This window comes from Tamandua tetradactyla, chromosome 14 (assembly GCF_023851605.1).
Source record: "Tamandua tetradactyla isolate mTamTet1 chromosome 14, mTamTet1.pri, whole genome shotgun sequence".
Classification (NCBI taxonomy): Eukaryota; Metazoa; Chordata; class Mammalia; order Pilosa; family Myrmecophagidae; genus Tamandua; species Tamandua tetradactyla.
Genome location: NC_135340.1, coordinates 17,167,824 through 17,239,912, shown reverse-complemented (window position 1 = coordinate 17,239,912; position 72,089 = coordinate 17,167,824).

Below are 72,089 nucleotides of genomic sequence, written 5' to 3'. Positions count from 1 at the left end.
AACAAAGACACAGACGTGGAGCCTAGATAAATACGTTGGGTCCCGATTGTGGACTCTAAATTCTCTCTGGAGAGTAGGAGGGAGCGGCTGCAGAAGTAAAATGACATGAACAGACCATCGCTTTAGAAACATTAATCTAGCAGTAGTTTTTGTAATAGAACACCAGAGGGAAGGCTTAGACACGGAGAGATCAGTCGGAAGAAATGTGCAGTCCTCTAGCAGGAGAGTGATAAGGACTTGAACAAAGTAGTGGCATTAGGATCGGAGAAGTCAAGACAGATGTGAGAGGTGTCATGGTGAACAAATGAGGAAATTGGTATGTTCTTTATTCTTTTCCCATAGAAAAGAGCTTACCTGTCTGGCTCACCTCAACACATAGCAACCAATATGCAAATAACCAGAGACAAATGCAGGTACACGGTACATTCATCCTTACAGTACATCTTCTGTGGGGTTCACTAAAAGGCTCAAACTTTATCACTCTGAAGTGCTTTGGAAGGTGAATCTGACAATACAAAAAATGAGTTAATAATAGTGGCAAATGTACGAATTCCTTGAGAAATAACTATTACTTCTGGTCGACTATCTATGGAGTTGAGTTGACCCTCTAAACCCTATTGCAGGGTAGCCAATGACAGCTATTATTGTTATCCCTATTTTACAGATAAGAACACAAAAGTACAAAATGAGGGCGGGCCGCGGTGGCTCAGCGGGCAAGAGTGCTTGCCTGCCATGCCGGAGGACCCCGGTTCGATTCCCGGCCCCAGCCCATGTAAAAAACAAACAAACAAAATATAATAAAACAAGAAAATGTTTAAAAGATGTTTCCCTTTCTTCCTCCCTTCCTTCCTTCCATCCTTCCTTCCTTCTCTCTGTCTTTCCTTCCCTTCCTCCCTTTCTCTTTAAAAAAAAAAAAAAAAAAAAAAAAGTACAAAATGAGAATTCTATAAACTCTCTTTACCAAATCTTGCCCATCCTTCCAGCCTTAGCACAAAGTTACCTCCTCCCTGAGGACTTCCCAGAGCCTAGAAGCAATATGAACTCCCTGAGCACTTATTTATACCCTTTCAAGATATTTAGAACCATTAAATCAATTGTGTACATGTTTCATCTCATTTATTGGGTAAATTTCTTTAAAATAGAGGCTATTATATTCATCTTTCTGTCCCCCCACAGAGCCTGGGCTGAGTGCCTGACACAGAGTAGGAACTCAAGAAATGTTCGTCAAATTGATTAAAGCATGAGCGCTAACAGGCCCTGGTCTACTAAGGATATATTTATTTGGATGTGTAATTGGTACTTTCCCCAAGGATCCCCTGAAGAGTGTGTTGATACCTTAGCAGCTCTTTGAAGTTCTGGTGTGTTTAATTAAATGTGCAATCGTTTTAGAGTTCTTGTACCAAGAAGGTAGATTGCATATTATAATGTATTCATTGTTCATTCAAATAAAGACCTATCCATCTATTTAAGTATTCAGTTAACAAAAGCACAAAAGATGGAAAGTAGCTGGGGTTCAAAGCATTAACCACTTCCACTCATTCTAAAATTAAATGTTTTAAGATTTTCTCTGTTCTAGTTCATATTTCTACTTGTTTTTTCTTTTGATCTTAAGAGATCCCTTCCACATGGGTTTATTTTTCTTCTTATTGTAGTTACTTCATGTAAGAAGTTTCAAAAGAATGCTGGCGGCTGGTTTTCTGATCTGAGAGTTATTGGGAAGACCTGTTTTAAGCTAAGGAGAGATCCCTCACCTGGGCCCCATGAGGGAGGGCAAGCGTGCGCGGTAGGCATGTGGACTGATGCTGCAGTCGGGGGCGCGGGTCCGTGCTCTGGGAGGGTGGGTGTCCCCAGGGTGGGCGTCCCCTGCCATCCATCTCCCAGCCTCCTGCATGACAGCCTTGGCTCGGCTTTGGGACACAGCAAGGCTCAGTTCCTGGGAGGCACGGTAGCACTAAGGCATAGTTTCTGAAACAGAGGTGATCAATTTGGGTACTTGTAAAAATTTATATTCTTGGTTCCCAACCTAGAATCTACTTCCTATATGTTTCAGGGGAAGCACCTGGAATATCTGGGGTATTTTGTTTTGTTTTTTTAACTAACTCAGACAAGTCTTATAAATAGGATAACTGGATTATTTTCATATAGTAGCTGAAAATAATAATTTTACTTACTGGCTATGCAAATCTGAAGCAAGTTATTGTCCCTTTCTAATTCCTTTTCCTCAATTGAAAAATGGGGGTTATTACAGTTCCTACCTGTTATTTAGATTACAGAGAGAATTAAAGTAAAATGATAGTGCATGTGAAATACTTAGCCTGGTTCTGGGGACATAGTAAGTACTCAGTAACTGTTAGCTATGTAGGGAACTCTTCTCCCCTTTTATTACATAAGCACTCTTGCCTTCTAGAGGATGTTGTACGTCTCAAGATCACTATGTCCAGAAAATGTTTCCTGTGTAATTGGAAGAGATTCTCTGAGGTCCCATCCTGACTAATCCTGCAGTGTCTCTCCTAGGAGATCATACTGCTTTAGAGGTGGAAAAGATTTAATGATCTTATAATCAAACATTGGACTGTCCTTTGCTCATTTTTAGTCTAGTCCCTTTTATTTTTCTTCCGATTAATTCCTTACTGATTAGCAGTTGCAGACAGCCCTTGCGGGGCCATGTACCTCCTACCTTCCGCTGAGACTGGGGAATCTGAGCCACCTCCCCCTAGTCCTAGGGTCGCTCCTCTGTCCGCAGTACGCCCTTGTCTGCTTGTTCCTTTGATGATTATGGGGTCCGCCCCTCCACCTGACATCCTTTCATGGCAGCTTGACCTCCCCAGACAAAAAGCGATTTTCATGATGCTTGTTCTGAATTTTAAAATCCAATGTGTTTTTCCCATTACTAACAATCTAAGAACCAACCCTGTTAAATGTGGTCATATGTTTGTCCAGTTGTCTGTCTAGTTATGTGCATCTGAATCAGTCCCATCTCTATGAGAGAATATGCTCCTGGAAGTCAGGGATTTCCACTTTTTCCCGTTGCCTTATGGAAAAATTCAGTCTGACTGCGTAATAAATGCACAAAACTGTGATTCTGATGTTGGTGGTAAACACCCTGTGGTTGGCTCAGACTCCTACACTGTCTTCGTTTCAATAAAATCCTTTTGGTCCTGAGGCATATTTTCTGATCCTTTTCCACTTTAAAAAGTATTTAAGGCACAGTTAATTTTCGTCCTCTGTGTTTCTCCAATTTTAAGAACCGCTTCTTTGTGTGTGCTGATTTGTCAAGCAAAACTTTAACAAACGTCTCTTGGAAATTTAGAATTGAGAATTCTGAGGCTTTCATTTGCTATCCTTGGCATTTACTTCCTTAAAGAAGTCAAAAAATTATCGAAGCATGACTTTTTCTTTCCCGAGACTACATTTGGCTATCCTTAATCAAGCTGTGCTTTTCTCAGTGTTCCCCATTTAATCTCCTAAAATGCTTCCTAAGACATTGCCCCCCACAATGGAATCAAAACTAAATGGTCTGTAATTTCCTCAAGTGTTCCCAGCTCCTGTTGTAAATAATGACATTGTGCTGGCCACTTTCCAGTCTGAATGAAGTGACCTTGTACAAATGTCTGCTCACTCTTCTATAATGTCTTTTCCTACTTTCTGTAGGGCTCTCGGATACCTCTTGGCAAATATCTATTCTAAGAAACACCATTCTTCACCTCAGGTTAGTCCCTTCATATAGATCCTACTGTATCCAGAGGCTAAAGGCCTTATGTTAAAAGTTAATTACTACTTTAAAATAAGGAATTGTAAGGTGCACGGTGGCAGAAGGTCAAGCTGGATGACCCATAAATATCTGAACTGACAGAAAGAAAAATCTATTGTGGTTTTGCAAACTCTCTAAGAAAATGGTGAACTTCCATTCAGTCGTTAGATAGCTTTTATTGTAATTACGTTCAATGCCTTTTTTTAAAGAAAATAAATCATTTCCTACTTTATAATACTAATAATTTTTAGTCAGTTACTTCAAGCTGGCAACTAGAAAAGGACTATATCCCCCTGTTGGTAAAGATAGAGGTTCTTTCTGAGCAATTATTTTGTATTCAAATGAGGAATATGTGCTGTTCTGATCTCCTCACGGGAAAAGAATCAGGACATCTGGCAAGGCCTGGGGAAAAGCAGCTAAACTCACTGAAGGGCTGGGCGCTTCTCACATGGAGACAGACTAAAAACACAAAAACCTATTAGTCTGAAATAACAAAAGCCAAAAGGGGAGAAGTAACTGGGACCTCTGCATCCCACCTATGCGGCACCACCGGCTAAGCAAGCTAATTAGCAACACCATTTTTATTTATGTCCACTGTGCATACACGTTTTATAAATTAGACTCAAGTATTGTGACTGATAGAAGTTAAATAGGTAGAAATATTGGTAGTGTTCAGCCAGATGGCAGCGATCTTATTATAATTTTATTTTTTTTAAAGCCAAAGGATAATAAATTTGTGAGAGCAGGTTTGAACTTCAGAAATCCTGTCAAGATTTAAAGATATTTCGGGGAGTTATGAAGCGAGCCAATAGACTCAAAAAGGTTTTCTTCTTGAAAGAGAAGCAAAATAGCATTTATTTGCTATAAAATGTGATTGGCTCTGATTTTGAAGAAAGCGGTTGCTTTGGCGCGCAGCTTCATAACTCTGACCATCACATGCTTTGGGGGGTCAGCGTGTCTTCATTTGCCTTCCCTGGGCATTGCTCAGTTCTTTTAAACACCCACAACCCTGGAGACCGGCCGCAAGGTCTTAGTTAATTAACTCATTAGAGGACTCATCCCACACCTAAAGCAACACTGCTAGGTCTTTTATAATGATTGTTGATGCATTGTAAATTAATTTTCTTACTGACTATGACAATCAGCTGCTGCTATCCCAGTAGTAAGAGATAATGCCACGCACAGTAGGAAATCTCCGTCAGCAGAAAATGCACATGGTTATCCTTGGATCGCCAATTAGGAAACCCATTGTGTAGCAAAAACATCATTTCTCTGCTGTAATATGATCAAATAACCATTAATTACCTTCACTAGTGAGAATTACCTTCTTTGTTGTAGAAGTATTGCATTCCATATTATAGTTCAAAAATGTCAGGTGAAACCAGCAACAAAAACATCAATTTCTAAATATGATATATGTAATCCAAATCATATTAACCTAACTTGCTACGTGTCAGGTTAAATTAGCATAAGCTTTGTTACAGAGCCTGAATAATATAGCTTACCTCTCAGCCTTTGGATGTATGGATTAAATAGGTCATCCTCACCTGCCTACAAACACAAATATAATCAAATTGCACTGTTCTCTAGGGAATGGAACAGCAAAAAAACCCTTAAGCATCCAATCCAGATTCATGAGAACTGAAAGCCTGTTTCCTTGCCTAATGCAGAGATGACAGAATGAAGATAAGCAAGTCTCCAGAGGCTATCCTTACCGCTCGTGTGTGTTTATGTGTGTGTGCATCTGTGTCTATGTGTGTAAATATGCATGCTTCCTATGGACAGGGTCCAGTAAGTTTCATGAGAATCTCAAGGGAATGGTGACATCCCTGTACCCTCATAAAGGTGCACTGCCCTAGAAGGCTTATGAGAAAGCAGCCAGTGTGGAGCAGGCTATGCACAATTTCACTGTCCAGCAAGTGCAAATGTGCACTTTCAGTTTTGCTCTCAGCTTGGCTCTAAAAGCCTCATGAGCAGAGGTATCATGGAATAGTCAGGAGAGGAAACCCTGAATTAAGTTGCCAGGGTTGAATCCTCGCTGTGTCATCTTAGGCAAGGTGCTCTACCTGTGACTCACATTTCCTCATCTTTAAAATATTACCTCTAAAATTTGTCATAACTATATATATTTGCAGGCAATTTCTGGTGACCTAAACAGCAGAAACCTAGCACGATCAACACATAAGAAACATTAAAAATAGTTAAACTATTGTCTTTACACTTGTAAATGTTTGAAATTTTCTGAAATCAAACCTTAAAAAAAAATTAAAACACCATAAATAATATCAGGAGAATGATGGAATATGGGTAAAAGTGTAAAGTAGTATAAACTCTTTGGAGAGCAATAGTTCAATATCTATGAAAAGTTAAAATGTACTTTCCTTCTAACCCATCAATTGCACTGCTAGAAAATAGCCTATAGATATATTCATGCATGTGTTCAAAGCAAAATTTATAAGGATGTTCAATGTGGGTAATTTTAGCATCCAGAGGACTATTTTAATTTCCTCATGAAAGATTAATGAGCATATAGTCTCCCCACCGTGAGAGCTGTGTCACCAGGATAGTAAGTACAACTTGTAACAGCAATCATTCATTTTATTAGACTTTTCTCTCTATTAAAAAAAAATACTATTTCTCCTCTTAATGTGGTTTTGGCCTTGACCTTTAGGGATAACCACTACCCCCTCCCTCTGCCATAATTCTGCTGAGAAACACTTTTCCTCTACAAATTAAGCCTGACTGCTTAAAAAAAACTCAACCACTTGAGCGAGTTTTGAGAATGAGTGCCAGCTCACATGGAGCAGCATCTACCAAATTCTTTCGGCTATGGACACCCTTCGGATGGAGGTGTAGAGCAAGGTTTGCCAGTTCCCACAACCACAAATTGAATAATTTCTCTTTCAATTTGGTTTGGTTTGGTTTGCCTTTTCTTGGGAAAGGGTGGGGGGGGGGGACCTCTCTGAGCCAGAAATGAAACAGGAACTTGTCTGATTCTCCAAAATATCCTAGGGTAAGACCAGGTATGTCCCCATGGCCTCAACAACCACGCCCAGCTGAACCAGTGGACCAGAGAAGCTTGCATGAGCTTCGATCAAGGAGCCATGAACTGGAGATATGGTGGGTCAGCGGCACACACGTCCACACGGGGTCCCAGCCCGCCAGGCTTTCCAACGGTGCCGTCCGAGCCTCTCTGAGCATGTGCAAAGCCACAGATTTATGCTGCCCTCTGCTGGTGAGCAGCTCTGCTGCAAATTTTTTACATGGGGCAATGGGCTTGGGCGGGTTGCCTGTGACCTCCTCTCCCAGCCCCCACTTCCTAGCAGTCTCAAAGAGAAATAACCTTCCAGACTTAGAGGTCCAGTTGTGAGTGGGGCCGAAGTGAGATTCGAGTGAGGGAGAATGTAGGCCAGGAGAAGCAGAAAGACAACAAACAAAGGATAGGCACTCTGAGAATCCAATCCAGCCCGCAGGAGTCATCTGTGTATTTGCTTTGCGGGGAGAAATTTTCACTCGGACTCCCCTGTAACTTTTGCGTTACTAAGTACAGAACGCATCCGGTGATGTATTGAGAAAATGCATTTCATTAATGCTCCCCTAATTCGTAGGGGCTGATGTTTTAGCAGTCACCATGATCCTTAATCAGTGGAGTTTTATGGCATGTAGATAGTCTATAAAAGTGCTTAATAAAAATCATTTAATTCTAAATTACAAGAGTGCACTTAACCCTAAAGATATTAAAACTGATTGTTTGATGTATTGCCGTGAGTAGGTAGAAATTCAAAAATAAAAGCTTCCTGCACTTAAATCAAAGAGCACCAAGCTCATACCCACTCGGTACAAGCACATGCATCAGTGTCATGAAGCCGGGCTATGAGAAACTAACCCATTTTGGGCTTTTAAACTGTAAATATGAAGTACTTGAATTTGATCAGTGATGAGATACATAAGTGAGTTTTTCCGAGCAAAGTACTGTGTGTGACCTGATAGCCTGTTAAAAGCCTGTGGAGATCACCTGTCACTTATTTGCAGACTGGTGAGGGTGGCAGTGGGGCCAGCTGCTGCTGTTTAACAGGGCTAATATGCAATGCTAGCCTAGCCTTTAGTCGAGGGGAAGGTCTGGGGTAAGCAAATAGGAAAGAGGAGCTATTCTCATTGACTGCCTTGTCACCCTTGGTTGTTCATTGTAGCTCCATTCACACTTGCTTAACTCAGCCCATTACAGCCTTCGGCATGGTACCAAAGCTCAAGTCTGACTCAATTATGGATCAAAAAAAAAATTGGGGGGGATATATCTGTTAAACTTTAGGGAGTCTCAATAATTCCCATGGTTTAATTAGAGTGGGAAAGATTATAAAATGTGTACCATCAACCTCTCTCTTCCCTTCTCCACCTCTCTCCCTCTGCTCCAAATAACAAAGATTCTTACCCCTTCGTTCAAGATTGTCTTCTTAGTTATGAGATTGACTCTGGTTTTTAAAGGCTACCTTTCAGTGTTTAACCGGGCAGAGGAAAAGAGAAAGAGTATTCTCTTCTCTTCTCCTCGCTCCATGTTAGTAGTGCTTTATGTTTGACTTTTAAGGTTTCTGTGAAGTGGAGGTTTTTAGAGTCATTCTTGGGAAAATGGAGATTTTCAGAAATATCAGGGATCATATATGGATCCTGTAAGTCTCATAGAGAACCAGCATAGTGTTGGCTAATAAGATAGCCAGATCATTATAAATTACCTGTGTAGTACCTGTTGGGTGCAATATCATGTGGTAAGTGGCAGAAAACATAAACAAGGAAAGAGAAGAGAAGGTCCTGCATTCTTAAATCAGACAGTCCAGCAGGCCTCAGCCTAGAAGAAAACAGCCACCCTGTTCAAATAATCATCTAACTGCTTTGCATACTGTCTAAAGTTGTTTTTCTGGAATCAAACTCTGGAGTGGTAATTGCATGCAAGAGGTTTATTGGGGGGGGGGCGGGGTGTAAGGAAATTAGAGAAGAAACACTTGGCAGAGGGAGAAGTTGAAATGTTGTGCAGTTGCAATAAAAGCTTTGGCTGATCCGGTGGGGAACTCTGGAGCTAGGATGGTCTTTTGTATCCCTACATTCTCTAGTCATTGGATGCAGGTTTACCCCATAGAGGGAGCACAGCCTTGGTGAGGCAGGCTCCCTCTGGCCCAGGGAAGTTCTCAAAGAGGGATTTAGCTTTGAACCTTCAGCAGGTAACACTCCCAGCAGCTAAGAGGATGAACGCCCTGGTCATGAAGAGGTGATCTGGGTGGTTAACTCTAGCATGTACTACAGCCCAACTTGTGTGCTTCCTGGATCTACTTGCTTCTTGCAGTAAGTTCACTCCACCTGGGAACAACTTCTCCAGGATGCAGAGGTTAGGCCCTTTACTGTGGTTAGAAAGAGAAGTCGCTTCTGAAAGAAGCAGGTAGAAATAAGAAGCAGTCATGCTAGGATTGCTTATTTTGGGGATAACTCAGGCTTCTGTATCGCTGCGCTGGGTGCAGACTGGCCCTGGGGACGAAGTGTGATACTGGGTGGGCAAGATAGCTTCCTGTGGCTGAGCCAGGGTTTCTCCACAGCAGTCCTATTGGCATTTTGAGCCACATAATTCTTTGCAGGGGGTAGGGAAGGTGGCAGGAGTTGGGTGGAGGCTGTTCTGTGCATTGTAAGATGTTTGTCAGCATCTCTGGCCTCTACCTATTAAATTCCAGCAATACACCATCTCCGCTCCATTTCCTAGTCCTGACAATCAGAATGTCTCCAGACATTACCAAATGTTTCCTGGGGCCAAAATTGCCCCTAGTTGAGAGCCACTGAATTGAGGCATCATACAAAAAGGCACGCAGCTGTGAGCCATTAGCAGTTAACACCCCTGGAAGCTGGGGAACAGTGCCTCTGTCCAGAAGTGGGATTCTGAGCAGTGTACCGCGGTGTCTACTACATGAACTGTGCTAAATAAATAAGTGAATAAATGTAAGAGGAAAATATATCATGCAAATAATTGTAGGCTTTAATTCTTAACTCTTTAATCTATTTGACATTTATTTTGGGGTGTGATGTGAGGTAGGACTAATCCCATTTTTTCAAAAATGACAACTAATTGTCTGACAGTATTAATTGAATAGCTATCATTCTCTTACTAATTAGAAGTGCCTCTTTTATCATACTCTAATTTCCTGTATTCATATGTGGCTGTCTCTGAATGTCCCATTCAGTTCCAAAGATCCATGTGTCCATTTTGCTGTTTTGGAGTTCTGAGGTTAGCTTTCTTTGTCAATGCATTTTTCTTCCTCAGAATTTTTTTCCTATTATCACCAATTTATATTTCCAGTTATAACTTAAAATCAATTTATAATTCCCTAATCTCCAAAAAAGTTCTGATTTGGATTTTTATTAGAATTGCATTAAATTTATAGGTTAGTTCAGAAAGCTTTGATAACTTTACAGCACAGGGCTTTTCCATTTAGGAACCTGGTATAGCTTTCCACATATTCAGTTTTTCCTTCTATATACTTCAGTCAAGTTTTACAGTTTTATTCATTACGTTGTGAGGCACATCTTTATATCTTGTTTGTTTCTGTTGCTCCTGTGCATGCTTTTCTCAATTCTCTCTTTTAATTGTCATTTTAATAGAGAATGTTTAATTTTATGTTTTTATCATTGGTCTGTCCCTTTCACTGAATTTTCTTATTAATCTAATTGCATTTAGTTGGTTCTTTTCAACTAAGGTTAATGCTGTCTCTTCCTTTCTAAAATTTATGTCATTATTTTTCTTCTGCATTGCCCAGAATCTCCAGAAAAATGCCAGCCTCATTTTCTCCCTGACTTTAACAGGAAGCCCTCTAAAGCTTACATCAAGCTTGATATTTGTGTTTTGTTTCTGATAAATGTTCTACATAAACATTTATAAACATTTTCTTCTAGTTCATTGGGGGAGTTGGTAGAAAGAATATTGAATTTCACCAGTAGCCATTGAGAATATCAATAAATTAATCATTGACCCAGAAGGTGACTGACTCAGGGCCACTCATCTGAGGGATTGTATACTGAGAACTGTGGAAAAGTAATTCTCTTTCTCTCCTTACTCAATGCCTATCAGATAGAAATCCCCAAATGTAATGCACATGTACTCCAACCTGCCCTCTCAGAGGAACGCACACTTGGGAAGGACAGAGAAGATGTACTGTCCAACCACAGGCCTGTTTGAGGGCAAAGGAACCCCAAGAGATACAGGCAATGACAGCAGCAACCAATGATGCAGGAAACAGGCCAAGTCCGCAGGTCCTACTCCAAGTACCGAGCCACGGCCCGTTATCTGGATGCCTGGGCCTGCAAACGGGCATCGGGGCTGGTGGGAGAGAGACCACGTGCATCCATCATGGCATTAGTGGCGTGTCACTTACAGCAGCTACATATAATTTGACTCCCCAAATAACTATGAGGCCTCAAAACTCCACTGTTCTCCCTAGTCTTAAAGCCACATTGCTTGAAGAAAATGAAGTATCATAGACATTGATATTCAAGACAGCCCTTTCAGGGTAGTAATACATAAAAACTGGAGTTTCAAATAAATGAAGTAAATGAAACATACATGGCTGTCACCAAACCCAGTCTTTGGTTGAAACCCATCCAAAACTCAGACCTCATTATTTTTGCTAATGTTTAATACTTACTGTTTACACTGGGTGCCAGAACTTAATAAGCTATCTGTTTCTATGACTTGGTTATACAGCCAGAGTTTCTACCAAAAAAAAGCAAACATTAAGAGCTGTTATGTTTACAGAGTGTGCAAAGATCTTTATTACTCCTACTAAAAATGTGAGCCAGGTGTTTTCTTCACTTATCCCTCTTTATCTCTCTCTTACATGCTCTTTAATTATATTTTCAATTAAGAGGTAAGTTCCTTTTCACCTAAGTTCAGTTAATACCTTATAAGAGACAACATTCACATGGCCCAAAAGGTGTGTGTGTATGTGAGTGTGAGTGTGTGGGGAGAAGATTGGAAAGAAGAGATAGCACTGATCTGAAAGAAATTCTGTACTGAGGGGATGGTGCAGAATTATATAGGAAGCCACAGTTTGAGACGGTTTTATCTCAATATAGATCTGAATATGGCATCTTGTATTTGCCCTTATAAATGCCATGTGTAAATCTGTGAGCTGCCAAAGAATGGTGTCTCTCTGGTGACGAGTCTGCAGTTAGGAAGCTCCCTGCAGAAGGCAAGGACACCTCCACTTTGTTCCTATCCAGTTTATGTAGCTGTGATCAGGAATGCAGCGTTGAGAATTGAATCATATCCCCCACAAAAGGCTTGTTCAGGTCCCAACCCCTAGTTGAGTGTGGATCCATTGTAAATAAGATTTCTTGAAGATGTTTCTTCAGTTAAGGTGTGGCCCAACTAAATCAGGTTGGATTTTAATCCAGGTCACTGGAGTCCTTTATAAGCAGAGTGAAAGTCAGATGAAGAGAGAAACCATGGAGAGCAGTCAAAGCTGGAATTCAACAGAACCCAGAAGAAAAAGGAGAAGACACCACCATACGCATTGCCATGTGATGGAAAAGCCAAAGACCAAAGATCCCCAGAAGCCAGCCCAGGATGCTACAGTCTTTGGGGAGAAAGCAACACTTGCTAAAACCTTCATTTTGGACGTCTCCAAATCTCAAACCATAAGCCAATAAATTCCATTATTTAAGCCAACCCATTGCAGTCAGAAAACTAAAATAAGGAGGGAACTTAGAAATGGTACCAGAGTAAAGTTTATTTTATATCTCCTAAAAATGTTTCTGTATTTGGAAGGATTCTCTAAGGAACTGAACCCTCTATCAACTTTGCTTGGGAAGATTTCACTAAGAACTTTTGTGTTTTAGATCATTTTGGGTAAAACAACCAACCAAACAAACCAGTTCCCAGGTGTGATGCTGAGGTAAGAAAACTAAGGGCCAAGTCAGTCACCAAGACCTGACAGTGTTACTACCTAAGGACTCTGGTAATCATTTTCCCTCTCCCCATGTGACATTCCATTGTCCCAGTTCAGACCTCATTATTTTTTACCTTGATAATTGAAGCAGCCTGTACTCTCTACAACCTCAGGACGCCATTCACATCCACCTTCTCTGGGTTCTCAGGGTATCTTCTTACAATGCCAACAGGAACGTTACCTGTTAACTAAACACTCCTCACCTGCAGCAGCATTTTCTAAAGTGGGGTCTGTATCGGAATCATCTGGGCTGCTAATAAAAAAGTGCTAATCCCAGGGCTTAACTCAGAGTGTCAGGATCACAGCCTCTGGGTGTGCAGCTTTAGTTTTACAAGCTCCCCAAGGGATTCTCCTGCACACTACAGTTAGACAACCTCTGATCCCCAGTCTAAGCGCAAACTCCTCATGGCATGAGAGGCCCTTCAGAACCTAGAACCTTGGACTATCTTCTTAGACTCTTCTCCACTCACTCCCCCCTTTGTACTTAAAACTGCAGCCAGCTGAACCATTTGGGTTTTGTTGAAACATGCCAGGCATGTCCTATATCTGTGCCTCTTCACACATTATTCTCTTCTTGTCCCATGGCTGCTGATCTTCCTGCTAAAACTTAACTCCTCCTTAATGCCTTCCCTGAGATGCTCTCCTTCCTTGATGCTTCTGCAGAGCTGTGCATATTATTCTGTTACGCACGTTTTCCCAGGCTGCTGATCTGCAAATGTCTGCCCCTCCCCCCACCTAGACTGGGAGCTCTCGGAGTCTTACTTATTCCGTCATACTAGGTGTTCAATGTTCAAACATCGTCTCAGTGAAGGATCAGTTTATGATATTCACTGTGTCACTCTCTAATGTAAATATAAGGTGAGCCATGTATGCAATCTTCAATTTTCTTGTAGACACATTAAAAAGAGTAAAAGGAAACAAGTGAAATTAGTTTTAATAATATTTTTTTATTTAACTCAATGTATCCAAAATGTTACGTCAACACGTAATCAATATGAAAAGTTAATGAGATATTTTGCTCGTTTTTCACACTGTCTCGAAATCCAGAATGTATTTTATACTTGCAGCACATCTCAAAACAGAATGGCCTTATTTCAAGTGCGCAGTAGCCAAGTGGCTAGCAGTTGCAGTATTGGACAGCACAATTCTAGACTGTAGAGATGCTATTGAGGTATTTGTGAGAATCTTTATGAATGGAGAAAGAAATAGTCTAGTCCAAGGTTCATACTCAGCAGTTACTAGCTTCTACAGCTCAGTGGCACTTGAATGGTTTTTAACAGAAGCCTGGACTCCTTCGTGCAGTGCACAGAGATGTGAGATCCCAGAGCTGGTTGGAACAGCCCTGCAGGGACTGTGCCCAGCCATCGAGGCAGCAGGACTGCCAGCAGATAACAAACCTATTTCTCAGCCAGGCGTTTGAGGCTGAATGCACAAATAAGCCACCTCTCTAGGGAACATCAAAGGCCGTAAGTGAGAATGCTGCAGTCTTTGGAGGGCAAAGCCACACCCTCCCACACCATCATCACAGAGGCTGCAGTCGTCAAAAGAAAAACACACAGAAATGTAAATACAATTCATTTGTAGATGCCTTGGTAGAGGTGAGCTCTGGGCATCCACACCCTCTAGGGACATCATTCCATCTGAGGGAGGAGGTAAAAAAGAAATTCTTAAGCAGGAAATTTAGAACAATTCCAAGACATGAGCTATTTGTCCTGCTCAGGCCTGCCTGCCGGCCCCATCTCACTCAGACTGCAGTGAGTGTTTGCTATGCCCAACCTCTACTCTCTTGGGGTCAGAACTAAAAAAAGAAAATTATTCCCCATCTCCCTCCCTATTCTCTTATGACCTCAATTAAGAAACCTGGTGCCAACTGGCACCAAGCACACGGTGGAGCTGAGAATCAACTTGGCACTCCCAGCCTGGCATTCTTGCTGGGTAGTGACCCAAAGCAGTCTTCCCTGCCCTTCCTCTCCCTAAACAGCAGCAAGCCCTATTTTCAATTAAAACAGTCAGGTACACAAATTAGCATCAGAACCCAAATGGTTTCCTGGGAAACTAATGACAAAAATCCCAGTTTTAAAACATTTTCTTTGCAACCTAGAGAGCAAAGCCATGCCTTTCAAAGGACAAAAGCCCTGAGCCAAAGAACTCCATCTCCTATAAAGAAGTGTCATTGACCAGAGTCTCTGGAATAGATGAAAAGTACCATTTGAGGCTTTCAGTACATGCCTCATGTATTTTCCTATACCTTGCTCCCATATAATCCTTGCCCATTCACTCATGCCTGTTTTTAGAGAAGCAAACATTTCTTCATTAATTTCTTTTCACAGCAGTCAGTCCCCCTTTCTGCAAGAAGTTGAACTTTTTAGAATGGAAGCAGCTAGAGGATAGTTAGAGATTTTTGCCATTATCATGCAGCAAAGACTCTGCATACCATACCTCCACCCATCGAAACTACCACTTGGATAATCTGAGAAAATAATGATCATTTTCATTCTAGTAATAGTAACAATAACATTGTCCCTTGGGAATTATCTGAGAAAATAATTTGCATTCTAATAATAATAATTTACCTTTGTATAGTGATTCACAGTTTGCAAAATGCCTTCACATATACATCTTCAATTCAACTTCATAATAGTTGGAGTAGAAAAACAGACCTTGTCTTTATGGGATGTCCTTCCTAGGAGCATTCATTCAATTGACAGACACATACTAGAGCCTTTTATGGGCCTAACCTTCTGGAACACACTGAGAACAGAACTATCAACATATAGTCCCTTCCCAGGAGGAGCTGAGATGTGGAGAAAATAGAAACAGGTGATTCAAATCCATGTGAATCTTCTGACAGAAATACTAAACCGACATTTTAGTATCAGTCAATCCCTTAAAATCTAAACAAATTGATCTCTTTGATGGTAGAAGATCAGGTTTCCTAATAAGCTAGCGTGGAGACCCAGGGCCCGGGCCCCCCTCCATACTGAGAGTATGTTGCTGCATATAGCTGCCTACGTGACCCGGACAGAAGTCAAAAATCAACAGACCTCTTCAAGGAGGAAAGATAGTACGGATGGTATCATAAACCATTTACTTTGTTAAGCATTAAAACTCCTCTCGCTTGATATGCTGATACAAGTCTCCAAACCCCTGCAGCATGAGCCCCTGCTGAGACTGTTCTCACACCCCATGGAATGCCCTTGTCCTAGACCCTCATAAGCTGCTCCTTGCTTCCCCTGCCCCAGCCATTCTGGAGCACTGACTTCCATCTTTCCAGATGGCTGCCACTGGGAAAAACCTTCTCCCATCTTTAAGTCCTAACAAAACTCACGCCTGACTCCATGCTTCGCATGTTCTTTGGTCTTGGGGTTGCACCAACCTAAGCCCTTCAAGAGCTGGGTTGGAACAGTTAGTAGGGAAGCTATTGGCAGGGAGGTCTTCCCAATAACCCTTAAATCATGCATTAGTAGTGTCTTACCTGGAAAGCATAACAATAATATTTATGTAATATGTATGCATGTGCATATGTATTCATAACATAGAACTATAGTATGTATAGTTGTCGAAACTATAGGCATGACTCTAAATTGACAGGCCTGATTTTTTCACAATATTCTAGGATCCACACACTCTCCAAATGAGCATTAGACTCCCAATGCAGAATGACAACTACTGAATATCTCCATTGCTTAGAGTGTTTCACAGGGCCATGGTGGCTCAGCAGGCAAGAATGCTGTCCTGCCATGCCAGAGGACCCGGGTTTGATTCCTGGTGCCTGCCCATGTAAAAAAAAAAAAAAAAAAAGATGTTTTATAATTCCCTTTTACGGGCATTTTATTTGGTCTGGAGGTAATATCCCCCCCCCCCCTTTTCTCTTGTTTTCTAATTACAAAGTAATACATTTTCATAATCATGGTAAGAAATTCAATATTACACAAATAGAAAATTAGCAACTGGAAGTCTCTCACAATTTCTCCCAGTCCCCTACTCCCAAAACATACTGTTAATGGTTTAGAGTACATCCTTCCAGGGTTTTTTTTAACACATGTGTTTATGCATAATTTTAATAGGAATGGGACTACATTATACATAGTATTATACAATTTGCTTGAGAAATATGTCCCTTTAATATCTGTCTATGTTGGTATAGACATAGGATTCCTTAAAATGACTGTGTATTTGTTTACTATATAGATGCACTATAATTTATTTAAGAAGTTTTCTACTTTTAACACTGGAATGTTTTTATATTTTTTCCATCTCATAACCAATACTGTGATTAATTTCCTTACACGTATTCAAATGCATGTTGGTTTGAGAGTGTGTATAAAATTCCTAGAAGTTGAATTGCTGTTTTTTTTCAGATCCTCAGTGGGGTCAAAGCTTTAACATTTCAGGATAAAAATAAGTTGTCTGAAAATATTTTGGTAGCAATCTAAAATTTGACAATAACTGAGGAGGAAGAGAAGGAGGACAAAATTTTATTCAACAGCTATTCTGTACCAATCATCAGTCATGCTAGAAACTTCATCATCTCACTACACCTAGAAATTCTCAAAAACTTGACATTACTAGTCCCATTTTAAAGATGAGAATATTGACGCACAGACAAGTTAAGTTTTCCCAAGGTTACCAGCAAGTAAATTCCAGAGTCAAGATTGGAAACTGGGTGACTCTGATTCTTTCCATTATACGATCCTTCCTCACAACAGTGTAAAATAATGTTGCTGGTTTCTTGGTTTGAACTTAATCATTAAAGAAAATCTTGAAGGATTATGATAGGTTTCAGAAAATTCTGAAATAAATATACATCTTCCCAAACCTATATATCAAAGACACTGCTCATCTGAAATATATAAATTTTGTTTCAATTATAAAATGTCTCATTAATACGCCTGTTTTTACTGAATAACAATAATGCATATAAAAACAATGCACCCAAAAGACACGCATTCTTTGTTCTGAAGTTATTCTTCTCCGGGTTATAGAAATTATATTATTTAAAATACATAGTAAAGAAGCAAGCTCACTATGAAGTCAATTTGGCTACATGCTCTATTGCACTTGGACAGCAGTAACTTGTCATGTAAAGAGTCTATTCCCTACTTATTAATTCACCACCTCTTTCCTTTCAAATCCCTTTTGAAAATCCACCACTTCTGCAATATTTTGCAGGGTTTCTCTCTGGGGGTAGGCTCCTCTGGAAAGAAAATACAGACACCATGAGATGAGATGAAGGGGAAAAATGGTGTAACAGAGAAGCCAAAAGAACAGTATTCAAATACCTCTACCTCTTCTCTGAAAGTTTCTGTTTCGATTGCTTCATCTTGATTCTTAGTCCACAAGGCAATGCTTATGTTGCCGATGGCATGTTTTACTCACGTAAGATGTACTTGTCAACACTGGGTTTTCCTTTTCTCTGGGGCTTTTCCTGGCACCTTTCCTACATGCTTCCGTAGGCCTCTCTGCATATACCTGTTAGATCATTTAGCACTCTATTTACTCATCCTTCTTTCTGATTAGACTGAGAGTTTCTTGATAACATACACCATATCTTTATTACCATTGTGTCCTTGATTCATAGCACAGAACTCAGCACACAGTAGGTGCTCAATAAATAATCTGTTGCTTGAATGAATGGCCTTAGGAGCATTATTTTCCTTCAACCTTCTACCCAGTGCCCTTTCAGTCAATCAAGCAAACTCTCGAGGTGGCCTCATTTAAGGGATGGACCTCAGTCACAACATACAGGGTATCAAGAAATATGATGTCAACTTTCCTCAGATGCAGTCCCTGTTTTAACCTTTCACCGATATTAACCCAGAGCTCAGTACCTCTTTACATTCCCCAGAAAGGATTGGTGCACGCCGCAAGCACTAGGAAGCAATGTTGACGTCACTGAAGATTTGGTAGGGATATCAGGGGAGGAGAAACTACTTAAAAATCCTGATCAGACACATTTGTCCCCCAAGGTCCTTACTTCCCCACTGTGCTCCAACCTCAAAAGGTTGTCCCCCAAGGTCCTTTGTTCCTCACTATTATGCAGAATATTTCAGCCCTTCCCCAACTTCTTCCTCCAAAGTTCCCTGCCCACACATCAGCGCCTACGGTAGACAAATGGCCCTCCCCTTAGCAGGACACACACCTTTAGAAGAGAAGGGCAGGTACGTTAAAAATAACAATTTGTTTCCTATGACATCAGCATTTGTAGTTATTAATACTTACCTTAGATTTTCCAAACAGCTTTAAACATTCTAATCTAAACAAACATCAGCTCTACCAAAGCATTTTAAAATAAACCCTCTACCTCTCCAGTCCAAGAAGGAACTAATTATTTCTTGCTATTGACCTCCATCTGGTTGGACAAGTAGTCTTTTGGGTTTGGACCTCAGGCCATGCTCACCTCCATTATCTCTTGGTGCTTCCGGGCTTCTAATCTCTGGGGCCCTGAGGTCACCACTGCAGTTGAGGCAGAAATTTTCTGATGGCTGGGGTCTGCCTCTCACTGGCCTCTGGGAAATCTCCCGTCTTAACCTTAATAATTATAATGCAACTGAAAATTTATTTATCTGATACTATGTGCCAGGCACTCTGCTGAGCATTTTTCCTCTGTTATCTCATTCGATGTCTAAGACAACCTTGTAAGTGGTTATTATTATTATCCCAATTTCACGGATAGAAAATTTAGCTTAAGTGAACTTAAGTAAATCGCCCAATTGCACTTAACTCAGATGGAGTTTGAACACAGTGAGGTCTGATTACAAAGCCTATGTGTGCACTTTGACCCCATTTCCCCGAGTGTAGACCCGGCATTATTCCCTCTACTGGTACCACCTGAGAGTTCCCTTCCACCTTCACCATTCTTTGATCCAGGGCTCCTCAGAAGCCGTGACCTTGCCCTTCTTTATCCTACAGACCACCTAGGCACTGGTCAATGATCCTGCCCTTAATTCAGGTTGCCGTGTCTACCCCTACTCCAATAGCAAGCTCTGAAGGCTTCTTTTTCCGTTGTTGTTGTTTGTAATGCAAAAATTTGGGCTGAGTTACTCTCATAGCTTTTTTTCTTCCTCTTCAGTATTTCTACCAGTTATTGAATCCCTTCTGAGAAAGATTCCATATCCAGGTCAGCCCTTAGAAGCTTCCCAGTTTTCCCTTATTGTAGCATCTTTAATTCCTAAAAGTCCTGTGGTACATATTCCTATGATTCTGAAAGAATAATAATTTTTTATTGAAAGTTAAATGACTAAGTAAGATGTCTAAGGCATATTTTAAGTGAAAAATGAAAAGTGTATATGATCTGTTACCAATTGTATAAAAAAGGATGAAAAATACCTAGTTTTTGGTAGTTTTGGGGGCGTAAGCAAAGGAATTTTACTGGGTAGATAAGGAATAGAAGCAAGAGGAGGTTTCACTATTTACCTTTATAATTTTTGACATTTGGACCATACAAATATATTACCATTTTAAAAATGCAAGTAACTTTTCTTGATCGGCAGGAGAGGGCGTTTTGCCACAAAGGTGGGTAAGCCATAATAAAAGTCAATGACGGGTTCGTTTTCCTGCCTGCCCATGCAAAAAAAGAAAAAGTCAATGAACAGGGGTGCATGGGGAGTTCAGTGGTAGACTGCTCATCTTCCATGCAGGAGACCCGGGTTCAATTCCTGGCCCATGCACCCCACCCCCCACCAAAAAAAGAAAAAATCAACGAACAAAGTCAATTTGAGAAGGAACACAAGACAAAGAGCCTGTTCCAGAAGAATGTTGAGGTGAGTGAGTATTGCACAGCAACCTGGTAATCTGAAACCACCAGCATTATGGGTCATCTGGACAATTTTCTGAAAGCAATCAGTCGGCAACGGAAAGTACTGATACAGTATTTCTTGCACTGCACAAGCCTTGGGGTCAGGGGCTTTCCCTCCCCTGCTGCTTAGAACTCAATAAATGTTTAGTAGTGTTAGAGAAAGATTGCCGCAAAGAATCCCTTCAACACTAAGAAGAGCAAGAAATCATGTCAGGGTGATTCGTTGAGTCCTAGAAAAACCAGCAGAGCCTTTGGGACATAGTCCAGTTCACATCAGCTCAATCTCTACTTAATAGCACAAACTAGAAGTAGTCAAGTAAATAACTGTGCCCTTGCTCACCTCCCTACCCTAGTCTTGGAGAAGAGCTGTAACCTACTCTAGTCTATTCCCAGAGAGCTCACAAAGCAAATGACTCGAGGCCACCAGGGTCAGCTCTTAGAGAACATGAGAAATTCTCTGGCTTTAGTTTATTACCTCCAACATACCATGGCGCCCATCCTCAGGCAGAATAAATCCCCAAGGCCATCCCCCAATGTGACCTGATCTTCTCAGTCTTCTTTGGCTTGGTGAGGACCAAACACTGCCCCTGTCTCTGCGACCATCACTTCAGACCTTCCCTATCTCCATTCAGATTCATCTCCCTGGCATCCAGGGAACAGGATAAATGACAGCCTAGTTTCTGTCACTTGTGGAACGGATGGGATTTCCTCGCTATAGTATTTTAGGCCTATTTGAGAAATCGTAAAGTGACTAAAAACAAGGGAAGGACTGTAAGTAGTAAAGCTGACTTTCAGCTTTTTCTGACCTTAAGAATTGTAGAAAAAATCTAATGGATTCAGCAAGTCCCAAGCCATTCCAGACTAGGACCATTTGGGGGGCTGGCCTCAGATAGCTGGCTCTGTTCGTTCTAGGAGCCTAAATCCGAGGCAGTCATTAAAACGTCTGATCACGAATCTGAATGTTTTATGTCTGTTTGTTTGTTTTAAATACAGGCATTTTAAACATAAGAAATCTTTTCATATGGTATACAGGTATTTTATTGGGAAATGCCGTCAGTAACTAAACACGTTAAGGAAACGAGGGAGGCAGGATGGGGCAAAAGAAGTTGAACTCCAACTCAATCACAGCAGAAAACTCACTCATTCCCTGGAGAGCTCTGAAGATTGGATGGCCCTTCAGACATGTCCGGAAATAAGCTAAGAAGTTTGGGCCTTAGTACTGATTCACGGAACAGTAATTTCATATGGCTGTTCTGGGGAGAGGGTGCAACTTTGGGCGAGGCAGGTCCCTCGAGCTGGCAATTCCTGGAGAGGGGCGAGGCTATGGACCTTCAGCAGGAAACAGTGCTGAGGCTGGAAGAATAAATTCCTTGGTCCTGAAAGGGAATCTTGGCAGCACACAGCAGCATCCACTGCACTGTCCAACACCAAGCGAGTACTAATGCATCGCAGCTCTGAAAGTAGCATGCAGTGAGCCCAGAGAATATGGTAATGGGGAATTTGATGGAGCTGTGCTCTGGCTGCATGTGTTAGGAAAGTTCCTGAAGCCATAATTGTCTGTGTATGATTACCTCCTGACTTTGAAATTGCCAGTTCAGTAAGCAAAAGGAGGCTGATTAAAGTCATATCTATTCTAAAAGCCTCAGAAGCAGGCCCTCTCAAGGCCGATTCTAAAGGATCATTCTTGCTACAGATTCTTCCACATTTTTTCCATTTCTGTGTATCCCACGAGCAGGTGGCTACTACCTGTGGCTGATAATTACAGGCTTTATGTATGCTGCAAAATGAAAGGAGCCTGCCTTTGGTGCTAGGTCTGACATGGACATATGCAGCATATGTTTGACCCTGGAAAAGGGGGAAAATACTCCTTTTGTTTTGGACCATAGGGTTTTCAAGGCTGCTATCCATGGCAAACATTTACCATGCTCAAGGGCGAGGGGCCAAGCATACAACCTTTTAAGAGCTTGTCAGAAGAAAGTCCATTCACTGAAGGCCTTGGTTGTCCCATGCAATCTGTGGGCAATAGAGCCAGCTTGTGTGCTCCCCTTTGTAAAAAAGGCAAAAGTTCTACAGCTCCCACCACTGAAAATATTTAATATTTGATCTTCATTTTGCAGTAATAATAATGACAATAGAAAAAATGCTGCCATAGTCTTTGTCAAAAAAAATGGATGCTTTGATTTTCAGTGAAACATTTTTTTTTCTTCTGGGATGGAGCAAGACAGCTGTTTTGACAATATCTACAAAAGTGGCATAGCAATCCAGGGCAGGAATATTGTTCAAGTTCCACTGAAACTATAAGAACAACTGAGATGATAAATTGTCCCTAGATTAGAAAGTATCCCTTATACCCTTCCCCTCCCCCAACTCCCAATTCACACTCACTTTTAGCTGCCAAACAAATGTGTATTGATTTGATTATTATGGGTGTTGAACAATAACACATTGTTGTATTACTATTATTATTAATATGCTTTATTGAATATTAATAGGCACTTAGATAATTTATAGTAAGATGCTCATAATCTAAATTTGGTCAGAGAACAATAATAGAAAAAAGTGGAGTGAATATTGTCCAGATTACTTAATAACATTGTGACAGCAATAATTTTGTTCTTTCTGAGTTTTTAAAAAAGTTACTTGAATAGATGAGAACATGCTGTAAAAATCACATATTTGCTCAATCATATGAATATTGGGGAATAAAAGACAAAATTGTGAAATTTTAGAATTAAGATGCTACCTTTGAGATCATTGAGTAGAAGTCTACTTTTTTTTGGGGGGGGGGGTGTATGCTGTATGGCAGGGGTCACATTTCATTCTTTTTCCAAGTGAGTATCCTGTTATTGCAGCACCATTTGTTGAATTTTTGTTTGTTTGGTTTGCTTGATTTGGGAGGTGCATGAGCAGGGAATCGAACCCGGGTCTCCCACATGGCAGGTGAGAATTCTACCACTGAACTGCCCTGGCACCCACAAGTCCACCTTTTACAAACAAGGAAAGAGGCCCAGAAAAGCTGAATATATCACCCAGGATCCTACATTCCAGACAGGGATCCAGGCCTCCTGATTCCCTGGCAGACCTCTTTCCTTGTTAGAAGAAACATTTGCTCTGGTTACTAATGTCATGTGTACATGTTAGTGGCAAATTTTTTATTAGCTAAAAGAAATGAAAGGCCTAGGAGTCTTTTGTCTAGCTAAGATTAAGCGTTATTTCTTGTCCCACAGAGAAAAGTGGAGTAAAGACTATATAAAACCCAACTTGAGCTGAGCCTCAGGCACAGGCGATCACTTCACCGGACTCTGATGCATAGCGTGACAACATGTGGCCATGCAGGCAGGCTGGGGGCTTCAGCATTTCTGGTTTTCACAACTTTGGGCCCAGAATCATCATAGAATTTAGAGGGCTGTTATGGCCGCAGCACACAGCAAGAATTCTAGCTTCCTAGTAGGTGCCAATCTCTCCTTAGATTCCAAAATTCCAGTGTGTTCTGATTCCCATATAATGGCAGACATTCACAGGCTGATGGCTCGCATGCATTCTTCTACCAAGAAAAATTGAGTTACTGCTCTGCTAAGGCCAACACTACAGATGCGGCCCACGTACTCCCATGTCCTAGAAGAGTGGAAAAGGCAACCAGAGAGTTGAGATAATGACAGAGTGCAAGTGGCTGATATGAAAAAGTACCAATCTTGAGAACATATTTCTTTTACTTCCAAGTCAGCTAACTCATGGGACATAAATGTATTTCCCAGTTTTTCAGATGTCTTGAAAGATGTCTCCTTGGGGAAGGAAAGGTGCTTGAGGATCAGTCATTGCCTCTAGAATGATGCACAGCCCATCCTAAGTAAACTCACCCGACAAGTGAGTTTAAACTATTCACTTTTCAAATATTAGGTTAAGGTTATCTGAAGTGCAATGCAGGATGTTGTGCAATACAGGGTGTTGATAGTACTGATTTGTAAGCAATGTGTTTGTTTCTTCAAATGAGGGTATTGCTTAATTGTGTTGCTGGGGACAGGTGACAAAATATACCAGCTGACAGCTGGCACATACAGTGGGATTCGTGTTAAGTCTGCAAATACTGCCTTAATGTGCATCTATCTTCTGACAGACTGCAGTTCCCCACGCATTTCCCTTCCTTTCCTTCTCCTTCTTGCTTGTACAAGGGTCTCCGTCCCACATGAGAAAGGACGTTATGACTGGTGAGTGTGCCACAGTCTGCACCATACCTGAACTGGGCAAGAAAGTGAGATCTTGGCATTAGGACTGCAAATGTGGTTGGTTCTAAGCAAGACAACGGGTCACTGGGCTGGGCAGATACATCTCCCCCTTTCCCCACCTGCCAAGTGCTGCCTCATCCTCCGGCTTTGTCCAGCCATTCCCTGGATGGGCTAACAAAACAAGCTCCCTCTCGACCTAGAACAGAGTGAAGTTTCTTTATGTCTCGCTAGTCCCAGGCCTAATGCCGGGATTCTAGGACTGGATCCTGATTCTCCCGATACCCAGTCTCTGCCTGGGGTTTTGACCCCCTAGTGGCATACGCTAGCTGTCAGTGCCCCCAGTTGTTTGCAGCTAAACTCATAGATGAGGCAATATGATAGAGGAGGTAAGAACATGGCATCTGAAGCCAGACTTTCAGCTCTGAAACTTCCTAGCTCTGTGACCTTTGACAAGTTACTTAAACTCTCTGCCTCAGTTTCCACATCTGTAAACCCATCACCTCAGAGAGTTATTAAGATGGCAAAATGAAATAATACATGTAAAGCAGTAAGAAGGATGTCTGGCACATAATAAGCACTCACTAAAGTTATCTTACGTTATCACTAGCTGGTCCCTGACCCAGCATGGCCCACCCAGGTTGAGGCAGTTTAGGCAAGAGGAGCAGATGCAGCGGCAGGGTAAAAAGAGGAACACAGGGACCAACAACGGAGGAGACAAGCCTTGGAGGGTAAGCATCTAAGGTGGAGAAGAGAAGAAGCCAGGCCTTAGCAATGAAGGTGTAGATGAGAAGGCAGCAAGGGACCTGGGCCGGTCCAGGGAGGAGGAGGGGAGCTCTGGGCAGCCGGCCTTAGGAGCAGCAGGCAAAGACTCTGGGGAAGCAGATGAGGGCTCCTTGTCTGCCTCTTCCCTGTGAACAGAGTGACCTCAGAGGGCAGGCAAGCTTGAGCCTCAGCAGGCGCATGTGAAGACAGACCAATACAGCGGAGTGTGAGTATGAGTGTGTGTGTGTCCAGGAGTCACCAGGAAGTTCTTTGCCTCATTGCCCTGTGACCTATTCTACTGTCCTGTATTCTATACTCACTAAGGACACCTCAGGGCCCATCCTCATCCTTCAACCTTCCCTCCACCCTCTCAGCCTCAAGGTCAGGCCTTTCATCCAGAACAGCTGCCACACTGGGCTGCTGGGCTTGCAAAATTCTTTGTTTGATTGTCACTGTTTGGCTATTACCCCACTATGAAGGAACAACCCGACAAGTGAGTTTAAACTATTCACTTTTCAAATATTAGGTTAAGGTTATCTGAAGTTTAATCAAGATACAGTGGATAAGAAATAACTGCCCCTCCTAAAAATTTAGGTTATGATTCAAGTGCTGTTTGAAGAAGCATTTCAGAGTGTTGACTGTCCGCATTGTCCCGGCGCCTGGCAACCGTGACCTTGCTCCATTTCCACAGCCTTCTGCGATGACAGAGGCGCATGCGTGGAGCATTTGGTCACTGAAAAGGGCGGGAACCTCCCGCTGGCCCTGGTATTCTTTCAAAGTATCGCCCTATCTCTACTTTCGCTCTCCTCCCCCACATTGTCAAGAGGTTGGTCCACAGCCTCCCCACCCATAATCACATGGATTATATAATCCTTAACTCTTTGCACCCTCACCACCCAGCTAAAATTGCTCGTTGTTGGTTGTCATTACCTCTCACAATACCAAATCCAATAGTCACAGAGCAGTCTTTAACTTCCCTGATTTCTCTGTAGCACTGGACACCTTCAAAAATTCTCTCTTCCGGAGGCGTCCACGTCCATGGACCACTCTGGCTTTCCTGTACCTCTAAGAGCTCCTCCTAGGCATCCACCTTTGACTCTTCTTCCTTCTTCCCCTTAACTGCAGGTATTTACAAACTGTCTGTCCTCAGGCTCTTCTCCTCCCTCCTTGTAATTCTCACTAGTTTATCAGATAAGGAAGAGCACTCAGAAATCCCTCTCGCAATTCTCTGTCAAGTCCTTATCACATTGGATTATATTGTATATTTACTGCTCTATATCTACCTCCAAACTGTAAGATCTAGAGGGCATATAATGTATATCTTTTCACCATTATATTTCCGAGATCTCATACAAAGCTTATTCTATAGAAGGGGCTAAATAACTACTCATTGAAAGGGTAAATGAACAGGGTTTTAAAATTTGGAAATCAAGTTGAAAGTATGGGAAGGAAATCATATGTAAACCAGGATAAAATTTGTACGAACTGAATACTATACAGTCATGTAGCATTACTAGAAGTGGGCTGCAAATTTCACTTTGAGCTTCCTAGTAATGCAAAAAAAAGAAAAAGAATCAGTTATAAAATTTATTGTATCCAGTCTTCCAATCCATGAACACGGTATGCCCTTCCATCTATTTAGGTCTTCTGTGATTTCTTTAAGCAGTTTTTTGTAGTTTTCTTTATATAGGTTTTTTGTCTCTTTAGTTAAATTTATTCCTAGGTATTTTATTCTTTTAGTTGCAATTGTAAATGGGATTCGTTTCTTGATTTCCCCCTCCGCTTGTTCATTGCTAGTGTATAGAAATGCTACAGATTTTTGAATGTTGATCTTGTAACCTGCTACTTTGCTGTACTCATTTATTAGCTCTAGTAGTTTTGTTGTGGATTTTTGCGGGTTTTCGACGTATAGTATCATATTGTCTGCAAACAGTGATAGTTTTACTTCTTTCTTTCCAATTTTGATGCCTTGTATTTCTTTTTCTTGTCTAATTGCTCTGGCTAGAACCTCCAACACAATGTTGAATAATAGTGGTGATAGTGGACATCCTTGTCTTGTTCCTGATCTTTGGGGGAAAGTTTTCAATTTTTCCCCATTGAGGATGATATTAGCTGTGGGTTTTTCATATATTCCCTCTATCATTTTAAGGAAGTTCCCTTGTATTCCTATCTTTTGAAGTGTTTTCAACAGGAAAGGATGTTGAATCTTGTCAAATGCCTTCTCTGCATCAATTGAGATGCATGTGTAGAGGGGTGTGATTTCTAAATGTTGGGTTAATTTCTTTTTTTCCGTTATTAATAAAAAAAATTTATTGTATCCATTATATTTAAAAAGAAAAGTTGCTCAAATGAAGCACAACTATCCCCTGTGTTGACTGGAGAGTACTATTTCCATGGATCCTCACAAAGGGTTCTGGCTTAGGGCAGGTGACAGTGTCTTCCAGGGTATCCTTATACTAAATCTAATCGTGAATGCTATACAGCTGTTTTCTACAATGTCTTTTAACGTAGGCCAACCACATACCATAAATTTAAAGTCATTCTATGACAGGGAAACCAGAATAATGTAGCCAGGTGTCCAGAACTTTGATGACCTAACTTGATCTGAGGATAAAATTTAGAATATCTAGAACAGTATATGTTCTGAGGAACATGAATATTTCTTGTGATGTCTCTTAAACCAGAGTTTTATGGTCACATACGCTTGGGAAATAACTGCATGCATACTAGATCCTTCTCCTTGAAGATTTATATGGACATTAACATATTAAATGTTCTAATACGTCCTTCAGCAAAAAAGAAACTTTGTCTAGCCTAGAGTTTTACCAAAATTATTTGCTCTTTTTACCCTTTAATACCTGTTTACACTTCAGGGAAATTTATGAAAGACATTTTAGGAAACAATTATCTAGAAAAATTATGGGCTGCAGATCTTCAAGCAATCTTATGTGACTATTGCTTGTCACAACTAAGTTTTTGGTGAGAATCTGTTTGCAGACTGTTCTCTGGAAAAACTTGGGAGCGCAAGTATTCGGTGATATCATTTACAAATGGCCTTCTACTTTGACAGTCGTCTAAGTGGCAGGTCATCTGAGGAAGATAAAAGCTCCCAATCAATTTTCCTACCCAAACCTTCCCCAGGGAGAACCCAGTGCCAGGCCAAGTATTGTTTTAGGAAACAGTCATGACTTCAATCATAACTCATCAGTCATGACTCATTCTGTATCTCATGATACAATATAAATTGACTCCATAGAAAACAACTTGAAAATTAAATTAATCTGAACTGCAGTAATGAGATTCTTCCCAAGACTTCTAGGTTCTTCTGGAAGTGGTGAGGGACACTATTATTATGGAAAATAACATCCGTAATCCCTGTGTCCGCTGTGTGTGGGTTAATGTATCAGCAATTTAGGCTGCTCAGTTTACTCAATTGAAATTTAAGATTCAAATCACCAGATCATAAAAATTCACACAATGCTTTGCCCCTTCTATGATGGTAGGCATGCTTCAGATTAACAAACAGGTAAATATAATTTCCATGATATGGACAAGAAATGAAGCTTGATGTCCTGATATATTCCCTACTTCTAACTAACTGAAGACTTCAGTCTGTAGTGTGTCAGAAAACCCTCAGCTAAATGAGAGACTGCAGACATACACAATCCAAATCACCCAGACAAAATGAGAGAGAGCTCTTAGAAGGAGGAGGAGGATCTAATTTCTGTGTTTTTTTCTGTCATTAATCGCCTTGTAATCACTAAAGTATTTCCTGCTCTAACTCACTAGGTTGTCGTAGAATGCAAGAGAAAGCCTCCTATACAAGTATCAATGTGAGCTAAAAACATTTTACATTTCATTATATTTTTGGCAGCAAATTTATCTTCTTAATTATGTTTTGCTTAGAATGAAATTAATTTTAATTGGTATTTCCTATGAACATACTGAGCAGGAAGCAGGAACGCTTGCCTGAAGTTAAAAATTGACCTTGGATCATCCAAAATTCACACCCTCTTTGGATAATCTCATCCATGCCCTTGACTTTACCTAACGCTGGTGTTTTAAGGATTGCCAAGTCAACATCTGTCTTCCAGCCTGCCACCTGAACTAGGCAGTGCATCCCAACCGACTCTCCACCTATATGTGACACGTGCAGTGTGATTCATCACCTTGACTGCCATCTTTTGCCTCTGCTTCCCCTCTCCCAAATCCTAAACTCAATGATCAGAGCCACCTCTGGTTCAACTTCCTAAGTCGAAATCTGGAATTCACCCTAAACTTTTATTCTCATGCATCCCTTTTCTGGGAAACAAAATTCAAATTCTCTGGCATGACACTGAAGGGCAGTCACCATCTAACCCCGTGTTTCCCAGTGAACACCTTTTGACTTGAGACACAATTCTTCTTTGTGCAGAATTCTTTTCATTCCTAGACCCCCTCTTTTCCCCACTCCCCATTAAATGTCATTAACAACCTCTCACCACCACGGAAACTAAAACCCAACCAAGTTTTAAAAAAAGATCCCTCACATTTCCAAACGCTCCTTATAGAGAATCATTCCTACCCCTAGCTGAGAACCACTAATCTGGCCTCACCTGCCTTTCTAGTCTCATCTCCCGTGACTGCCCTCTGCAGATTTGAAGTTCCAAACACACTGAGTGATTTGCTCATCCTGAGCATGTTGTGTTCTTTCAAGTTAAATCTCTATACCTGAGACTCTGGTCTCAGCCCTCTCCCTACTGGGCAAGACAAAAAATCTAAATCTCAAGATCCAACTCAAAGATTTTGTTGGTTTGTCCAGAGTGATCCCCCGATGAATTCCAGAATGATTTGATCAGTGACTGGAAAAGTATTTGCAAGCCCCCTTCGGGGAATGGTGAGAGTGGGGAGAAATTCAACTTCCCCAGGTTGAATTCTTGATATTCTCACAAGCAGTGTGGACAACCAAAGCTATAGGCTGAGCCCCCAGTCTTGGGGTTTGTTCACATGAAACTTAACCCCACAAAAGATAGGTCAAGTCTACTTAAAATTTAGGCCTAAGAGTCACCCCCAAGAGAGCCTCTTTTGTTGCTCAGATGTGGCCTCTCTCTCCAGCCAATATGATGAGCAGTCTCAACACCCTCCCCATCTCTGCATGGGACATGACTCCCAGGGGTGTGGACCTTCCTGGCAATGTGGGACAAAGATCCTGGAATGAGCGGAGACTCAGCATCAAAGGACTGAGAAAAACCCTAGAATGAGCTGAGAATTAACATCAAGAGACTGAGAGAACCTTCTTGACCAAAAGGGGGAAGAGTAAAATGAGACAAAGTGTCAATGGCTGAGAGATTCCAAACAGAGTCGAGAGGTTATCCTGGAGGTTATTCTTATGCATTAAGTAGATATCACCTTGTTGCTCAAGATGTAGTGGAGAGGCTGGAGGGAATTGCCTGAAAATGTAGTGCTGTGTTCCAGTAGCCATGTTTCTTGATGATGATTGAACAATGATATAGCTTTCGCAATGAGACTCTGTGAATGTGAAAACCTTATGTCTGATGCTCCTTTTAGCTACTATATCAACAGAAGAGTAGAACATATGGAATAAAAATAAATAATAGGGGGAACAAATGTTAAAATAAATTCAGTTTGAAATAGTGGTAAATGAAAGCGAGGGGTAAGGGGTATGGTACGTATAGTTTTTTTTCTCTATTATCATTTTATTTCTTTTTCTGTTGTCTTTTTATTTCTTTTTCTAAATCGATGCAATGTACTAAGAAATGATGAATATGCAACTATGTGATGATATTAAGAATTACTGATTATATATGTAGAATGGAATGATTTCTAAATGTTTTGTTTGTTAATTTTTTTTAATTAATAAAAAAAGTTAAAAAAAAAAAAAAGATCCATTGCTTCCATGAAGTCTCCCAGACCATCCCCAGCCATAATGAACTCTTGTCCCTGTAAACTCATGTAGTAGTTAATATAAATGTCTCCTCTTTGGACAGTCATTGACATGCCTGCAATTCCCATTTCTTTTTGAGAGAAACTGCCCTCCTCATAACTCTAGTCTGTGTAGATCAGCCCTTTATGGAAATCATGTGATCCTCTCACAAGGGATGGACCAGGGCTGCCCAGCATAGGCCAGTGATCTATGATGTGTTTTAGCTTAAAAAGATGCATTGGAACCATCAGATTACCTTTCTCTCCCTATCTTCAGAATTTATAATAAGATATACAAATAGAATGAACAATAGCCAAGAGTTGCTATTGTCGAAAGGTCATAGGAAAGAGATGTCATGAGGAAAAAGTTCATGAGTCAGAGTCTATCTACAAGGGCCATGAGAGAGATGGGAGACCAGCAGAGTACAAAGGTAGCACATGTCCTAGACTCTTCTCCAGAATTCTCCCATCAGTCCATGGCAGCACTAGCAATATCACTTGTGGACCCCTGTACTGGTTTGAAAGTGTTGTGTACCAAAACACATGTCCTTTAATCCTGATTCAGGGTGGAAACCTTTGATTAGAGTGTTTCCTTGGAGATTGATCCACTCAGTTGTGGGTGTGAGCTTTTGATTAGATTTCTTCCATGGAGACGTAACATACCAATTGTGGGTATGGCCTTTAGATTAGAAGAAGACATCATTCCATCCAATCAAGTTAGGTCTTAATTAGTTTACCAGAGTCCTTTAAAAGGAGAAACATTTTGGAGAAACCTCAGATGCAGACACAGGCACAGTTGCTTCAGAGCCAGCAGAGACGCAGACATTTGGAGCTTAGAGTCCCAACAGAGAGAACAGATGCCTAGACACAGGAGTTTGGAGATGCAGAGCCCAGCAGACATTGCCATGTGTCTCCCCATGAGTTGCCAAGCAAGCAGAACACAGAATTGTGTCTCAAAGATGCTAAGTGAAGGCCCGCAGAGGCTTAGAGAGGAAATTACTGGTATCAAAAGCTGGAAGCAATGGAACTGGGTACAAGGACCAACAGAGGCCAGCCAAGTGCCTTCCCATGTGACAGACATTGGCCTTTCTTGAGTCAAGGTATCTTTCTCTAGACACTTAGTTTGGATATTTTTATGGCCTTAGAACTGTAAACTTGTAACTTAATAAATTCCCTTTTAAAAAGTTGTTTCATTCCTGGTATATTGCATTCAGGTAGCATTTAGCAAACTAATACAAGCCCCTAAGGGAAAGCAGGGCACTAGGAGAGTTGAGCAAGAAAGTAATCCCATGGGCAGAGGCGATGCTTATCTCTGATCTGCCTCTAGAACACAGCCTCAACCCAAGTATGGTGAGTCTTTATTGTACTGTCCTGACCCACAAAGGAAAGAGCAGAAAGCACAGGTAAAACCTTTTTCCAAGTACTACCTCTGCCACTTACAATCCCTGAGCCTCAGGCAAGTATTTCTGGAGCTCTTTCTCATCTGAAAAGTGGAGTTTTTAGTATCTGCCCTGCCAGCCTGATGATTAATTAGCTATATGACTTTGGGCAAATCATTTGGCCTCTACAAGTCCAGTTTCCTCATTTTTAAAATTGGGTCAAATAGATAATATATGAAGAAAGCACCTAGTAAACTGATAATTGCCATATATCTATAAGCTATTGTTATTTTCTTTTTCCCAAGCCTCTCAAGATTCACAAAAGATATTGTATTGATATCTATAGCTACACATATAGATATATCATATTCATTAGCATTATTCAAATACCTTATTCAATTCCACTGACCTTGGTGTTACTTAAATCTTAAACCTGCTTTTATTCTATTTTGTAACTGAAGAACTAGTATTTAAGTTCAACATTTCAGTCAGATAAGGGGTTGCTTTCATTCTGAAAACCATTTATCACTTGCTTTTTTTCATGACACTTTGAAGTCCTTCCACAGTGCTCTTTTTCTGCATACTACCCAGGTTTCTGTTTAACTCTTAATAATAGTTGCAGAACCCTTACATAGCTATGGAATGATTTTTCAGAGACTGGTTTTCATATGATTTCCACTAGTAACCATTGACATGTTTTCTTCAAATCCTTTTGGGCAATTAGAACTCAGGACATCACTCCTTTCTTTTGTCTGCCATCCAATCTACTATTGAGACCTGTTGTGTCTATTCCATAAATATTTTTAGAATTGATCCCCTGCCAATACCTGGTCCAGACAATGAGCAGCTCTCACCTGAATGCCTGCAGTGGCTCCCTGACCAGTCTCCCTACTCAGTCTCCCAAGTAACCAGCAAATGACTTGCTAGGTGCAGGCCGTACATCGTGAGTCACACGACAAGGTACAAGGTCCCACTGCCATGGAGGCTTTTCATACTAGTGGGGAGGAGACGAAAAGAAAAACAGTCCTCAAGAAAAACCCAATTTGCAAACTATGATAAGTGCTATATAGGAAATAAGCAAAGAACTGAAATCAAGAATATGGGGGGCAGGAGGGTTGTAATTGTATGAAACAGTCAGGGAGGGCCTCCCTGAGGAGGTGACTAAAACCAAAAGAACAAGAATGAATCAACCACAAGGGTGAAAACAGCATTCCAGGCAGATGCAAAGGCCCCAAGAGGAAAGGAGAGTCTTTGAGAGTCTAAGAGAAGGCCAGAATCACTCTCCAAAGCCAGCACCCCTCCACCCCTGAGCACAAATGGCAAATGTGGAGAAACTAGAAAAAGTCACTTCTTCTAGATGAATGAAGGCCCTTTCTACAATATCAATGTGACTAAGGTGGTTAAAGAATTTCATGATTTTCCATGGTCCTTAAAGTTCCAACTCTTGATTTGATTTACAAAAATCTTCACACCAGTCCCTACCCTCTCCCCCAGCCTCACCTGTTTCAGCTCTCCTTCCTCCTGTCCACTAAACTTTGTTTGGTTCTTTGAATGCACTACATTTTTCTGCGCCCCTCTGGCCTGCTGCCTGGAACATCCTTCCCTTGCCCTTCACCTGGTCAATCCTTCCTCACTTTTGAAGCCTCAACTTAAACATCCCTTCCTCCAACAAAACCTCTTGAGCCATGAATCTGGGGACCTCGATGTCATTCACACTGACCTCAGCCTCTGTGTATCTAATTCTAGTCGCCACGTTCATTTTGGTCCTCTAGTTTGGAAGGCTATAGTGCCTTATTATGGCTACTCCTGTTGTGGCTAACATTATACTTATCAACTGTTCTTTGGCTGAGGATCGCAAACTGCTCTACTATGATAGATCCATCATCTCTCAAAACCCGTTCAAATGCATGGGAGGGGAACACTATACCTTGCCACTGCAATATCCTCAACGGCAGCATTATCCAGGCTCCTGCCCACAATGATTACAGATGTACCCAAAGAGCGAACACAGAGTACTAGTACGGCTAACGTTAGCACAATCTATTTGGAGGTTGCAAATGGTGGAAGGAAGATAAGTGAATACAGTTTCCTAAGATGAGTGCCAAGCTAAGTGCAGAAAAAAAATGCTGATATTTGGCTTTGACCAAAACCTTCTATAAATAGAATTCAAATACTAGGAAGATGAATTGAGGATGCTTTCAATCCTGCTACAGTGAAATAAAACTTTGTCAATTTCCTTTCACTAAAATTCATATGCAACCAGCTCCCTCCTAAAGTAATTGGTTTTCAGGAATATGGCAGCATATTTGTATGCCTGCATCTTGTGTGTGCGTGTGTGTGTGTGTGTTGACCCAAGGTGGCTTTAGATTGATTGAAACCAGAAGTTAAATAGTGAAGAATGTTTATGGCTCTAAGTAGAAATATCAGAAGTAATGAAAATGCAAATTAAGGATTTTTTAGTCAACAAGTATCTCATGCCTGACTCTTTGCTAAAGGGTATATACAGAAAAGAGAGAAGTATATGATGCGTGGCTGCACTTGTATACTCACATGATCTAAGAAGCCTGCTTCTCTTTATTCTGCCAGTAGGAAACCACTTCAATGTTAAATTCCAGAGATGACTTATTAGAGATTTTCCTACTGAAATGCCAAGCTTGTTACCTAGCTCTAAAGCTATCAGCAGTATGAACCCTGTTTATTTTATTTATCTATACCTTACTTGTTACATGAAAGAATTTGAAGTGATATATGTGCATGTCTGTAGAAAGATGGAAAGTAAAATAAATAAGGAAGGAAAGGCAAAGGAATAATTACAAAAGGTAGAAAAATAGGACGAAAGTGGGAATGAGGCATTACATTGTTCCTCATGACTTCAGTTGCACTGTTACTTGGTAGAATAGAGCCTTTTATGCATATTAGAGCAATTTGTTATTATTTCCACATTGTGCATGCTCTCACTTTTAAAAATTGGTCTTTCTGCAAATATTGTATGGTCTCATTTAGAAAATATTCATAAGAAAGTCAGGACCTAAATTATAAGCTCTTATAGCAGTCATATTTAGTCTGGAGCTATAATAGTTATTTCTAAATTTTGAGAGGCTGTGCTAAATATGTATAACCTGGTATTTCCCTGGAACTCTGGATCCCTGTGTATCACCTAAGGCTTAGAGTTGGAGTTCTGCAGTCCCAAAAGTCAGCATTGCCACATACGACAACTGTTAAAAAAGTTGAAAACAAGATCAGGCTTCAATTGGAGATAAGAACAAAGCCAAATGGGTCAGGACTAAAGTAAATCAGAATACAGGGGTAAGGAAGCCATTGTCTGTGTTTTAGAACTTTGCCTACTCTATGAGTCCAAAGGAAGAAAGGTTTATTTTGTCCAATACTTAAATTTTCTGTAGTACTTAATCCAACTCAACCTGTCTGGATAGATCATTTAAACAACCCAAATACAGGGAACCCAGAATGGGAATGAGGGCTTATAATTCTGTATAACTTAAGGTAATACCCAGATAACATCGCAGGGAATGTTGAGTAGATAATTTAAAAATACTGGCAAAGTCCCTTGAGGGATGGGAGAAAAAACATGGAACTATTAGACTTTACCACCAGGGAAACCTGATACAGTCTCAAACATTATGGATTCCCAAGTCAATAAGCCAAGCCCTTAATCTTAAGGCTTACTCCTGTGAAGCTTATTTATGAAGAAGTGAAGCTAGGTCTACCTGTAGTTGTGCCTAAGAGTTACTTCCAGAGGACCTCTTTTGTTGCTCAGATGTGGTCTCTCTTTCTCTTTAAGCCCAACTCTGCAAGTAAAATCATTACCCTCCCCCTACATGGGACATGACATCCAGGGGTGAAAGTCTCCCTGGCAATGTGGGATATGACTCCCAGGGATAAGCCTGGCCCTAGCACCATGGGATCGACAATGACTTCCTGACCAGATGGGAGAAAAGAATTGTAACAAATAAGGTATCAGTGGCTGAGAGAGTTCAAATAGAGTCAAGAGGCTACTCTGGAGGTTACTCTTACACAGGTTTTAGCTAGACATTGCTATTTACAATAGGGTTTGTGAAACCCTAATCAAAACCATTTCTGCCAACCCTAAAGAACACCTAGGACTTTATCTGAGATTCAACAAAAGTTCCATGCACTATGATTACTTTCCAGAAACCTACAACCTCCAGATGGTTTCCTAGGCCAGATAAGTCCTGAAACCCAGAGGGGGCAGCCTCTCCAGAATATTAACTAGTTCCATCCCTCTATCCTATATTATCAACAGCCCCTTCCAAAATGAAAAGTAAGAATGGGCATGGCCAAAATATGGCTAAATATTGGGAGAAAGATCAAAGGATAAGGTGGAAGTTATAACAGAGAAGATAGGATTTAACAAATGAATATAACTGCTGAATCATTATATTGACATTTCTTTTCATCTCCAGTGCTTTTTTTAGCCTCTAGTTTTTCCAGAAGGAAAAACTTAAAATTGTGGAGCTGTAACCCATACCAGCTCTGAAATCTGTTTTATAACTAATTGCTGCAGTGTACTTTGAAATTTATTGCTTTTTTGTATATATATATTAATTTTCACAATAAAAAATCAGAAATTTAAAAAATGCTCTTTCTGTAATTTTTCCATATCTTTTACTTCATTTTATTTGTAAGCTCTTACGAGTAGATTCTAGCTAATTCTATTTTCAGCATTTGGTTTATTTGACACTTATATTTTAAATAAATATGGTCTTTGGTTTAACGTGTATAGTAACCTGAATGTCATTACCTGGCAAGGGTAAAGGAACTGTGACACTGTTTCTCAAATCATTTGATTCTCCCAACAAAACCCAAAGCTCTCAATTCCTGGCAAGTGGGCATTTGCCCTCCGCAGAACAAACCCCTCCATGCTACATTCCAGAACAGCCAAAAGCTCAAAATTGTGGTCCAGTTTAGAGGCATCACAATGGCAATTTCCTATAAAGCCACTAGGTGGAAGGGATTTTTTTTTTTCTTCACAAAGAGCTTTGTTCTCTCAACTGAAGCCGTCCAGTTCCAGCTCCAGTGTACAAGACTTTATATATATATTTTTTTATCTATTTATTTATTTATTTTTTACATGGGCAGGCACCGGGAATCGAACCCGGGTCCTCTGGCATGGCAGGCAAGAACTCTGCCAGCTGAGTCATCGTGGCCTGCCCAGTGTGTACAAGACTTTAAATGAAGTTTTTTTCTCTAGGTTTTCATCATTGCATTTTCCAGATGAGTTTTTTTTTCCTGTTACAGAGAAACTCATTCTAAGAGCACATCAGCATATCCTCACCAGTTACCCTGAAAGAAGCAGCATTGTATTTGAAATGAGAAGCGATAACTATTTATTTAGACCCAACTGATTCTCACATGCTTGGGCTGTGTTCAGGACTGTCTGTGGGGGTCACCGGCAGGAACGCTTCTTCCTAGAAAGGTGGAGTCCTCTGAGAATGGTCAGGGAACCAGCAATCAGGGTCCTAGAAGTCATGGGAAATGCCTGAGGACTTTAAAAGTGTGTTGGAGAACATTGGCCGCTATGAACAATACTGCAATATGAGGGCAAAACTGGGGGCAGTAATAAAAGCAATTATTCTTAAGCACAGGAAAGAAGAAAGGAAAGCCGTTGCTCCTCTCTCATACCCCCTTCCCTCCAGTGTGTAGACCCATGAGGTTCTCAGAGTCACTGAGATTCTCAGGCTAACCCAGGTCTTAGCTAACCATCTTGGATTGCACAATTTGGTTCAATGAGCTAAGGGGGCATCAAGGGGCTCTGTGGACCTCATTTGGAGGTGTCTTATCCTGAGCCTTGTCTAATCGGCTCAGGACACAGGCATTTTCTCCAAACCCTGCCCCACAGCCTGACTGTTTCATTAGGAGTGCCAGCCAACAAGTTTTGAAAAAAGGGAATGGGGGAAATTAGTGGGAAATTAGTGAAGGAAGGATGCTAAGTTTGAGAACGTACAGCTCAAAAGATTTTTGCAACCTGTTGAAAGCAACCATTGATGCTTCCTCAATAATTCACAGCCTCCCAGTTTACCTGTATAGGCTAAGTCAGAAATAACTGCTCAGTGGCTAATAAAGATAGAACACGTTCCTCTTATTTTTGACATTTGATCATTTGAGCACATTTAATGAGATATTTGAAGGTTGGTTTGAGCTTATTTTGTAGAATAATTTGGTTTTAAGATTAAGACAAAACTTACTAAAAATCCTAAATAATACCCAGTGCTCTCTCTTAGGCTCTGTAAAAATTTCACTCACTAAGTTTATGTTTCAGAGACTTAAAACTTCCAGATTGTTCCTATGTCATATAAGCCCTGAAACCCAGAGTTTCCAGTCTCTACCAGAACACAAACTAGTTGCATTCTCCTACGCCATAATTGACCCTCCTTCTGAGCATGAATAAGTTAGAATGGTCATTGCCCAAATATCCCTGAAGATGGGAGAGGGATAATATGATAGGGAAGAGCTGTGACAGAGAAGATAGGATTTACAAACAGTTGTAACTACTGATCACTATATTGATATTTCTTGTTAGTCTCTAGAGTATTACAACAGCTGGAAGGAAAGACCTAAGATTATGGGACTATAGCCCATGCCATAATTTGAAATTTGCTCTATAACTTCTTGTTAAACTGTCTTTTGAAATTTATCACTTTTCTATATGTGTATTTCACAATACAAAAATGTTTTAAAAAACTAAGACAAAGATGAAAGCGTATGAGAGACAAAAGGCATATTCCTATACTCCCCTTTGGCCCCCACAACTTTCTTAAAACAACTCATTGCCTCCCCTCCACACCTGGAGAATAAAGTGAATCATACCATATGCCAATCAAGATTTGTTGAGTTCAGAAAACTGGTAAATAGCAGCATGAGCCGCTTCCTTGGAAAATGGTGACGCTGTCATATGACCAAAGCCCTTAAGTGCTGCAGTATTCACATGAAGGGGTGAAGTGGGGAGCTGTGTATTTCTCTCTATAGGGAAGGAGGTAAGAGGCAATAAAAATTGTGGCTGGTATGAACAAGATACCCAAGCCAGCTCAGAAAGCTTTTGGGCTGGGGTTTATCAGGAAGTTTGATATTGGAGGAAACTGCTGCAAAACCCTTGCTGAATCAGAGAAACCTGAATTCTGTCAAATTCAGGGGCATTGGCAAGTCAAATGAGCTTGGACACAATATGGCCCGCCTCATAGTATGCCTCTAAGGATAACAAGAATAATTGTAATAAAACCTTTCTTTCTCCTTCCAAGTATGAGAGGTTGATTTGGTTGAGCAAAAAGGGGAGGACGCAAGGAAGTAGAGGAGAGAGGGTGAATGGATACAGACCCTGAAGGCAATGGAAGGGAGCAGCTAGAGCTGTGCTGCTGGAGGCTTCCCCTCCCACCCTGTCCCCCGCTAGGGCTGGTATGCCCTGTCTCACTCTCTCTGACTTGCCATAGAGTAGAGCTCAGGGGTCCCACATTCTCACAGCCCCCAGGATCATCCAGCAGCTGCTAGGGTCTCTCCCCAGCCAGGGCTACATGTCCCACCCCTCACAAGAGCTTCAGCTGTTCTGGCTTATTTTCACCATCTTTAGAGGAACTTGGAGACTACAGATGTAACAAAAGACAAAATGCTTGTCCTGAAGGGCTAACAATCCAGCTGGTGGGGGGGAATATGGCTCAGAGAAGAATCTAGGGTACTGAAAAGGTAATGAAAACAGTGCAGACAGGCTAGTACAAACGTCCAACAGGAATTTAAGTGAATTATGGAAGGTTTTCTTCCAGGTGTGAGTTTTGAGCCATGCTTTGAAGGATAATTCAGATGGGAGCAGGGACTTCCTGGGCCCAACACTACATTGCCAGGGTCAGACAGAGGGAAGGTGTGTGTGGGGCCTCATCCTGTCATGACACAGACCAATGCTTCTGGGACAGTCAAAAAGGGATTTGGAAATATAGCTCCAACCCTTCTGGTCACAACCATTCAAGCTCAAGGCAGAAATGGGAAGGTATCAGGGTCTGGGCAGGCTGGGTATTATCTAGTATAGTTAATGTTCATTGTTAATCAGACAGCATTAGCAAGAGTTCCGTAGCTCTTTCTGGCCTGATGAAGGGAGTTCTCTGGAGTAATTAGAAGGCCAGCCAGGTTAGATGAGTTTGGATTTTAAATTATTAACACCCGGGAGCCCCTGGAAGTTCTTGAAAGAGAACTGACATTATGCAAAAGGGTTCAAATAAGCTGATGTAATAACTGTCCAATGGGTTGACCAGGAGAGAAACTTGTGTGCAGGAGTCGGGTGGAGTACCAGCTCAGTGGTAGATTCTTTGGCCTAGGAGCGCTATTGTTGGGCTCTAAGGCAAGTGTTTGCTTATTTGGGACTAAACCACAGGATTAAGCTTCCTGATCTATTACAGTGGGCATCAACTTTTCAAGTTAAAAAAAAAAAAGAAAAGAGATTGTGCAATCTATTGATCCCTTGCCTCAAGAAATAGTTCAGAATAAGAAACACTGAAATTGTTGCTGCTCAGTATTATCCATGATGTCAAATGAAATGTTTTTACAGCACCTGAAGTTTGCTAAAGGTGACAGCTGCTACTCTGTCACCTTATGAAAGCAGGATGTTTATCCAGAAGGAATAAATGACCTCACAAAAAGATCAATTGCATTAATTAAGACAGAGTTCTATCTTTACTGGAGTTAGGAGTGTTTGGGTCAAAAGTAACGTAATTTTAGGAATAACCTCTGAGCAATAAATTTACAGACCTGGGAAGCAACAGCTATATTCCATATATAGGCAATCAACCTGTGTCAGACGTCTTGTCACTACCGTGTAGCAAGGGGCTGATTGACACTCAGCGGGGCACGAAACCACAGGTGGAGCCGAAGATGTTGTGATGAGGCCTCCAGTGCCTGTTTTTGCTTAGCCTTGTGATTCTTGACTCTGGTTGGGTATGCTGATCTCCTGGGGAGCTTCTCAAAGATATGGGATGCAAAATCTGAATCTCCATGGAGGAGCCTAAATTTATTTCTACCTTTATCATCTTTTTAGGTTCCCCAGGTAACTCTGGCACACAGCTGGACTTGTGAGCCGGTGACTTAGATGATGAAGCTAAAACAGTCTCTCTCTCGCTCTCTCGCTCTCTCTCTCTCTCTCTCTCTCCCTCCCCCCTCTCTCCTGAGCCTGTGCTCTCACACAAACATACATATGCACATGTCTGGGAAAACCAGTCAAGCTTGCCCATTTTTTCTTTAAGACAGAAATAACAGGTATTCTTGAAATATTGGACTCTAAGATTCTCTAAGTTCTTCAACCAGATCATCTTCGAGGGTTTTCTTAAACCTGAGACCTATGGCAATGTAGCACCTTTCCCAAATATCATGGCATTCCTTGTCTTTTCAAGATAATAAAGCTTATCTTATAATACAAATAATTACACAATTATTTACCACTCCTTATTTCACCCACAAATAAGGCATCATTTAAAAAAGCAACATGAACCAATCTCCACCATTTGTAAGTTATTGCAAACCAGGAACATGGCATTCTTCACAAGCAGTTTTCTAAGCCTAGAGGAGCCCTCACCCACTGCCTTGCAGGGTGACTGGGGACCCTTCTTGCACTCCTCGTTTTAAAGTCAGCCCTTCGTTTGCATTCCTTCCTCCATGGAGCAGTGTTCTGTGTTCCACACTCCTTGCTGATCCCTTTTCCAAGAAATAAGAAGTGGGGAGGGGAATAACGCTGGAGTCCAGGGGGCAGAATCAGCCTCCCCAAGAACAAGTCTCAGGGGCACTGCCGCGAGGTACTCTCCATTGACTCAGAACACAATGACGGAGACTAATTCAATTGGCAAGTGATGCCTCCTCCGAGAATAAACTTCTTGGTCTAGTGAGGGAAGGGGACTCCCAAAGGCTGGTGCCCAAACTGAAATCAGAGTGAAAATATTAGAAATGCTTGGACTTTGCCCCCAGGGGGTAATGGCTGCTCCTGTAAGTACAATTTTTTTGAAAACAATTAGCAATGTGTTAGGCTCTTTAGGACCCAGAGCTGTGTTCACAAGATAAAGGACACAGCTGAGACTTGCAGATAGGGAAGGGATAAAAATATTCTTCAGGAAATGGGGGTCTGAAGTACAAAGGTTAAGAAGAACTTGAAGGGATCATTTCATGTTCTGGCTTTTAAGTGAATTGAATCAAACACAATTCCTGAAAGAAAAGCATTTTGAGAGTGTGCTGCGCACAGAGCAGGGAATTCTCATAGCAATTTTTGGCAGGGAGGAAACACCCATCATGGTGTCTTGCATGTAACAGCCCCAGAGAAATATTTGTTGAATTGAACATTATTTCTGGATAGATTCGGGTAATGTAGTTACACTTCATAATTCAAAAAAGATGCTCCGGATGGGTCCCTGGACCAGATAAATCCTGAAACCTAGAGGGCCCAGCCTCTCCAGAACATCAGATACTTCCATCTCCCTACCCCATATTATTGACAGACCCTTCCAACATGAAAAAGTTAGAATGGCCATAGCCCGAACACCCCTAAAGAGATGGATAGAAAGAGCCAAGGTGATGGTGGAATTATACAGAGAAGATAGGATTTAACAAATGACTGTAAATGCTGAATCATTAAATTGATATCTCTTTTAGTTACTAGTATCTTAGAGCAGCTAAAAGTAAAAACCTAAAATTGCGGAATTGTAACCCATGTTAAACTCTGAAATCTGTTCTACAACTAACTATGGTGCTGTGCATTGAAATTTATTGCTTTGTTATATACATATTATTTCTTACAAAAAAGAAAAAAAAGTCGATTGTGATGATTAAAAAATATTTATGCCTTCTAGCCTCCTGTATTCTGGAGCAGCTGGAAGGAAAAATCTGAGAGGATTGCATGGTAGCCCATGACAAACTCTGGAATCTGTCCTGTAGCTACTTCTTGAGGAGTGCTTGGAAAACTATTGCTTTTTTCTTTTTTTGCTTTGTATATGTTATATTACACAATAAAAAAGTTTTTTTTAAAAAGATACTGTACTCAAAATATTAGAGCTGAAAAGGATCTTGATATTTTCAGATATCTTATCCAGTGTCCCAGTACATACTCTGCTTAGACAGGACGAGCATCTAAGGGAGAGCCTGCGCGCCTGTCGCTGGGCCTCCCCTCTGCAGTGACCCCTGAACAGTCGCAAAGAAACCCAAGGGCTTGGGGAAGCCTAGTTTGGAAACCTCTAGTCCAGTACCTCTGCATTTATAGGTGAGGAAACTAAAGTTCAAAGAGCACCAGAGTCGGAGCCAAGTTCTCTCTCCACCGTATCAAGGTGAAGTTCTACTAGAGGGACTCATGTCCACTTCTCGCCTGTCCCTGCGGATGCTTTGCCCTGGGATCTGCGTGGTGTACAGTGAGCAGGGCATGGGTCTGGGAATGAAACCAGTCTGACTCTGAACACCGGCTCTGTACGTATTTGTCCTGCAATCTTGGGCAAGTTATATAACCACACCGAGCCTCTACTTTATCTATGAAGTGGGATAGAATTCACATTTTAAGAACTAGCAAAATATGGTCAGTGCCTGGCGTGTGATTTGGGCACAGTCAATGTGTGTGCCCTCTTCCAGGCATGCAACTGAGTATCTGAGCATGGACAGAAATAAAACAGGGGATACTGTCACAATAATAGGAATGCTCATCAGAGCACTTTCACCTATTATGTGCCAGATTGCGTTCTTGGCGCTTGATGTGTGTTAACTCATTTAATCTTCAAAACAATCCCATGCAGTAGGTATTATTTTTTCAAGCCCCATTTTACAGGGAGGGAATCTGAGACAGAGAGAGAGGTGAAACAACTTGCCCAAGGCAAGCTCTTGTTGCAGCTAACAAGAACAAAAGTGGGGCTGGAAGTCCTGATGGTGTGGCTGAGAATCGCACTCTAAACCAGGACACCACATCTGCAGGGGTGGAGGATAGGATGCAAGGGGGGCCGAAGGACAGGGCAGACACCGGATGGTTTGGGTGAGAGGTACTCGTTGACCTGGCATGAAATGACGTTTCAGCATGGACAGAGACACTTAGAAAGTAGGTAGCTCAGTGTACTACCACAGAGAAAATTAAGATCTCTCTCTCTTTGCACACAAGCACACACCGAACTGTTATATACTGAGCATTTACTGTATGTTGGCACTATCAGACTTTTCACTGGATCTTCACAACAGAATCATATGTAAGAGAGGCTGTTACCCGGAACCTCCGGAGGTAAAAGAATTTGTCCGACCACATGCTTAATAAATAGTGGGTGTGCTGTGCGAGCGGGCAGTGCGTCTTCACTGCTGCGTGGATTGCGAAGGGGGTTTCCTATACTGGTTATGAAACCATTACTCGTGTCTCTTTTCTGTGCCCAAGTTATTTTTACCCACCACGACTAGAGTCATGATGACACAATGAAACTCTCTACTGATGTCATTGGTCATGTAATTCTTCAATTACGGCCTCGGCGGCCCCTGGTCTAAGTTCACAAATGACATCTTAATATTTCCCTTTGCCAGGAGGGGCCCCTCCTGGTGGTGCCGGGTGACAGCCCCCTTTAAACATTATGGCCTCTGCCCTGTCGTCACTCGTTAGTATAGCACCACATTGGTTCAAATCATCTCCCCTGTCCATAAACAGCTGCACTTGTGAAGGAGAAATGACTATTAAAAAGAGTGGAGGAGACCCCCTGTGGAGAGCCCTAATAGGCTCAGCCCGGGACCCGGGACATTACTGTCACATCCATATGTGTCCTCTTACCGGGTCAGCCTTGTGGAGGCAGGCACAATAATGGTTTCAGACAAAAGGCGAGGATGATATTGAACTCACTTTCCCAGGAGAAACCTTTCTCAGAGGCCACCACACACTTGATTAGGAGCAGCAAGCCCAAGGGGAGGAATGGATTTGAGGTTGTTTTTTGTTCCTTCATTTTCAAAGCTGGTGAAATTAATTAACATATTTTCCCCCAGGGCTCTCTTTCTGTTGTGTTTTGTTTTATTCTGTTTTTTTAAAACTGGATCTTTAGTTTGCAGACTCAAAGTGATAGGATCATCATTATGTACTAAACCTGTTCTTTTCATTGCAAAGGATATGGCAGGAAGTTTTGTTGTTTTTGCTATCTATTGTCTGGATAAGGCAGGCAATAAAAGCTCTGCAACATCAGCCATAACACCCACCTTCACGCTCATTGTATCTTTACAGATGCAAGGTTTTGTATTTGATTGGTCAGAGGCCATGTCGAAAAAAGTTTTAAAAGATAAAGCAAGTTATTTGCACACCTGGGTTAAAAAGAGCATTTGTTTTAAGCTTAAGATTTAATGGTGATGAGAAATAGAAACCTGGTGACATCTCCATTTCTATGGACACCTGAAGCAATTCTGCAAGAGCATTTTCTCTGTAGATCCAGTTTTCTGTTGCAACAAATGCAATTTTAGTTGTCATGTGTCAAAGTTTCTACTCCTGCTTTAAAGCATCTCTTCAACTTGAAAAGTCTAAGTGAAATCACCCAAATGTATGGCCTCACTAGTAATATGGCTTTTAAAATATTGAAGCCCTTCTCCTTTATACCCCTTGTCATTAACTGGTAAATTACTAATTTATTTCCTATTAGAATTTATATAGTTTGCAGCAATTAAGAAGAAAGGCATAATTGCTGACAAACCCAGGGCACTATTTAAATCACTTCCTTGTTGACAACATATTTCTCTTTCCTCAAACTGAATGTCACTGAAATCTGATTTGTGCAGAACTCTTGTGGACGAGCCCGCTGCACCTGTCACCTGGGTGCTAGCATTCTGCTAAGGATCAATTTACATAACCTCATTTAATGGTTCATAAATCATACCCATTAAGCCCAGCTAACAGGAACCAAGGGTTCTAATTTATGCTGCCTTTCATAGCAGAAAATTGGGAGGCTGGAGCCTGTGGATAAAGAACCCAGGTCTTGCCTTTGATTGTTGATTGTGATGGTAAATGTATGGATGATGAGAACAGATTTTCACTTTATTGATTTCCTGCCAAAGCACAGCATGCTTTATTGTGAAAGGGCGCCTTTTGGCAGCAATGCTAAAAGTGGCAGTTGTTTAGGAGCCCTTTGCCAAGATGAGGTCTAAGACAATACAGAGTGGTAAATACTAAAATAATATCAAGCTGAAATGCTATTCTTTAAAAGGAGAAGAAGAAGAAAAAAAAGAACCTCTAACCTTTCAGAAATCAGTGACCTTTTCTCCACAGCAGCACCCCCCTAAAGTATGTGAAGCCAAGAATCAGCACAAAATGGCTCTGAGAAATGAAAAAACAATACTTTTCATTCGCTGCCCTAAGTTACTTGCTGATGGTGGTTCATGCAAAATAATGCAGATGTCTAGAATCCTTCAGATAATGACGTTTCAGCCGGCATGCTCTTCTGGACCAAGTCTGCAGTTTCTCCCTCTCTCTCCCTCCCTCGCTCTCTCTCTCTCATATCTCTCTCTCTTTCCTGCCATATACTGCTTTCTGGTAGAAAATCCGGAAACACCGTTTTTCTCTCCGTTTCATTTTTACCCTTTAGGTCAAGATATCGTAACCAATTCTATATAGTTCTTTGCAAAATGCAACGTATAAAGGTCATCTTCTCACAAGTGCTTGGGCTGGATTTCAAAATAGCAAAAGTGGTCCTAAGATCATTTTCCAGATGAAAAACATCTAAAATATTGCTGAGGCATACTGATTCTCTTCTGTCATCTCAGTCTGCCCAATAATGAGCATTGCATATGCTCATTTAGCTTGTGCTCAAAATCTTTGTTAAACATGGTGATTTCTTCCAATAAAATGTAGGGCCTCTTCCCCCATCTCTTCCCTCAAGGCAGGGTTTTCTGAAACACTTCAACTATTATTCCAAGTTGTGGACGTTGCTGCAGAAGATTATTTGACATGGATTACAATCACTCTAGACTCCTCTCCACCCCCATCTGTAAATTCTAACCTGCCTTGTAGAATATCAGTTGAAACCAAGGAAGAGAATTGAAGGAAGCATGGCAATCACTTCTAGCATTTCCATTCAACATGAAATTTCTCCCGTTTTGTTACAGGCCCTTCTTCCTAAGAGAAAATCAATGACATCTACTTGTTCTCTGTTATCTAAGAGGGTCATCTACAGCTAGGCTCACAATGCTACTAGCAGAGCATAAGTAGACATCTAGAGGTTTAGCCTGTCTAGAACACCATACCTCTCTTCTGGTAATAGAACACTTCTTTCCCAGACGAACCCATTGCATATGATGAGGGGGGACTGGCCCTGCCCCCCAACTACATGCAAAGGGATATGCCGGCAGCCCAGTCCTGGATAGCAGGTGCTGTCCTTCACCTGATACAACCCTGGCAGTTATCTGGAATTGCTGTCAGCAAACACTGTTTCTGTTCTCCAGAGTTAACGACCTGGTAATGGATAGTGTTTGTCCAACAACTAGGGAGAGAGTGACAGAGCTCTGTCACTTAAGCTGCTGGATCCAGCTATGCCTGAACTTAGCTGCATCTCTGGACTTGCTAGTTTCACGGATCTGTAAATTCTGCTCCCCTCTCCTTTTTGTCATTAAGCTAGCTTGGGCTGGGTTTTGTCACTTGCAATCCTATGAGTTCCACTTGATTCATAAAGGAGCTGTAATGTGATGACGAAATTAGATGGTTTTTGTACTAGGAGTGAGAAGAACCAGGATCCAGTCCTGACACTGTCACTTAATTTCACCGGGTTTCAGTTTTCCCAGTCAGAAAAAGAAAGGACTATATTGGAGGATGTGAAATGCCCTCTCCAAATCTACAATTCACTCATACATTTATCTATGTATTCAACAAATATTTATTGAGAGCTGATGGACCATCACTGTTTTGGGCACTGGAGAAATAGCAGTGGACATTAAAAAAAAAACCCTGCCCTTATAGAACTTGCATTCTAGTTAGTAAAGACAGATACACAAATAATTAAGGAATATAGCCGAAAGCATATATTCAACAGCAGTGAGTACGAAGGAAATAAAGCTGTGAGGAAAGGAGTTTAAGAAGAATCAGGGAAAGGTTGAAATTTTCAGTAGTACTTCAGTTATCTATCACTATATGATAAATCTCCTCAAAGTTTAGTGGCTTAAAACAACAATGTGCTGGTTTGAAACTGTTGTGTACCCCCAGAAAAGCAATGTTGTCAATATTGTCAATATTGTTGGGTAGGATCTTTTTCATTAAGTTGTTTCCTTGGAGATGAGACCTACCCAATTGTGAATGGGACATTTTGATTAAGTGGTTTCCATGGAGATGTGTCTCTACCCATTCAAGATGGGCTTGTTTACTGGAGTCCTCTAAGAGGGAAACATTTTAGAGAAAACTTTAGAGCCCACATAGCCAGAGACCTTTGGAAATGAAGAAGGTAAATGCCCCTGGGGAAGCCTTGTGAAATGAGAAGAGAAAGCTAGCAGATGTCACCATGTGCCTTCCCAGCTGCAACAGGTATCCAGAAGCCAAAGACCCCTGCAGACACCAGACACATGCCTTCCTAGCTGACAGAGCTCTTCTGGATGGTACCAGCCTTTGTTGAGTGAAGGTAACCTCTTGTTGGTGCCTTGACTTGGACATTTTCATGGCCTTTGAACTGTAAGCTTGCAACTTAATAAATTCCCTATATGAAAGCCATTCCATTTCTGGTATATTGCATTCTGGTGGCTTTAGCAAACTAAAACAAATAAATATTTATTATTTTTCACAGTTCCGTGGGTCAGTAATTATGGTTGGACTAAGCTGGGCAGTTCTTCTGCTGCTCTTCCTTGGGGCTACTCATGTGACTGCAGTCATCTGGCAGCTTGCAGAGAGTCTAAGATGTTCTCATCCATAGATCTGGAGCCTTGAAGCTGGCTGTCAGTCAGGCATCTCTCCATGGGAGCTCTCATTCAACAATCTAACCCAGGCTACTTTACATGACTCTGGAAGCATTCTAAGAGAGAAAGCCATAAGCTGCAAGGTCTCTTGGACCTAGGCTCTGAAATTCAAACAAGGCATCAATTCCACTACATTTTGATGGTCTGAGTTAGTTAGAAGGCCAACACAAACTCAAAGCGTGGAGAAGTAGATTCCAACTCTTAAGGGGAGTTACTGCAAAACATTATCGTCATGTTTTTTCGTCTACTATAGATATAGTGGCCAAAGAAGACTTCATTGAAAAGATATTTGAGTAAAAATCTGAGGGATCAAGGGAATAAGCCATGCATATATCTAGGGAAGGCCATTCCAAGCACAGTGAATAGATGTAAAGACCCTGAGATGGAAACAAGAGGAAATTCAGGACGCATTAAGGATGAGATCAGTGTGGCTAAAATGGAAGGAGGAAGGTGGAGAGGAGGAATGGCGGAGCTCATAGAGGTGGTAGGGGGCTGGTGCCTGTGAGGATTTAAAGCCTTTGGCTTTTACTGTGAGTCAAGGGAAGGTTCACTGAGGGGTTTTGAGCAGAGGAGTAGCATAGTTTGACTTGAATTCTAGGAAAGGTTCACTCTAACTGCTGTGTTTTGAATAGACTAAAGGGACAAGAGCAAAAGTAAGATTAGTTCAGAAGCTATTGCAGCAATAAAGGAAAGGGGAAGAGAAGATGGCTGCTGGTACTAGGTGATAATGGTAGAGGTGATGGGAAGTGGTTTGATTATGGATATATATTAAACATAGAGCCAATTAGATTTGTGGATCTGAGGTATGAGAGAAGAAGAAAAGTCAAGAATGAATTTAAGGTTCTTGACCTGAATGATTATAAGAGAACTGTCATTCATTGAGGTGGTAAAGACTCTGGGAGAGACAGGTTTGGGAGGGAAAATGTGGAGCTTCATTTTGGATCTGCTGCATTTGAGGTATCTGATAGCCATACAAGTAGAGATGTTGGGTGCAAAATACCAACTTCGTAAGATTAATGTGAGTATTCACCACAACAGCTTTGGAAAGTATAGTATTCTATGCAAATACAAAGTGTTCCATTTTCATTACTCTATATGTTGGGGGTTAAATCATATTTTTCCATAAAAGGCATGTTCAGATTCCAATCTCTAGTCTTATGGGGTTGAACCCATTTGTAAATAGGACCTTTAAAGATGTTATTAATTAGGATGTTTCCAAACTGTAAGAATTGCGTCAAAATTGTACCCAAATGAGAGAGGACCTTAATCTGATATGGTTGAAGTCCTTATAAACAAAGGAAATTGGACACGGAGAAGAGGCCATGGGGAGCAGCCAGAAGCTGGAAGTCAATGGAACCCAGAAAAGAAAGGAGAAGACAAGGCCATGTGTATTGCCATGTGACAGGAAAGCCAAGGAACCCCAAAGATTGCCAGTTAGCCAGAAAATAACAACCCCAGGAGAAAGCAAGCCTTTTAGCATCTGAAACCATGGGCCAAATAAATTCCTGTTTTTAAGCCAATCCGTTGTACCGTATTTGTTTTAGCATCTGGGAAACTGAAACAGTATTCCTATAAGAACAGTATCTTATTATTATTGGCATATTCCTGGGGAACATATCTAGCTGTTATTCATTTCAAGGTACATTTGCCTATAATTTTCATAAGCTTTCAAAAACTTGATAACTATTCTCAAATAATTATCAGATTTCAGTTTTATCATTGCCAGTCTTTAACATCATTATCTATTTTTTCTTTTTATAATCTTTCTTTGCATTTTTTAAATTTTGTTTTTTTTATGGTTTTTTTGTATCATATATTTTCTCTTATAATCTTTCTTGTCCATGTATTTTAGACCTACTCTTTTTTTTTTTTTTTTTTTTTTTTTTTTTTAAAGGAAAGACAGAGAGAAGGAAGGAAGGAAGGAAGAAAGGGAAACATTTTCAAACATTTTCTTGTTTTATTGTATTCTGTTTCTCCGTTTTTTGTTACATGGGCTGGGGCCGGGAATCGAACCGAGGTCCTCCGGCACAGCAGGCAAGCACCTTGCCCGCTGAGCCACCGCGGCCCGCCCTAGACCTACTCTTAAATAGGGAAGGAAAAACAAGTTAAGTCAGCAAACCATACTGTTACAGAAGACAAATCCTGAGATTGGGTTAGTAATGCGGACTTTAGTTTTTGAATGTGTATTCTATGTCAGACACTGGATAAGCACTGGGGATACAGAATTTAATAAAACAGTACCAAATCTTAAGAGTTCACATTTTAGTAGCAAAGATGCATGACTATAAATTGTTATAATATATACAGTATTTACACTAATGGTAGAAATGTGCACAGAGAGCATTAGAGAGAGACTAAGCCTAGGGGAGGGCTTAGTCAAGGAAATTTCTCAGAAATGTGTTGCCTAAAGGGGGAATAAAAATGGGTCAAGGCAATTTGATTCAAGGCAGGGAGACAGCTTAACCAAAGGCCAATGTCAAGACACAGTCTGGAGTGTTTAGGAAACTGCAGTTCAATGCTGCTGAACCACAAAGGCTGAGTCAGAGAGCAGCAAGAGGAGAATGTGAGAGGTTACGTGGGATGCTCACCATGGGAGGCCTCCTGTGGCTTGGGAAGACTCTGGCTTGTTGCATCCTGGAGGTGATGGGGAGACACTGAAGACTGAAAGAAAAAGAATGATTTGGCCAGATTTGCATTTGGGAAAGATTATGGTGATGGGCTGAGGTGGGGTGGGGTGTCAAATAGGAAAGTGAATGGGGCTGCTGAAGTGGTCCTGATGACAGAGGATGGAGGACTGATAGAGGGAAAAGAGTAGGCTCCAATAAATATTTAGAATGCAAAATTATTAGGACCGAATGACTGATTGGGGTGGGGAGTGGGGTGGAGAAGAGAATTTTGGTGGATATCAGTAGCACTAACTGATAAAGAGAATGCAGGAGAAGAAATTCATTCAGAGAAAAGATGAGCTCAGGTTGAGACTGAGGTGAGCTGAGACATCCATGTGTTATCTTCATTTAATCCATACAACACTCCTGCATTTGAGGCAAAAAAAAAAAAGGTGAACAGATTTGGCCATGGTTACCTGGAACTTGGTTACCAGGTTAGGCCTTCTTGACTCAAGTTATCACTACCCCTTACCTCAAAGCTGCCTCCTCCTCTAGGAGAGAAAAAATTTCCCTCAGCCTACAAATACAGGCTGCATCTTGAGGGTGCCTTACTATCTGCAAAGCTATAATAATTAATAACATGATGATTTATCAAATACTTATTCAGCCTCTAAAAATCTCTAGTTGCTCTGGTGACACAAAGATGAGTTAGATACAGACTCTGCTCACCAGAATTTATAATCTATTAAGGGACATCATTGCACACAAATTATCATGATACAGTTGAAAAGAGAAATAGAGAAAAGGTGCCATGGTACTCTATCGATTTACAAGAAGGAGAAATTATTTTTGCACGAAACACTTGTAAAGCACCTAGCAATGTACTAAGCCTTATGGATATCCAAACGCACTTACAGTGTCAGGCTTCAATGGTTATTTACCACGAACTTGTGGGAACAGTGGTAGGTCTTAAAAAACGGACGGAATTTGAAACAATGATGCAGGGTGCAGATGGCATCCTGGATGATTGAAGCCCAAAGATAAAAGCATAAAGATGGGAACACTTGGAAATGTTTGGGGGCAGGTAATAGATACAAGAACATCAAGCAGTCTGCCTTAACTGGAGCAGAAAGTACAACAAAAGGGAAGGGTGAGAAATGTGCCCAGAAGGGAGTTTGAAGCTAGTTTCTGGAAGGTCTGGAATGCCAACTAGTAGGTTGGCATAGTCAGTGGTTCCTTCCAAATTGGGACCCAGGAATTCTCACTACCCACAAAGAAAGTAAAGGAGCACGGGAGGTGGGGACTAGTTTCACTTCATGAACTATTTTCAGTATCTCAAAAAGTTTAACCAAAGCCTTGTGCTCCTTTGCTTTCAGTTAGACTCATGTATCAGCTTTTCCTTAGGGGAACTCCGGTTAGATCATACCGATAAGAAGCTCAGCTTCATTGTCACTGGCATCATAGCACTTTCTGGGATGGGCTTAGTGCATCTGGTTCTTTTTTGAGACCTATAGGTCAGACAGTCACAGGAACACTGAGGAACATTTCACAAGGACCTGAGATTGTCCTCAGACTTACGTATGTGACAGCTACAATTATGGAATACTTAGTAACACACAGTACTTAAGTAGACTTTAATATCATTGTTCAATCACATTGTAGATTAATGATTTCATCATATTATTGATTAACCTTGACTACTATTGGTTATTGATGAAACCTTGACTCAATAATGAAGAGGAAATAATGTCAACACTTACTAAATGCTATTTGTTTGGTAAATAGGTGCTTTCAAAACATGGTATCCATGAATAGACATTTCTCTATAGAAGATATACAAATGGTCAATAAGACCGTGAAAAGATGCTCAATATCTTTAGCCATTTGGAAATGCAAATCAAAACCACAATGGGATGCCATGTCAGACCCACAAAGTTGGCTATTTTAAAACTGGAAAATAACGAGAGTTGGAGAAGATACAGAGAAATTGGAACTGTAATCCATTGTTGGTGGGAATGTAAAATGGTGTCAGTACTGTGGAAAGCAATATGGGGTGATTTCTCAAAAACTTATGTGTAGAATTACCATATGACCTGGGAATCCCCTTTCTAGGTACATATCCAGAGAAAGTGAAAACAGGCTCTCAGATACTTGTATACCAAGTTTATAGCAGCATTATTTACATATGCAAAAGGTGGAAACACAAGTGTCCATCAGTAAATGAGTGGAGAAACAGGATGTGGTATATGCACATAATGAAATATTATTCAGCCATAAGAAAGAATGAAGTTGTGAGACATACTGCGGCATAGAAGAACCTTGAAAACATTGTGCTGAGTGAAATAAACAAGGTTCATGAGGACAAAAATTATACGATGTCACTATAAAAGAGGAAAAGTAATAGCAAATTTGCAGAGATAGAAAGCAGCTTAGATGGTACCTGGGGGGTAGGGGAGAGGAGTGTTTGTTAAAATAATAATGAAATGAAATGAAGAATTCCTTGGAGATCTGGGGGAGCTCAAGCATGAGAGTCAGCTTGTTTTTGTTCCCCCATTTATGTTCATAATATAAAGATCATGGTAAAAAAAATATCAACCATGAGTTGGTAATTGTTGAAGTTTTTGAGGAGTGCATGGGATTTATTGCATTATTCTCTCTACTATCATATATGTTTGACATTTTCCACAATAAAAAAGGTAAAATTCCAGGTACATAATAAGAACTGAATTAATATTAACCACAAAAGCAGAGAAAAGTTTGCTCAATTAAAGAATGAATCCTCCGGACCCACCCCTGTCCTGATTCCCCTCTGGTCAGCGTTCCCTGAGGTCTCAGGGCGCGTGCACGGTGACTTAGCTGGATGCAGAGTGAAGATTTAGTAAGAATATAGCAGGTTCTTCAAGAGGGCTAATCCCGTGAGATGAAAATTTAGTAGAGTATAAGTCCTTCACTCTCAAATCATGGAAGTAGCATAAACTGAGGAAGATGGGGCTGGCCGCGACACAGGAGAAAAGACTCCAGTATCTGAACGAGCTGTGTGAGTCCTGACTAGCAGCAGTCACACTCTGTCAATGCAGTCGTGATGTTCAGGAAAAGGGAGTAGAGAAAAGTGAAGAAGGAAAGAGAGGAGGAATAGAATGAGGGATGGAAGGAAGAGGAAGCAGGCGACAAAACAAACAGTTATCTATTTTTTCTGCCTAGTTAGATATAGTGAATGTAGCTGAGGAGGTGGGGGAGTGAAATGAGGTCCTCAGTGGAGAAAAGACTGGGAAGCACTAATGCATGCCCTGTCATGAAGACACTGAATAAAGAAAACTTTAAGCTGAAATTAACAAGTTTCAGTTTAAAAGTTATAATGGAAGCTACAGGCCTTCTATTGTAATTTTTTTATGGACCTGGATGACGCACATGTTACAAATAACAATGTTGGATTTATCTGATTTGGGTTGCTATATCTTATATATAAGTTTTGGCATCTTAAGGAGAAAAGAGGGAGAAAAACATCTTCACACTTGTAATTTTGAACTTTGTAATTTTTTTTAAGCTCCTTTTCAAAGGATCATAACTATCTAACAATAAAGGATTGGTTACTACATTGTGGAATAACTGTAACTGAAATACTATATAGCCATTAAGGATGATATTATAAAATATATAGCCATTAAGGATGATATTATAAAACATTTACTGAGTGAACAGATATAGACTGCAAAATTATAGGCATGACAAGATTCCATTCAAAAGAAGATGTAAGATAGGACTAAGAATACAGGGTAAAGGAAGATATGGTCTATATTTTAAAACTTCAACTTTTGTGTAGGACCAAAAGAAGAAATGTTTATTTGGTGCAAAATTTATATTCTGGGTAGTGCGTTATCTAATTTAACTTGTATGGTCAGTTTACTTGAACACCATGTTGTAGTTAAATTCAGTTGTCAACTTGACCAGGTGAAGGTGACTAGATCTATTGCTGTGGACATGAGCCAATGGCATGTGAACCTGATCTGCTGCTGATTACATCTGCAGTCGGCTGAGAGGCATGCCTGCTGCAATGAATGATGTTTGATTTAATTGGCTGGTGCTTCAATGAGAGAGCGCAACGTAGCACAGCCCAAGCAGCTCAGCATACCTCATCTCAGCACTCACAGCTCAGCCCAGGCCTATGGAGATGCAGAAAGAAATCACCCCAGGGAAAGTTGTTGGAACCCAGAGGCCTGGAGAGAAGGCCAGCAGAGATCACCCTGTGCCTTCCCACATAAGAAAAAACCTCAGTTGAAAGTTAGCTGCCTTTCCTCTGAAGAACTAATGAAATAAATCCCCTTTTATTAAAAGCCAATCCATCTCTGGTGTGTTGCATTCCAGCAGCTAGCAAACTAGAACACACCATAATCACATCGAATCTTGAATAGGGCATGAGATCTTGCTGGTTTGTACAGGTTAGTGTGATGCCCCAATACATCCCATAATAATTTGGGCAGAGAATAAAAAAGTATTTGTGAAGTCCCCTTGGGGACTGGGGAGAAAAGAGGAAATATTAAACTTCCCCATCTAGAGAATTTCTGATGTTCTTACAAGCAATGGGGACAAACAATTTAATAGGTTGAGCCCTTGATCTTGGGGTCACCCCTATGAAACTTATTCCTGCAAAGGAGAAGCTAAGCCTACTGGTAATTATGCCTAAGAGTCACCCCCAGCAAATCCCTTTTGTTGTTCAGATGTGGCCTCTCTCTCTAAGCCAACTTGGCAGGTGAACTCACTGCCCTTACCCCCTACGTAGGACATGACTCCCAGGGGAGTAAATCTCCCTGGCAAAATGTGGGGCAGGACTCCTGGGATGAACCAGGACCTAACATCTTGGGAATGAGAAAGCCTTCTTGCCCAAATTGGAGAAGAGAGAAATGAAACAAAGTTTCAGTGGCTGAGGAGCCTCGATTCTTGAAGATATTAGGGCAATGCTAATTTCATGATTTTGATCATTATACTGTGATGACGTAAGAGAATATCCTTGTTTTAGGAAACATTTGGGAATATTCAGATATAAAGGGGCATCACCTCTGTAACTTCTCAAACATTTCGGAAAAAAAGTAGAAGTATATATATATATGTGTATATACATATATATATATACACAATGGATAATAAAGTAAGTGTGATAAAATATTAACATTTGGTAAGTGTAGATAAAGGGTGAACAATTTTTTTTGCTAGTTTTGTGATTTTTTTGCAAGTCTGAAATTATTTCAAAATAAAATTTAAAGTGTGAGGTGGTTCAGTGGTAGAATACTCACCTTCCATGCGGGAGACCTGGATTCAATTCCCAGACCATGCAACACCCCCACCAAAAATAAAATTAAAAAACAAAAGATGTATGGTGCTTGTGTGTGTGTATGTGTGTGCGTGTGTGTATGAATATGCCCGTATGTTCTTAGGAAAAAAACTGGAAGAATATGAGCAAATATTTTAACAGTAGTTATTTCTAGGTAGTGCAATTATAGAGGGTTTTTTTTGTTTTTGTTTTTGTTTTTGTTTTTTTGCATGGGCAGGCACCAGGAAACAAACCCAGGTCTCCAGCATGGCAGGGGAGAATTCTGCCTGCTGAGCCACTGTTGCCTGCCCATGAAATTATAGAGTTTTATTTTTAAGATGTATCTATATTTTGTATTTGTATATAATGAGCATGTATCATTTGTATAATTTTTAGTGCTTGACACAAGAATTAGAAAAGAAGACAAAATAAATAAGATCAAGTTAACTTTTTATAGCAGACGTTCTAAATTGGGCCCAACGGGCTCTAGGAAAAGCTTGACCAAAACCCTCCCAAGTGATTCCTTCAACTGATCTGGCTGACTGGGATCTAAGGAGCATCTTTTAGAAACCTGGGACTCAACCTGAACCCTTTTTTTCATAGAACACCTATTAATATTGTCAAGTACTACAGTTCCAAGAAATTCAATTTGTGAAACCTGATCTAAACAGTTTCAAAATTACAAAGCTCAGCCATCAAGAGCCTTCTAGAAGTTGCCTTTTTTTTTTCTCAATAAGACCAATTAAATACAGTGGAGTGGGGAGGGAAAGGGTGCCAGAGGTGAAGAAGGGAAAGAATTGCTAATGGAAATTATTATTGAGCAATCTAGAAAATAGAAACACTTTTCTTTCTTGTTCACAATGCAACAACATGCCAATAAAAGATATTTAGTAGCATCTGCTAGATTGAACTATTAAAAAACTTTCATTTAGGAGGATTCATAATATTAACTTCCTTCTCCCTTTGCAATAGAGGCACATTTTAGATTTAGGCTTACTGATGGCCCTCTGTCTTCATGATCTTGTTCCCTTGCCATTTGCCAAATCTGGGGAGTTTTTGGTTATGGGCTCCTCTGTGTCAAGAGACTGGACAAGCACCTTTAGGCCTCAGAAGTTGAGTGATGTTTCAAGAACAATAGAGAAATGTTTCCTAGGCTTCAGCCTTACTCAGGCGGCTTTCACTTAGAGCATTAGCGCTCTGTTTGAGATCATCAAACAAATAACATTCTACGTTAGTACAGATATTATTTCATTAATGTTGATTTTTCCTGATTGTGGAAAATGCATTCTTTCCCTTTAGGGAAGGATTTTTGGTCAGCTGATCTGGTGAGAATGGAGAGATTTGAGAACATCAAGTTGTCTGTGTTTCTCCTTTTAAATCAAAGTAGCCCTGATATCATTTAGCAATTGGATTATATGAAAAATCCCAACACAGCATAGCTCTTCTATTGAAATTGGATTGATTTCTTTAGAGACCATCTGATCTCAACAGCAGTCTGTGTGAAAAATCCTCTAGACCTTGAAAGAAACCCAAATTAATGGATTTTTTAAAAATCTAAGCTCTCATTCTTCAAGCATGTAAAGATCCTTCCTCCCAATAATTTGCATCTAAAAAACAAAAGTGAAAGTGTGCATGTCTGTACATATAAAAAACCTAATATTTCATTCTTATCTTTTGCAGAACTTTTTTATTTCTTTATTTACTAAAGGGAATTACCATATTTTTGAACACATCAAAATCTTCTTAGAATACCTCACTAGCCCATAACTCGAAGTTCTTAAAACTGTACATACTTTTTAAAAAAATGAAACGCAGACTTCTGTTAAAAGGAGTTAAAAAGTGCCTCCCACTCTTATGATGCGCGGAAACTCATTAGGTGTCCCCCCAACCCCATGTTGGTGTTCAAAAACTGGGATACATATGATCTCCTCTTGAAGCAATGAAACCAAAACACGAAATTTTGAGACATTTACCAAAAAGGGTGGTTATTTATAATAGAGCAGTGACTCAAGATACAAAATGTTTTAATCGGTTTTTTTAAGTTAGTGAAATTCCCTAGAGGTTTTAAAGCAATTTGATTTGCAAACTTTTTGCATATTTTAGAAATACATATATTGTGCACAGCAATGTTTCCCAAACCTCAGTCTTTTGCATAAAACATTTTTTTGGTCTTATCTGCACAATGATTGGTCTGTAGTTACTTCCTGATTGCTTTCTATAGACTTTAAACCAAATCACTTTTGGTTTTGTATTTTAACTTAAACTCATCCTAAGAATAATACCCATGAAACTATGGGTTTAATATATTAATCATTAATTTTTTCTGTTACTAAATAAATTAAAGATATAATTATTAAAACAGATATCTTCATTCATATACCCTCAAAAAACTGGTGATACACATAACACACTTTAGGAAATGCTAGCACCAAAAAAGCATTCTTGCATTCTTTCACTCTTTTAAAGCTTCACATCAGTCTCCTTGTTTGCAGATGATATGTGTGGATAAGTGTGGCCTAGACCTTCCACTGCGGCACTAAGGGTGTAAAGGACCATATTTCCCAGCATATCCCAGAGTGAGCTCGGCATACCACCTGCAGTTTCTCACTGCCCAGGAAAGGGTTCCCACTCACCTGCATCAGTGCCTCACTTTCTTGAGGTGGCTTTGGGTGGCTGAGGCCTAATATGGAAAACTCCAAGGGTCTCCTTTTCCAGGGCTCTGGAATTACCATGTCTTTCTTTCAAACTAGATCCACACCCACTTGACAATCTCTATCAAAGCCTTAAAGATACACATATCTTTTGACCTAGAAAATTCCATTTCCAGGACTCTATTCTAGAAAATAATCAGATATTGTGACAAAGTGTAATTTACAAGGAAGTTGATTACAATGTGATTTATAGTGAACGTAAGGAACAAAGGAAGCAATCTAAGTATCCAACTGTGGGGGATTGGTTCAATAATCAAACATACTTATGATGGAATACTACGGAGGTACGTGAAAAATCAAGTTACAGAACCTGCAGATATGTTCATGACGTGTTAAAAAATAAAGGTCACAAAGCAGTGTACTTGATATGATACCTTCTTACAAAACCTAAAGACTCTATTCAGAATATTGAGTGGTTCTCTCTCTGTTGGTGCTATGAGTGATACAATTTCTTCAAACATTTCTTCTTTTCCAAATTTCAAAAAGATAAATACGTAGTGATTTTTAAATCAGAAGCAGAAAAGAAAATATCAGAAGCGGAAAAATAAGTATTGTTTAAAAAAAAATTAGAGGCACAGAGGGTTTGGATAGACTGAAATCCTGAGCAGCTTAGAACTAGTCCAGGCTTCAGGAATCAGTTGGAGATAACTGAGGACCAGTTGAGCTCTGTGCTTGAATTTAGTGAAATTTATCGAGAGAAAAAAGGTCTTTGGAAAGACAGGTTATTAAACCTAGAGGAACTCCTAAGATGCCAGACTACCTTAAACAGCTGGGCTCCATTTCAGCTCACCTAGTGCCTTCTGTAGGACCTTAACTTATGCATTCTTCCCTGAAGTAACCTTTCAGAAAGCTCAGATCTCTGAAAGGAGGACTTCTTGGGGATAGTGCCAGCAACAAGCCTGGGGAGCTAAGAACCCAGAAGCAGGAAACGGTTTCTTAGGGCTTGCTCGGGGTTAAGGGAAAGAGTTCAGTTTCTCTCTAGGATGCTCCGACCAGCTCCCCTAAGAAGGAAAGAAAGCCAGGATTCCTGGCAGAAATGCCGTTCAGGAATAAAAGTTTTATCTTTCAGTAATTCTTAATATCATCACATAGTTGCATATTCATCATTTCTTATACATTTGCATCGATTTAGAAAAAGAAATAAAAAGACAACAGAAAAAGAATAAAACGATAATAGAAAAAAAAAGTTTTATCTTTCATGCAGAAGTTTCTGTACTGATTTGGAAATATCTCTGGTATACACTGTTAAGGAAGAAAAGCAAGGTTTAGAACAACATAAAATATGCTACATTTTGGTTAAGAAAGAGAGGAAAAATATAGACTCATATGTATATATTTGCTTAGTTTATCAAAAAAAACATTGGAAAGATAATAAACTAATAAAAGTGTTTATCAAAGAGAAGATGGGAAAGACATGAGCCAATATTCCCAGTGAATTTATCTTTGTATCATTTTGATTTTGAACTATGTGACTGTATTGTCTGTTCAAAATAAATAAATAAAATTCAGTCAAAGTTTGGGGGGAACCGATAGGCAAGTTGGCTTCTTTGTCTGAGCTGGCCATGTGTGGGTGTCTCAGAAATCTAGCCTGGAGGGCAGGATGTGGGAGGACGTGTGTGACACTGCATCTGTCATTCCATCATAAGGCTGGGGGGATTTATCAGAGAGCTCTTTGGATGAACCAGATAGGGCAAGTTAGTAAGGAAGTGAATCCCACAATTTGCCAAGACTTAGGTGGTATATTAACAGGTTTGGACCTTTGCTTCCAGCCAGGTATTGGAGTCCACAGCTATCCCCTCCATAAGCACAAGAAGGCATTTTGTGCCTGGGATACAGGCACTGCTCTGTGGCTCTGAGCTTTATAGAAACTGGGTGTGTCTGAAGCAAAGTACCTGTGCAGACTGGTTCCAGACTAAATGGTCATAGTGTGCAGCTTTCCCTGCTATTCAACAGCCTCCTGTAGGACCTACCGCTGCTGATGTGCCTCACTTGTTCCCAGGAGTAAAGGGACTGGGAGACGCAGTCCAGGTACCTAGAGGTCTGTGCATTATGTTTCTGTGGATACAGTCAGTTCTTGGTTATCCACAAATGTGGCTGTCCAGCCTGGAAGGATGGGGACAGTTAGAAGAGAGTTGGTGCTGGAAGCAGAAGAGATGACCATGTGCCTAGAAAGGATAAGAAAGTGAATACATAGAGGAAGAGGGATTGGGGAAGAGAGATTGACTGAAGGCCAAAAAACAACAGAAGAGATTGTCTCTCCCTTTACTAACCTGGATATGGAGAGGTCAGATCAGAAGCCACGGAATTTTAGAATGGGAGATGAGAAGAAAGCTAGTGGAATTGCTTCCTTTTACTAGGAGGAAATGGAATATAAAACATAGGTGCAGGGGTGGCGGAGGATTCATGCATGCATGCAGAAATAACATGTGTCATCAACTCACGCAAAGACATGCCTTGGAATGTTTTTCTTTCTCAGGCAATTTAATTTAAACTCAGTCGCCTCTAAAATATTATCAGCTCATTCTCACTGCTAAAAATGTGTCTTGACCACCAGGTGCCTATGTCCATTATTTCGAAGCAACTGCCAAACACTGTGAAAATGGTTTCATTTACCTCCAGAATTGGCCAAAAAAAAAAAAAAAATCCAAGGACGACTGAAACCAGTAATGACTATTTTCTATTTTCTTTTCCCTAAGTAATTGACCATTAATTATAATATCAATAGGCAGTGGGTAAGGAAAGCAGACCCACGTTAGGGTTGCATTTCATTTTTAACTGTTTTGTATATATCATAAATCTCTAATATTGGGCTATTGTCACCCATGATGAATTATTGTAAGCATGTCAGCACATGGTGGAAGTCAAGTACATTCAAATACTACTCAGTCAGAATTGAATTTGGCATGATAGTCTCATAAAAGGGGGCTCAATTGAGAGTTTCCACTTGCCTGCTCTAAACTTGTCACTTGTAGGTGCTAAAGAGCTTGTTGTGTGGTTTAATTAGTCAACAAATCGGTCCTTACTTGATTGCGTGGTCGTATCACATATGTTAACACTTCAGTGTTTGATGGAGATATTAACAAGTGACAAGAGTCTCTTGGTCTGTGGACTTTAAAGAAGAGAAGCTCTTCTATATTATTTCATTTGGCCCTGCCAATATTTATTAGATCATGCAGCCCGCAGGCTGCCAGTAAAAGAAAGACAACACAAACCTTTTTCAGGGTTATGCTCATCTGTATCCTAAAGTAGGGTCACTGAACAATCGATGGGAGAAGAGCATAAGTAAGATAAGTGTTTTCTTCCACCGCTTACAAATTCATTATTTGATACAGTTTGCTGCAGACCTCCTTTGAGCTTTTTTCACTTAAAGATAATTTATGACAAGAACAGAGAGGTTCTTGAAAATGCTATAGCAACTGAAGCTGAATGATACTACTCCGGTGCAAGACGCAGAATCACCAGAGGCTGGTAAATAGGAAGTTTGCATTTGTATGAAGAACTGTATTAAGTATTCGTCTGTGGTGGATAGAACACTCATATTAATCATCAGTACGAGATGAAAGGGGAAAAAATGCAATAATCAGAATGATCATTCCCAGGGGTGGGGGAAGGGGATAAAAAGTTGGTCCCTGAAAGTTTGCAAAAGACTCGTCTATTCACTTTTTCTATAGCAGGACAAACAAAAGGGCAGTGCTTATTTCGAAGGACAGGCTTCGTTTGTTCTGCCACCATTCTGTTATGGCTTTTAATTGTGCATTGGCAAGAATCGGGTCTCCACGCCATGTGCAGTAATGATGCGAAGTATATGGATCAGAGCCATCAAACAGTCCATTGCTTTGCAGAAACATTTAAATGACTGCTAAAAATTGAAAAATTGCCAGCAGTCAGGGACTGAACTACCGAGTATAAAATTATGAGTGAAGGGTTTTCTGTTAAGTCTTCCTGGTGTGAATTTTTAAAATCTAATTTACTTTCATTTTTCTTAGGAAACTACCTGGACACTCAAAAGATTCTTCTCCTTGCTTCGTGAAGGTAGAATTTGCCACTCCTCTCCTTAGAAGAACTCACATTGACTAATTCAATATTTAAGTATGTGGTAGTTACCATGTTATTGTTTGGAGATCAAGCCGCCTTCTCTCTTCCTTACCTACCACAGGGTGAGCCCCCAGGGGGTCAAACCTAAGCATTCATCCAGTGGTTGATGAGAATTATCTTGTGCTCTTGTAGATATGGCAAGCACTGGGAAGAGGTCCACTTGAATAGTTGAGACAGGAGTTTCTTTACACAAACATTCTCTACAATCACACACTCAGAGAGCATAGCTATAGATTAAGGAAGCTTTTATCTAAATAAAAAAAAAAAAGTAGTCTTCAAATGGTTATACCATCTTCCAAAGGCCACTACACTGTTAGCCAAGCCCTGGGATTGGGGCAGCTGCTGTAGGCAACTAAAGGCTTTTTCTACTCGAAGGTCACCTGAGGGAGAGTTGAAAATGAAGGATGCACTCTTTCTTGCTTGCTTTTTCATTAGCTTTTGTCTAACCTAAGCACCAAACTAAATTATTCTTTAGAAGGTGATTAAACTTCATAATTTCCTCCTCACCCCTACATCACAAATGCTTTTCATTAGAGTTACAAACCAACTCTCAGAACCAGCCAATGAGGTTATAGTGCAAAGTAGGCCTTCAATGAATGCCTGTAGATTGATTGAGCAGGGTAAATTATGGGTGTTAGACTAACCAATAGAAACCCAAAAAATAATTTGGCTGAGTGACAGTGTTAATAATGAAAGGTTAAAAAGGGCAAGATGGGGTGCAGTATGGGGTGGCACAAATTTACATTAAAGATGTGAAAAGCTTTGGCAGAATATTGTCTTTCGAGAAATAGGAGATGGGAAATGGGTTGGTTAGCCTGCAGAAGCTATGGGTATCCTCAATGCAAGAATTTTCCTGCACGGAGTTCTAAAGAGAAAGAAAAGAAAGGCAAAGGATACAGAGAATAAAAAGCCATTTGATGTGAGGTGAAGAGGAAGGATTAGGGGGAGGGGAGAAAGGCTTTTCCCTTTACAAGGGAAGCAAAGGAAGGAAGCAGGAACATGTGTGACTTAAGGCTCAGACCTCCAGCACTTCCAATTTTCTGCTATTATCACGATGCTGTAAAGAACATCCTTGTACATATGTTTTGTGTACTTTGGGAAGTTTTTGGAGGGAAGGGAAATAAAAGGAACTTCCCACTTTTCACAATTCTGTAATGTTGGAATTTTGCATAAGCAAAATGCATTGCTTTTATAGTCAGAAAAAACAATTCAGAAGAATTAAATTAAAAGAGCAACTTCTGGAGCTGTGACTGTCCTCAGAGAGAAGAAATTCAAAAGATCAAATGAGGAGGTTTAGCAATTTAGTAGCAAGTTGTGCCTAGTAGGGTTTTTTTTTTTTTTCCTGTTCATTTGGGGATATTTATTCAGCCTCTAGTCTCTCAGCATATTTACTTTCTGAAAAGTTTGTAATCATCTTTGGTTCTTGGTGCTTGTGGTGTGAGTCTTCAAGCAAGAACAAAACCATTTTCACCAAACTGATAGAAAAACTTTATTTCAATTATTTTCCCAGTGCCATACCTATACAGGATGGGAAATTGTTCTTAGATGTGAAATGGGCTGACAGGAAGCAGATCCGCAGATACTTGAGGCTAATGGAAGAAGGTGACTCACTGCAAAGGGACATGTAGCAACTTATTGGGATGATAGAAATGTTATCTTGAGGGAGGTAATGGTTACATGACTAAATGCATTTGCCCAAATTCACCAAATGTACACTTAAAATGGGTGGAGTTTACACTACGTAACTGATACCTAAACAAAGCTATCCTTAAATAGCTTTAAATTTAAACTAGTACTCTTTGGGGTGATCATTTATAAGAATTATCCACATTCTACCGAAAATAGGAGGATTCGGTTTTCAAAATCCTAAAGCTAGTACAATGATGTGTGTTAAATTTGAAGCGCTTAAAGGACTTTACATACTTAAATGCCATTTTATCTCTTTGAAGCTAGCATAGAGAAAAGAAAGGAAATGCATTTTTTTTTAAATTACAGATTTTTATTAAATAAGTTTTGCAATTGCTTTCTCTTTTAATTTCCCTTGAGGGGGGAAATCCTCACTCTGGTATCGATATTTAGATTAAAACAAATATCCACCCATTCATTTAAAGTTTCTCTCATATAAAGGAATTCCTCCCCCTCCCCCTTTTCCCCTTTTTATTTTATTTTATTTTTGATTGGTGCTAGACTCACAGACAGACAGAAATAAGCTGCCATTCTTCCATTTGATAGCCAGACGCTGCCAGTTGTAGCCAGGGCAGTCATGCTGTTAAATTAGGTCTAATGAAGGAGTAATTGCTTTAGATATAGTGAACCATTTCAAAGAAAACAAGGATTCTAATTGATTTGCAATTTGTTTGGCACATTGCATTGTCTGCAGCTATTGATTAGTCTTCTGGATTTCACACTGCATGTGTTTCCCTTTATTAAGGGAATAACAGGTTACTGATTACTTTCTTTCTGGGTTTAATGTAGCGGTTAATGTCTACTTTGTTCTTGTGTCATGTCACAGGCAAGGAAGGAATAATAGGCAAGTGGGTGGCCCTTTGCTAAGCAACTTCCCTGCTGCTCTGAGCTGTGTGCTCAGAGACAGGCTGAAAAGCAGATCAAGAGAAAGGGTTAGAATAGCAGGACTCACAAGTTACGGCCTGAGTCAGGCGAGAGCCGGCTCGAAACTTGGCTTTCCCGTCCCAGCCAAAGCATAGCATGGGACAAAGCAGCTGGTGGCAGATCTGTTCTCGTATCATTCGATTATTTACAGATAGGATATGTATTGTTTAATAGGTATGCGTACTATATGGGTACAGAAGACGAGTATGTGAAGTTGAGACCTTTGGGTTCATTTAACCCTTTGAAAAGTGACCTTTTTTTTGGCACCTGGAAAGTACTTGTTGCTGAGGTGTCGATATGATCATCAAAATGGCTCTAATGTTTATACCAACTGCAGGGGAGGGAGAAAAAGTTCTCAGGGTTGCAGTCATTTCATTGCCCTCAAAGCACAGCAGGAATTATTAGCTTAGCCCGGCGTGCCCCTTTGTTTTCCTAGAGCTTTGCTCCTCCAGCAGATACTCATTTAAGGCGAATCCACTGCTTTCTGAAATGTGTTTTGCAATGGTGCACAGGACAGGCACTCACTTAGCGGATCTAATCCTTTCACGGCTCAGCTTGTTAATGTAGCAAACTGCTGAAAATGGGAAATGGATTCTTTAATGAGACTGGTCCCTTCGTGGCTTTATTCTCCCAGTGCAACCCCTGGGCATTCATTCAAGTCCCCCTCCAAGCCAGGACCAGGCACCCCCACTTCCCACCCAGCAAGCGACCCCTTTTCCAGTACAGAAGCTCCTCTCAAGGCCTCTTGCTTCCCCGAGACATTCCCAGAGCCCCTGAAGCTCACAAATAACAAAGGGGATGTGAACAGTAAAAGATTCCCTTTTTCTCTGCATCAGTTACCTCTTTCCGAAGCATGAGCTCACCTTTTCCTGGGCTCCCAACCTCATCAGCAAGGTTGCAGAGAAGAGCTTTTTCCCTGCCAAATTGCATTCAAAGCAGCAAATGCCCAGAATTGCATCTAAATTTACAAATAAACACAATTTTTCTATACTGTTTAACATACTCTAGTATATTTTTGTGCTATCATAGATATTATGGAAACGCTGATTGCAAAGCATTTGAAATGGAGCAAAGCAGGGAAGGTAAATTTGGACTATGTTCTTAATTCTTTATCTTTGGCCGTGTTTTCCCTCTCCTGGGTCTTCCTAAAGCCAGAAATACCACTCAAAAAATTCTAAGTAGGTACAATCCAGATTAAGAAGAATAATATTAAAGGCAATTTGGAAGTCATGACAGGGCAGCCTGCAGTTTAAAGCATGCATTTAGGAGAGAAAATGAGGCTAGCTCTGCTCATTTAGCTTTGGAGATACTTGGTTTGGGAGGGAATATCTGTGTGAGCTCAGGTTTTCCTTTAGTCTGGGTTCTTAAGCATTTTTTTGTGCAGGGAATCCTTTGGCAATCTGAGGAAGTCTTCTCAGAATAATGTTTTTAATTGTGTAAAATAAAATAACCAGGATTGCAAAGAAAGCCAATTATATTGAAAGAGTTATCAAAATGCTTAAAATGTATTTATAGCCACATCTTTATTATTATGTATTTTTAATGAATGTCTTCACTAGTGAAATAGAGCTATTAAAATATTAAACATTTATAATAGTAAATTATTATTTATTATTAATGAGTTTCTTGCTTTAAATAACAAGATCTATTGATGGGTCTAGCCTTGCCTGTAATTTTGAGGTAATATTGAGTGTAAATTAAATTTTGAATATCTGTAATAACTTTAATGTATTTTTAAAAATCTGTGATTTCTCTTGGTGACAAAGCCACAGGTTCTGCTAATGACACTGTTTTTATTGTCTGTATCCATAAATGAATGGGGTAAGTGAAAAAAAGATGTCATTTCTCCAATCCAAATTCACGGACTCCCTAAATTCTATCCGCAAATCCTAAAGACCTCTGACCTCCTGCAGTAATAGCCCCTTCCAATGCCCCATCAGTTACTCACCCTTCTCATTGTAGCTCTGGGAAGGGAAAGAAAGGAAAAATGAGCCTTGGATACGTCCCGTTGGAGGTGCCCCAGATCTGACCCACCACACATTTAACTATGGGGAATTTCATGGCGCAGAGCTTCCTCCAGGCCCTCCTAGCCTCACCCCTCCCTGCACCCCTCCATGGGTAAAAGCATGCCCATATGGGTTAAGCACCAGACACCCTGGGCACATAGAGAGAGGAGAGCCTAGTATAAAGGAAGATGGAACAAGCACATAAACTGTGCTACTTTGCATTCTGGGAGGCTGCTTACAAAAATCATACAAGTTTACAAGAAGACTTACGATTCACGAATGAAAGGAATCATACAGGACATTCAAATAAAGGAACCTTGGTTCCTGACAGATAGCTAAGTAGATTTGCAAGACTTAGCAAATAAAAATTAAAACATTGCATGGGGCATACTTATATTTAAAAAGTAGCCATTGTTTATCTGAAATTCAGGTTTAACAGGGTGTTCGGTATTTTACGTAGAAATCCTAAATTAACATATGTATAAGAGGCAAATGAATCCAAGAGTAGATTATAATTAAGCGACATGAAAGACCATCTGTTTAACTGGTCAAATCATTGGAACTAAGTTTAGAAGTAGCAAGTTTTTGGTGATTTGTTTTAAAATCAAGGAGGACTTTAAAGATTGAAACAGGAGTAAAAAGACAAGAGGGGAACAAAAGTCAAGGAGAAGGAATTATCTGAGTCAAAGTACAGGAGGGCTAGAACCAAGCACAAAAAGCTGTCCTATCTACAAGTTATCCTATCTGAAAATCCGGGGCAAGCCAGCTTCCCATGAGACCTTTTCCCATGACTTTTCCTCTCCCTCAGCCACCTCTCTGCCCTGACTCTTCTGAAATGGATGAAACCAACGTTGCTTGATCTTCTACCTAATTCTCACAAGAGATGATTGCACCAAGGCTCAGGGAGGTTAAGCAACTTACCTGAAGTTGCCCAGTCAGGAAGTTGCAGAGCTGGCATTCAAATCCAGGACTGATGCACTCCAAGGACTTGGCTCCTCCCACCACACCTCACCACCTCTCTAGTAGCTACTGCCCCAGCATTTTATCTCCTTGCTCCATTGCTGTCCCTCCTGTTTCCCATAGAGAATCGACCTGTCCAGGCCATCAGAGTTGTGCTGTGTGTCAAAATACTATGAAAGCCTACCCTGAGGTGGGGTAGCATGAGGGTTTTCTATTGTCCGAGGTAGAGCAATTAAATTAATTGGCTGGAAAACTCACTTCCTGAGAGTAAGTAAACTCAATCTCCTTCCCAATTCACAGCAGTAACAACAAAGAAAAGCCATAGCATGCCAGCATGTCCCCCCAGTCATTAAACATGGAGGTTTGAAATTAGGGAGGGCGGGGTCAGATCCTACAATGGACTGTGTGCTCTGAAATTGCTCATCCCGTCCACACTTGCATTTTACCACGGAGATGTCCAGAGTACCACATTCTAGGGGTTCCGAGATGAAAAGCCCCTTACAGCAAAAAAAAAAAAAAAAGGGGGGGAGGATTATTTTATTATTATTTTTTTATGCCCCAGAGCATGAGGGCAAAGACAACCACAGGCAAACTTCAGATGCTCTCTTTGGAAGTCCATACTTCCTCTAAAACACCTGAGATAGTGATGGCTCAGCTCAACCGGAGCCCTGCCAACTCCCTGAGGAGGCATGCATGTTTTTAAAGTTTTTCCCTGGAAAAGCTTTTCCTTGACTGAACTCTCCACCATCAGACTTCATCTATACCCTGGGTTCCATCATCCCATGTTGATATTCAGATATTTTCACCCTTTCTAGAGGCATTCTCTCTTGCCTTATCATAAGTGGTATCAGTATGTTATTTATATTTTTAACACTATTGAAAAGAGGATTACACCACGGCATTTAATTTCAGTTAAGAAAATATAGAAATTACTCCCATGTATGAAAAGCAGTGCTTTAAAATGAAAGAAAATAGTTCACTTCTCGCTGTCACAGCAGTAGCACTGGTAAGTACTTCTAAATTGCTCCACTTTGCTATTGTCTGAGATCCTTGATAAGCATTCTGCATTTTAAGCTTTATCTGTTTCTCATCATTAAAAAGCTCATTAGTTAGCACACTGGTACTTTCTTTACAGTTCATGAATTCAGATTATAACCTCGTGTCCTATAAACGGAGCCACTCATTCAATCATCCAAAACACCAGCGTGGAGACATTTAATGGTAAGATTTAAAATTAGGTTTCTACATTTAGAACTCTTAATAAAATACCCCGACTGCTTAAAGTTTGAAAAGGGAAGACATAAAGTCAACAGGAATGCCCTGTGTACGAGGGTGCTTTACTTCTCACTGAGCTATCGCAAAGATAAGGTGAGACATGACCAAAGCTGCAGGCATGGGAACTGAAAGAAGATATATGGAGTCACTGCATCCACACTTAGATTATTATTGACAAGACTGTGTTTTCCTGGATTGATGTAAGTAGTATTTCCCGTTTTCACAGTGGTCAGATTTTGCAGTGGTGTCCCTTTCAATATGGCTTCGTCATGAAGATAATGTGTCCTCATTTGAACCCAGATCTCGTGAACAGCATTTGGATAATCTATTACTTGAAGAAGCCCTTAGGTTACAGATTAAGTCAGCATGGGTTTGTTAGGAACCCAAGGACCTTCCTGACCCTGATTCCACATCCAGGCAACCTCTAGATGCCGAGAACCTTCCCCAGGACATGACACAGGGCTGGGTATCTTGTTGCAAAGGTAAGAGTTGGAGATAAGAGGGGAAAGGGGCAAAGAGTGCCTTGGAAAGGTGGAATCCATAGACAAGCCATTTTTCTAACAGCCTGGTTTAAACCAAGGCACACGCGCAGCCTTACTGATCTGTGTTCTCAGGAGAAACAGAGGTAGAGGAAAGTCGTAAAAACTGAGACTGACACCAGCTGAAAAAGAATCAGATCGGCCATATCTGAGAGTCCCCAAAACATGCACACCTCCTCCACATTTGTATTCATCCTAATTTTTTTTTAACTAGAGGAGTTGTAGGTTTAAAGAAAAATCATGGGGAAAATA